This window comes from Salvelinus fontinalis, chromosome 26, assembly GCF_029448725.1.
Source record: "Salvelinus fontinalis isolate EN_2023a chromosome 26, ASM2944872v1, whole genome shotgun sequence".
Lineage (NCBI taxonomy): Eukaryota > Metazoa > Chordata > Actinopteri > Salmoniformes > Salmonidae > Salvelinus > Salvelinus fontinalis.
In genome coordinates this window covers 6,401,490-6,472,669 of record NC_074690.1, presented here as the reverse complement: position 1 = coordinate 6,472,669, position 71,180 = coordinate 6,401,490, and the positions used below count along the sequence as shown (strand labels likewise).

The 71,180-nt window shown below is 48.1% G+C and overlaps 2 protein-coding genes across 2 annotated transcripts; one reads left to right on the top strand and one right to left on the bottom strand.

The window, feature by feature from the left end:
- Positions 1–31,403: 31,403 nt before the first annotated feature.
- Positions 31,404–40,009, bottom strand: cfap410 (cilia and flagella associated protein 410). Its single transcript, XM_055882428.1, has 7 exons — positions 39,361–40,009; positions 39,228–39,246; positions 38,618–38,664; positions 33,815–34,044; positions 33,435–33,615; positions 33,027–33,108; positions 31,404–32,433 (listed from the first exon to the last, which is right to left on the bottom strand). The coding sequence occupies exons 1-7, from the start codon at positions 39,435–39,437 to the stop codon at positions 32,101–32,103; spliced, it is 969 nt and encodes a 322-aa protein (XP_055738403.1). The 5' UTR covers positions 39,438–40,009; the 3' UTR covers positions 31,404–32,100.
- A 14,730-nt stretch (positions 40,010–54,739) lies between these two features.
- LOC129823584 (60S ribosomal protein L37a) lies at positions 54,740–61,454 on the top strand. The gene is made up of 4 exons (XM_055882427.1): positions 54,740–54,847; positions 55,662–55,790; positions 57,903–57,985; positions 61,300–61,454. Exons 1-4 carry the CDS (start codon positions 54,845–54,847, stop codon positions 61,361–61,363), a joined length of 279 nt encoding a protein of 92 aa, XP_055738402.1. The 5' UTR covers positions 54,740–54,844; the 3' UTR covers positions 61,364–61,454.
- The last annotated feature ends 9,726 nt before the right edge of the window (positions 61,455–71,180 follow it).

Here is a 71,180-nt window from a genome sequence, read left to right as displayed (position 1 = left end):
GAAGGGACGGGGGGGGGTCCTGATTCTATTCAGAATGAAGGGACGGGGGGGGTCCTGATTCTATTCAGAATGAAGGGACGGGGGGGGGTCCTGATTCTATTCAGAATGAAGGGACGGGGGGGGTCCTGATTCTATTCAGAATGAAGGGACGGGGGGGGGTCCTGATTCTATTCAGAATGAAGGGACGGGGGGGGTCCTGATTCTATTCAGAATGAAGGGACGGGGGGGGGTCCTGATTCTATTCAGAATGAAGGGACGGGGGGGGGTCCTGATTCTATTCAGAATGAAGGGACGGGGGGGGTCCTGATTCTATTCAGAATGAAGGGACGGGGGGGGGTCCTGATTCTATTCAGAATGAAGGGACGGGGGGGGGTCCTGATTCTATTCAGAATGAAGGGACGGGGGGGGGTCCTGATTCTATTCAGAATGAAGGGACGGGGGGGGTCCTGATTCTATTCAGAATGAAGGGACGGGGGGGGGTCCTGATTCTATTCAGAATGAAGGGACGGGGGGGGGTCCTGATTCTATTCAGAATGAAGGGACGGGGGGGGGTCCTGATTCTATTCAGAATGAAGGGACGGGGGGGGGTCCTGATTCTATTCAGAATGAAGGGACGGGGGGGGGTCCTGATTCTATTCAGAATGAAGGGACGGGGGGGGGTCCTGATTCTATTCAGAATGAAGGGACGGGGGGGGGTCCTGATTCTATTCAGAATGAAGGGACGGGGGGGGGTCCTGATTCTATTCAGAATGAAGGGACGGGGGGGGGTCCTGATTCTATTCAGAATGAAGGGACGGGGGGGGGTCCTGATTCTATTCAGAATGAAGGGACGGGGGGGGGTCCTGATTCTATTCAGAATGAAGGGACGGGGGGGGGTCCTGATTCTATTCAGAATGAAGGGACGGGGGGGGGTCCTGATTCTATTCAGAATGAAGGGACGGGGGGGGGTCCTGATTCTATTCAGAATGAAGGGACGGGGGGGGGTCCTGATTCTATTCAGAATGAAGGGACGGGGGGGGGTCCTGATTCTATTCAGAATGAAGGGACGGGGGGGGGTCCTGATTCTATTCAGAATGAAGGGACGGGGGGGGGTCCTGATTCTATTCAGAATGAAGGGACGGGGGGGGGTCCTGATTCTATTCAGAATGAAGGGACGGGGGGGGGTCCTGATTCTATTCAGAATGAAGGGACGGGGGGGGGTCCTGATTCTATTCAGAATGAAGGGACGGGGGGGGTCCTGATTCTATTCAGAATGAAGGGACGGGGGGGGGTCCTGATTCTATTCAGAATGAAGGGACGGGGGGGGGTCCTGATTCTATTCAGAATGAAGGGACGGGGGGGGGTCCTGATTCTATTCAGAATGAAGGGACGGGGGGGGGTCCTGATTCTATTCAGAATGAAGGGACGGGGGGGGTCCTGATTCTATTCAGAATGAAGGGACGGGGGGGGTCCTGATTCTATTCAGAATGAAGGGACGGGGGGGGGTCCTGATTCTATTCAGAATGAAGGGACGGGGGGGGTCCTGATTCTATTCAGAATGAAGGGACGGGGGGGGGTCCTGATTCTATTCAGAATGAAGGGACGGGGGGGGGTCCTGATTCTATTCAGAATGAAGGGACGGGGGGGGTCCTGATTCTATTCAGAATGAAGGGACGGGGGGGGGTCCTGATTCTATTCAGAATGAAGGGACGGGGGGGGGTCCTGATTCTATTCAGAATGAAGGGACGGGGGGGGTCCTGATTCTATTCAGAATGAAGGGACGGGGGGGGTCCTGATTCTATTCAGAATGAAGGGACGGGGGGGGGTCCTGATTCTATTCAGAATGAAGGGACGGGGGGGGTCCTGATTCTATTCAGAATGAAGGGACGGGGGGGGGTCCTGATTCTATTCAGAATGAAGGGACGGGGGGGGGTCCTGATTCTATTCAGAATGAAGGGACGGGGGGGGGTCCTGATTCTATTCAGAATGAAGGGACGGGGGGGGGTCCTGATTCTATTCAGAATGAAGGGACGGGGGGGGGTCCTGATTCTATTCAGAATGAAGGGACGGGGGGGGGTCCTGATTCTATTCAGAATGAAGGGACGGGGGGGGGTCCTGATTCTATTCAGAATGAAGGGACGGGGGGGGGTCCTGATTCTATTCAGAATGAAGGGACGGGGGGGGGTCCTGATTCTATTCAGAATGAAGGGACGGGGGGGGGTCCTGATTCTATTCAGAATGAAGGGACGGGGGGGGGTCCTGATTCTATTCAGAATGAAGGGACGGGGGGGGTCCTGATTCTATTCAGAATGAAGGGACGGGGGGGGGTCCTGATTCTATTCAGAATGAAGGGACGGGGGGGGTCCTGATTCTATTCAGAATGAAGGGACGGGGGGGGGTCCTGATTCTATTCAGAATGAAGGGACGGGGGGGGGTCCTGATTCTATTCAGAATGAAGGGACGGGGGGGGGTCCTGATTCTATTCAGAATGAAGGGACGGGGGGGGGTCCTGATTCTATTCAGAATGAAGGGACGGGGGGGGTCCTGATTCTATTCAGAATGAAGGGACGGGGGGGGTCCTGATTCTATTCAGAATGAAGGGACGGGGGGGGGTCCTGATTCTATTCAGAATGAAGGGACGGGGGGGGGTCCTGATTCTATTCAGAATGAAGGGACGGGGGGGGGTCCTGATTCTATTCAGAATGAAGGGACGGGGGGGGGTCCTGATTCTATTCAGAATGAAGGGACGGGGGGGGTCCTGATTCTATTCAGAATGAAGGGACGGGGGGGGTCCTGATTCTATTCAGAATGAAGGGACGGGGGGGGGTCCTGATTCTATTCAGAATGAAGGGACGGGGGGGGGTCCTGATTCTATTCAGAATGAAGGGACGGGGGGGGGTCCTGATTCTATTCAGAATGAAGGGACGGGGGGGGGTCCTGATTCTATTCAGAATGAAGGGACGGGGGGGGGTCCTGATTCTATTCAGAATGAAGGGACGGGGGGGGGTCCTGATTCTATTCAGAATGAAGGGACGGGGGGGGGGTCCTGATTCTATTCAGAATGAAGGGACGGGGGGGGGTCCTGATTCTATTCAGAATGAAGGGACGGGGGGGGGTCCTGATTCTATTCAGAATGAAGGGACGGGGGGGGGTCCTGATTCTATTCAGAATGAAGGGACGGGGGGGGGTCCTGATTCTATTCAGAATGAAGGGACGGGGGGGGGTCCTGATTCTATTCAGAATGAAGGGACGGGGGGGGTCCTGATTCTATTCAGAATGAAGGGACGGGGGGGGGTCCTGATTCTATTCAGAATGAAGGGACGGGGGGGGGTCCTGATTCTATTCAGAATGAAGGGACGGGGGGGGGTCCTGATTCTATTCAGAATGAAGGGACGGGGGGGGGTCCTGATTCTATTCAGAATGAAGGGACGGGGGGGGTCCTGATTCTATTCAGAATGAAGGGACGGGGGGGGTCCTGATTCTATTCAGAATGAAGGGACGGGGGGGGTCCTGATTCTATTCAGAATGAAGGGACGGGGGGGGGTCCTGATTCTATTCAGAATGAAGGGACGGGGGGGGTCCTGATTCTATTCAGAATGAAGGGACGGGGGGGGGTCCTGATTCTATTCAGAATGAAGGGACGGGGGGGGGTCCTGATTCTATTCAGAATGAAGGGACGGGGGGGGGTCCTGATTCTATTCAGAATGAAGGGACGGGGGGGGTCCTGATTCTATTCAGAATGAAGGGACGGGGGGGGTCCTGATTCTATTCAGAATGAAGGGACGGGGGGGGGTCCTGATTCTATTCAGAATGAAGGGACGGGGGGGGGTCCTGATTCTATTCAGAATGAAGGGACGGGGGGGGGTCCTGATTCTATTCAGAATGAAGGGACGGGGGGGGGTCCTGATTCTATTCAGAATGAAGGGACGGGGGGGGTCCTGATTCTATTCAGAATGAAGGGACGGGGGGGGGTCCTGATTCTATTCAGAATGAAGGGACGGGGGGGGGTCCTGATTCTATTCAGAATGAAGGGACGGGGGGGGTCCTGATTCTATTCAGAATGAAGGGACGGGGGGGGGTCCTGATTCTATTCAGAATGAAGGGACGGGGGGGGTCCTGATTCTATTCAGAATGAAGGGACGGGGGGGGGTCCTGATTCTATTCAGAATGAAGGGACGGGGGGGGTCCTGATTCTATTCAGAATGAAGGGACGGGGGGGGGTCCTGATTCTATTCAGAATGAAGGGACGGGGGGGGTCCTGATTCTATTCAGAATGAAGGGACGGGGGGGGGTCCTGATTCTATTCAGAATGAAGGGACGGGGGGGGGTCCTGATTCTATTCAGAATGAAGGGACGGGGGGGGGTCCTGATTCTATTCAGAATGAAGGGACGGGGGGGGGTCCTGATTCTATTCAGAATGAAGGGACGGGGGGGGGTCCTGATTCTATTCAGAATGAAGGGACGGGGGGGGTCCTGATTCTATTCAGAATGAAGGGACGGGGGGGGTCCTGATTCTATTCAGAATGAAGGGACGGGGGGGGTCCTGATTCTATTCAGAATGAAGGGACGGGGGGGGTCCTGATTCTATTCAGAATGAAGGGACGGGGGGGGTCCTGATTCTATTCAGAATGAAGGGACGGGGGGGGTCCTGATTCTATTCAGAATGAAGGGACGGGGGGGGGTCCTGATTCTATTCAGAATGAAGGGACGGGGGGGGTCCTGATTCTATTCAGAATGAAGGGACGGGGGGGGTCCTGATTCTATTCAGAATGAAGGGACGGGGGGGGTCCTGATTCTATTCAGAATGAAGGGACGGGGGGGGTCCTGATTCTATTCAGAATGAAGGGACGGGGGGGGTCCTGATTCTATTCAGAATGAAGGGACGGGGGGGGTCCTGATTCTATTCAGAATGAAGGGACGGGGGGGGTCCTGATTCTATTCAGAATGAAGGGACGGGGGGGGTCCTGATTCTATTCAGAATGAAGGGACGGGGGGGGTCCTGATTCTATTCAGAATGAAGGGACGGGGGGGGTCCTGATTCTATTCAGAATGAAGGGACGGGGGGGGGTCCTGATTCTATTCAGAATGAAGGGACGGGGGGGGTCCTGATTCTATTCAGAATGAAGGGACGGGGGGGGTCCTGATTCTATTCAGAATGAAGGGACGGGGGGGGGTCCTGATTCTATTCAGAATGAAGGGACGGGGGGGGTCCTGATTCTATTCAGAATGAAGGGACGGGGGGGGGTCCTGATTCTATTCAGAATGAAGGGACGGGGGGGGGTCCTGATTCTATTCAGAATGAAGGGACGGGGGGGGGTCCTGATTCTATTCAGAATGAAGGGACGGGGGGGGGTCCTGATTCTATTCAGAATGAAGGGACGGGGGGGGGTCCTGATTCTATTCAGAATGAAGGGACGGGGGGGGGTCCTGATTCTATTCAGAATGAAGGGACGGGGGGGGGTCCTGATTCTATTCAGAATGAAGGGACGGGGGGGGTCCTGATTCTATTCAGAATGAAGGGACGGGGGGGGGTCCTGATTCTATTCAGAATGAAGGGACGGGGGGGGGTCCTGATTCTATTCAGAATGAAGGGACGGGGGGGGTCCTGATTCTATTCAGAATGAAGGGACGGGGGGGGGTCCTGATTCTATTCAGAATGAAGGGACGGGGGGGGGTCCTGATTCTATTCAGAATGAAGGGACGGGGGGGGGTCCTGATTCTATTCAGAATGAAGGGACGGGGGGGGGTCCTGATTCTATTCAGAATGAAGGGACGGGGGGGGTCCTGATTCTATTCAGAATGAAGGGACGGGGGGGGGTCCTGATTCTATTCAGAATGAAGGGACGGGGGGGGTCCTGATTCTATTCAGAATGAAGGGACGGGGGGGGGTCCTGATTCTATTCAGAATGAAGGGACGGGGGGGGGTCCTGATTCTATTCAGAATGAAGGGACGGGGGGGGGTCCTGATTCTATTCAGAATGAAGGGACGGGGGGGGTCCTGATTCTATTCAGAATGAAGGGACGGGGGGGGGTCCTGATTCTATTCAGAATGAAGGGACGGGGGGGGGTCCTGATTCTATTCAGAATGAAGGGACGGGGGGGGTCCTGATTCTATTCAGAATGAAGGGACGGGGGGGGGTCCTGATTCTATTCAGAATGAAGGGACGGGGGGGGTCCTGATTCTATTCAGAATGAAGGGACGGGGGGGGTCCTGATTCTATTCAGAATGAAGGGACGGGGGGGGGTCCTGATTCTATTCAGAATGAAGGGACGGGGGGGGGTCCTGATTCTATTCAGAATGAAGGGACGGGGGGGGGTCCTGATTCTATTCAGAATGAAGGGACGGGGGGGGTCCTGATTCTATTCAGAATGAAGGGACGGGGGGGGTCCTGATTCTATTCAGAATGAAGGGACGGGGGGGGGTCCTGATTCTATTCAGAATGAAGGGACGGGGGGGGGTCCTGATTCTATTCAGAATGAAGGGACGGGGGGGGGTCCTGATTCTATTCAGAATGAAGGGACGGGGGGGGGTCCTGATTCTATTCAGAATGAAGGGACGGGGGGGGGTCCTGATTCTATTCAGAATGAAGGGACGGGGGGGGGTCCTGATTCTATTCAGAATGAAGGGACGGGGGGGGTCCTGATTCTATTCAGAATGAAGGGACGGGGGGGGGTCCTGATTCTATTCAGAATGAAGGGACGGGGGGGGGTCCTGATTCTATTCAGAATGAAGGGACGGGGGGGGGTCCTGATTCTATTCAGAATGAAGGGACGGGGGGGGTCCTGATTCTATTCAGAATGAAGGGACGGGGGGGGGTCCTGATTCTATTCAGAATGAAGGGACGGGGGGGGGTCCTGATTCTATTCAGAATGAAGGGACGGGGGGGGGTCCTGATTCTATTCAGAATGAAGGGACGGGGGGGGGTCCTGATTCTATTCAGAATGAAGGGACGGGGGGGGGTCCTGATTCTATTCAGAATGAAGGGACGGGGGGGGGTCCTGATTCTATTCAGAATGAAGGGACGGGGGGGGGTCCTGATTCTATTCAGAATGAAGGGACGGGGGGGGTCCTGATTCTATTCAGAATGAAGGGACGGGGGGGGGTCCTGATTCTATTCAGAATGAAGGGACGGGGGGGGGTCCTGATTCTATTCAGAATGAAGGGACGGGGGGGGTCCTGATTCTATTCAGAATGAAGGGACGGGGGGGGGTCCTGATTCTATTCAGAATGAAGGGACGGGGGGGGTCCTGATTCTATTCAGAATGAAGGGACGGGGGGGGTCCTGATTCTATTCAGAATGAAGGGACGGGGGGGGTCCTGATTCTATTCAGAATGAAGGGACGGGGGGGGGTCCTGATTCTATTCAGAATGAAGGGACGGGGGGGGTCCTGATTCTATTCAGAATGAAGGGACGGGGGGGGTCCTGATTCTATTCAGAATGAAGGGACGGGGGGGGTCCTGATTCTATTCAGAATGAAGGGACGGGGGGGGTCCTGATTCTATTCAGAATGAAGGGACGGGGGGGGTCCTGATTCTATTCAGAATGAAGGGACGGGGGGGTCCTGATTCTATTCAGAATGAAGGGACGGGGGGGGTCCTGATTCTATTCAGAATGAAGGGACGGGGGGGGGTCCTGATTCTATTCAGAATGAAGGGACGGGGGGGGGTCCTGATTCTATTCAGAATGAAGGGACGGGGGGGGTCCTGATTCTATTCAGAATGAAGGGACGGGGGGGGTCCTGATTCTATTCAGAATGAAGGGACGGGGGGGGTCCTGATTCTATTCAGAATGAAGGGACGGGGGGGGTCCTGATTCTATTCAGAATGAAGGGACGGGGGGGGTCCTGATTCTATTCAGAATGAAGGGACGGGGGGGGGGTCCTGATTCTATTCAGAATGAAGGGACGGGGGGGGTCCTGATTCTATTCAGAATGAAGGGACGGGGGGGGTCCTGATTCTATTCAGAATGAAGGGACGGGGGGGGTCCTGATTCTATTCAGAATGAAGGGACGGGGGGGTCCTGATTCTATTCAGACTGAAGGGACGAGGGGGTCCTGATTCTATTCAGAATGAATGGGGGGGGGGGGGGGTCCTTATTCTATTCAGAATGAAGGGACGGGGGGGGGTCCTGATTCTATTCAGAATGAAGGGACGGGGGGGGGTCCTGATTCTATTCAGAATGAAGGGACGGGGGGGGGTCCTGATTCTATTCAGAATGAAGGGACGGGGGGGGGTCCTGATTCTATTCAGAATGAAGGGACGGGGGGGGTCCTGATTCTATTCAGAATGAAGGGACGGGGGGGTCCTGATTCTATTCAGAATGAAGGGACAGGGGGGGTCCTGATTCTATTCAGAATGAAGGGACGGGGGGGGTCCTGATTCTATTCAGAATGAAGGGACGGGGGGGTCCTGATTCTATTCAGAATGAAGGGACGGGGGGGTCCTGATTCTATTCAGAATGAAGGGACGGGGGGGGTCCTGATTCTATTCAGAATGAAGGGACGGGGGGTCCTGATTCTATTCAGAATGAAGGGACGGGGGGGTCCTGATTCTATTCAGAATGAAGGGACGGGGGGGGTCCTGATTCTATTCAGAATGAAGGGACGGGGGGGTCCTGATTCTATTCAGAATGAAGGGACGGGGGGGTCCTGATTCTATTCAGAATGAAGGGACGGGGGGGGTCCTGATTCTATTCAGACTGAAGGGACGAGGGGGTCCTGATTCTATTCAGACTGAAGGGACGAGGGGGTCCTGATTCTATTCAGAATGAAGGGACGGGGGGTCCTGATTCTATTCAGAATGAAGGGACGGGACGGGGTCCTGATTCTATTCAGAATGAAGGGACGGGGGGGGGGTCCTGATTCTATTCAGAATGAAGGGACGGGGGGGTCCTGATTCTATTCAGAATGAAGGGACGGGGGGTCCTGATTCTATTCAGAATGAAGGGACGGGGGGGTCCTGATTCTATTCAGAATGAAGGGACGGGGGGGTCCTGATTCTATTCAGAATGAAGGGGGGGGGGGGGGTCCTGATTCTATTCAGAATGAAGGGGGGGGGGGGTCCTGATTCTATTCAGAATGAAGGGACGGGGGGGGGGGGTCCTGATTCTATTCAGAATGAAGGGACGGGGGGGGGGGTCCTGATTCTATTCAGAATTAAGGGACGGGGGGGGGTCCTGATTCTATTCAGAATTAAGGGACGGGGACGGGGGTCCTGATTCTATTCAGAATGAAGGGACGGGGGGGGGTGTCCTGATTCTATTAAGAATGAAGGGACGGGGGGGTCCTGATTCTATTAAGAATGAAGGGACGGGGGGGTCCTGATTCTATTCAGAATGAAGGGACGGGGGGGTCCTGATTCTATTCAGAATGAAGGGACGGGACGGGGGTCCTGATTCTATTCAGAATGAAGGGGATGGGGGGGGGGGGGGTGTCCTGATTCTATTCAGAATGAAGGGACGGGGGGGGGTCCTGATTCTATTCAGAATGAAGGGACGGGGGGGGGTCCTGATTCTATTCAGAATGAAGGGACGGGGGGGGGGGTCCTGATTCTATTCAGAATGAAGGGACGGGGGGTCCTGATTCTATTCAGAATGAAGGGACGGGGGGGGGGTCCTGATTCTATTCAGAATGAAGGGACGGGGGGGGGGTCCTGATTTTATTCAGAATGAAGGGACGGGGGGGGGGGGGGGGGTCCTGATTCTATTCAGAATGAAGGGACGGGGGGGGGTCCTGATTCTATTCAGAATGAAGGGACGGGACGGGGGGGGTGTCCTGATTTTATTCAGAATGAAGGGACGGGGGGGTGTCCTGATTCTATTCAGAATGAAGGGACTGACTTCTTAGATCCTAGATCAGCACTCCTATTCAGAGATGCTTTTTGAATATTGACCAAGGCTTGACATTCCAATGAATTTGCTAGTGCCAACTGAAAGCTACTGTCCCGAATGGGAAATAATACTGTCCTGGGTCGAGATCTGACAGAAACTCAGCAAAAAAAGAAACGTCCTCTCACTGTCAACTGTGTTTATTTTCAGCAAACTTAACACGTGTAAATATTTGTATGAACATAACAAGATTCAACAACTGAGACATAAACTGATCAAGTTCCACAGACATGTGACTAACAGAAATGAGCAGGGACCCTGGGCATCTTTCTTTTGGTGTTTTTCAGAGTCAGTAGAAAGGCCTCTAGTGTCCTAAGTTTTTGTAACTGTGACCTTAATTGCCTACCGTCTGTAAGCTGTTAGTGTCTTCACGACCGTTCATTAATTGTTTATGGTTCATTGAACAAGCATGGGAAACAGTGTTTAGACCCTTTACAATGAAGATCTGTGAAGTTATTTGGATTTTTACGAATTATCTTTGAAAGACAGAGTCCTGAAAAAGAGGATGTTTCTTTTTTTGCTGAGATTATTTTAATAGGCCTACCCAATGACATTATGCATTGACATTCAAATGATATTTACATTCTAATATATGTCAAAATAATGTGAACATTGCCTGACTAAATAGACAGTATGCTCCCGACACAAACACACTAATGATGTGACTAGTCAGTCTGACACAAACACTAATGAAGTCTGTCCATGTGGCTAGTCAGTCTGTCCATGTGGCTAGTCAGTCTGTCCATGTGGCTAGTTAGTCTGTCCATGTGGCTAGTCAGTCTGACACAAACACACTAATGAAGTCTGTCCATGTGGTAGTAGTCAGTCTGACACAAACACACGAATGAAGTCTGTCCATGTGGCTAGTCAGTCTGTCCATGTGGCTAGTCAGTCTGTCCATGTGGCTAGTCAGTCTGACACAAACACACTAATGAAGTCTGTCCATGTGGCTAGTCAGTCTGTCCATGTGGCTAGTCAGTCTGACACAAACACACTAATGAAGTCTGTCCATGTGGTAGTAGTCAGTCTGTCCATGTGACTAGTCAGTCTGACACAAACACTAATGAAGTCTGTCCATGTGGCTAGTCAGTCTGACACAAACACTAATGAAGTCTGTCCATGTGGTAGTAGTCAGTCTGTCCATGTGGTAGTAGTCAGTCTGTCCATGTGGTAGTAGTCAGTCTGTCCATGTGGTAGTAGTCAGTCTGTCCATGTGGTAGTAGTCAGCCTGTCCATGTGGTAGTAGTCAGCCTGTCCATGTGGTAGGAGTCAGTCTGTCCATGTGGTAGTAGTCAGTCTGTCCATGTGGTAGTAGTCAGCCTGTCCATGTGGTAGGAGTCAGTCTGTCCATGTGGTAGTAGTCAGTCTGTCCATGTGGTAGTAGTCAGTCTGTCCGTGTGGTAGTAGTCAGTCTGTCCATGTGGTAGTAGTCAGTCTGTCCGTGTGGTAGTAGTCAGCCTGTCCGTGTGGTAGTAGTCAGTCTGTCCATGTGGTAGTAGTCAGTCTGTCCATGTGGTAGTAGTCAGTCTGTCCATGTGGTAGTAGTCAGCCTGTCCATGTGGTAGTAGTCAGCCTGTCCATGTGGTAGTAGTCAGCCTGTCCATGTGGTAGTAGTCAGTCTGTCCATGTGGTAGTAGTCAGCCTGTCCATGTGGTAGTAGTCAGTCTGTCCGTGTGGTAGTAGTCAGTCTGTCCATGTGGTAGTAGTCAGTCTGTCCATGTGGTAGTAGTCAGTCTGTCCATGTGGTAGTAGTCAGTCTGTCCATGTGGTAGTAGTCAGTCTGTCCATGTGGTAGTAGTCAGTCTGTCCATGTGGTAGTAGTCAGTCTGTCCATGTGGTAGTAGTCAGTCTGTCCATGTGGTAGTAGTCAGTCTGTCCATGTGGTAGTAGTCAGTCTGTCCATGTGGTAGTAGTCAGTCTGTCCATGTGGTAGTAGTCAGTCTGTCCATGTGGTAGTAGTCAGTCTGTCCATGTGGTAGTAGTCAGCCTGTCCATGTGGTAGTAGTCAGTCTGTCGATGTGGCTAGTCAGTCTGTCCATGTGGCTAGTCAGCCTGTCCATGTGGTAGTAGTCAGTCTGTCCATGTGGCTAGTCAGTCTGTCCATGTGGTAGTAGTCAGTCTGTCGATGTGGCTAGTCAGTCTGTCCATGTGGCTAGTCAGCCTGTCCATGTGGTAGTAGTCAGTCTGTCCATGTGGCTAGTCAGTCTGTCCATGTGGTAGTAGTCAGTCTGTCCATGTGGTAGTAGTCAGTCTGTCCATGTGGTAGTTAGTCAGTCTGTCCATGTGGTAGTAGTCAGCCTGTCCATGTGGTAGTTAGTCAGTCTGTCCATGTGGTAGTAGTCAGCCTGTCCATGTGGTAGTAGTCAGTCTGTCCATGTGGTAGTTAGTCAGTCTGTCCATGTGGTAGTAGTCAGCCTGTCCATGTGGTAGTTAGTCAGTCTGTCCATGTGGTAGTTAGTCAGTCTGTCCATGTGGTAGTAGTCAGTCTGTCCATGTGGTAGTAGTCAGTCTGTCCATGTGGTAGTTAGTCAGTCTGTCCATGTGGTAGTAGTCAGTCTGTCCATGTGGTAGTAGTCAGTCTGTCCATGTGGTAGTAGTCAGTCTGTCCATGTGGTAGTTAGTCAGTCTGTCCATGTGGTAGTAGTCAGTCTGTCCATGTGGTAGTAGTCAGCCTGTCCATGTGGTAGTTAGTCAGTCTGTCCATGTGGTAGTAGTCAGCCTGTCCATGTGGTAGTAGTCAGTCTGTCCATGTGGTAGTAGTCAGTCTGTCCATGTGGTAGTAGTCAGTCTGTCCATGTGGTAGTAGTCAGCCTGTCCATGTGGTAGTAGTCAGTCTGTCGATGTGGCTAGTCAGTCTGTCCATGTGGCTAGTCAGCCTGTCCATGTGGTAGTAGTCAGTCTGTCCATGTGGCTAGTCAGTCTGTCCATGTGGTAGTAGTCAGTCTGTCGATGTGGCTAGTCAGTCTGTCCATGTGGCTAGTCAGCCTGTCCATGTGGTAGTAGTCAGTCTGTCCATGTGGCTAGTCAGTCTGTCCATGTGGTAGTAGTCAGTCTGTCCATGTGGTAGTAGTCAGTCTGTCCATGTGGTAGTTAGTCAGTCTGTCCATGTGGTAGTAGTCAGCCTGTCCATGTGGTAGTTAGTCAGTCTGTCCATGTGGTAGTAGTCAGCCTGTCCATGTGGTAGTAGTCAGTCTGTCCATGTGGTAGTTAGTCAGTCTGTCCATGTGGTAGTAGTCAGCCTGTCCATGTGGTAGTTAGTCAGTCTGTCCATGTGGTAGTTAGTCAGTCTGTCCATGTGGTAGTAGTCAGTCTGTCCATGTGGTAGTAGTCAGTCTGTCCATGTGGTAGTAGTCAGTCTGTCCATGTGGTAGTAGTCAGTCTGTCCATGTGGTAGTTAGTCAGTCTGTCCATGTGGTAGTAGTCAGTCTGTCCATGTGGTAGTAGTCAGCCTGTCCATGTGGTAGTTAGTCAGTCTGTCCATGTGGTAGTAGTCAGCCTGTCCATGTGGTAGTAGTCAGTCTGTCCATGTGGTAGTAGTCAGTCTGTCCATGTGGTAGTAGTCAGTCTGTCCATGTGGTAGTAGTCAGCCTGTCCATGTGGTAGTAGTCAGTCTGTCGATGTGGCTAGTCAGTCTGTCCATGTGGCTAGTCAGCCTGTCCATGTGGTAGTAGTCAGTCTGTCCATGTGGCTAGTCAGTCTGTCCATGTGGTAGTAGTCAGTCTGTCCATGTGGCTAGTCAGTCTGTCCATGTGGCTAGTCAGCCTGTCCATGTGGTAGTAGTCAGTCTGTCCATGTGGCTAGTCAGTCTGTCCATGTGGTAGTAGTCAGTCTGTCCATGTGGTAGTAGTCAGTCTGTCCATGTGGTAGTTAGTCAGTCTGTCCATGTGGTAGTAGTCAGCCTGTCCATGTGGTAGTTAGTCAGTCTGTCCATGTGGTAGTAGTCAGCCTGTCCATGTGGTAGTAGTCAGTCTGTCCATGTGGTAGTTAGTCAGTCTGTCCATGTGGTAGTAGTCAGCCTGTCCATGTGGTAGTTAGTCAGTCTGTCCATGTGGTAGTTAGTCAGTCTGTCCATGTGGTAGTAGTCAGTCTGTCCATGTGGTAGTAGTCAGTCTGTCCATGTGGTAGTTAGTCAGTCTGTCCATGTGGTAGTAGTCAGTCTGTCCATGTGGTAGTAGTCAGTCTGTCCATGTGGTAGTAGTCAGTCTGTCCATGTGGTAGTTAGTCAGTCTGTCCATGTGGTAGTAGTCAGTCTGTCCATGTGGTAGTAGTCAGTCTGTCCATGTGGTAGTAGTCAGCCTGTCCATGTGGTAGTTAGTCAGTCTGTCCATGTGGTAGTAGTCAGCCTGTCCATGTGGTAGTAGTCAGTCTGTCCATGTGGTAGTAGTCAGCCTGTCCATGTGGTAGTTAGTCAGTCTGTCCATGTGGTAGTAGTCAGTCTGTCCATGTGGTAGTAGTCAGTCTGTCCGTGTGGTAGTAGTCAGTCTGTCCATGTGGTAGTAGTCAGTCTGTCCATGTGGTAGTAGTCAGTCTGTCCATGTGGTAGTAGTCAGTCTGTCCATGTGGCTAGTAGTCAGTCTGTCCATGTGGTAGTAGTCAGTCTGTCCATGTGGTAGTAGTCAGTCTGTCCATGTGGTAGTAGTCAGTCTGTCCATGTGGCTAGTCAGTCTGTCCATGTGGTAGTAGTCAGTCTGTCCATGTGGTAGTAGTCAGTCTGTCCATGTGGTAGTAGTCAGCCTGTCCATGTGGTAGTAGTCAGTCTGTCCATGTGGTAGTAGTCAGTCTGTCCATGTGGTAGTAGTCAGCCTGTCCGTGTGGTAGTAGTCAGCCTGTCCGTGTGGTAGTAGTCAGTCTGTCCATGTGGTAGTAGTCAGTCTGTCCATGTGGTAGTAGTCAGTCTGTCCATGTGGTAGTAGTCAGTCTGTCCATGTGGTAGTAGTCAGTCTGTCCATGTGGTAGTAGTCAGTCTGTCCATGTGGTAGTAGTCAGTCTGTCCATGTGGTAGTAGTCAGTCTGTCCATGTGGTAGTAGTCAGTCTGTCCATGTGGTAGTAGTCAGTCTGTCCATGTGGTAGTAGTCAGTCTGTCCATGTGGTAGTAGTCAGTCTGTCCATGTGGCTAGTCAGCCTGTCCATGTGGTAGTAGTCAGCCTGTCCGTGTGGTAGTAGTCAGTCTGTCCATGTGGCTAGTCAGTCTGTCCATGTGGTAGTAGTCAGTCTGTCCATGTGGTAGTAGTCAGTCTGTCCATGTGGTAGTAGTCAGTCTGTCCGTGTGGTAGTAGTCAGCCTGTCCATGTGGTAGTAGTCAGCCTGTCCATGTGGTAGTAGTCAGCCTGTCCATGTGGTAGTAGTCAGTCTGTCCATGTGGTAGTAGTCAGCCTGTCCATGTGGTAGTAGTCAGTCTGTCCATGTGGTAGTAGTCAGCCTGTCCATGTGGTAGTTAGTCAGCCTGTCCATGTGGTAGTAGTCAGTCTGTCCATGTGGTAGTAGTCAGCCTGTCCATGTGGTAGTAGTCAGCCTGTCCATGTGGTAGTAGTCAGCCTGTCCATGTGGTAGTAGTCAGTCTGTCCATGTGGTAGTAGTCAGCCTGTCCATGTGGTAGTAGTCAGTCTGTCCATGTGGTAGTAGTCAGCCTGTCCATGTGGTAGTTAGTCAGCCTGTCCATGTGGTAGTAGTCAGTCTGTCCATGTGGTAGTAGTCAGCCTGTCCATGTGGTAGTAGTCAGCCTGTCCATGTGGTAGTATTCAGTCTGTCCATGTGGTAGTAGTCAGTCTGTCCATGTGGCTAGTCAGTCTGTCCATGTGGTAGTAGTCAGTCTGTCCATGTGGTAGTAGTCAGTCTGTCCATGTGGTAGTAGTCAGTCTGTCCGTGTGGTAGTAGTCAGTCTGTCCGTGTGGTAGTAGTCAGCCTGTCCATGTGGTAGTAGTCAGTCTGTCCATGTGGTAGTAGTCAGCCTGTCCATGTGGTAGTAGTCAGTCTGTCCATGTGGTAGTAGTCAGTCTGTCCATGTGGCTAGTCAGCCTGTCCATGTGGTAGTAGTCAGTCTGTCCATGTGGTAGTAGTCAGTCTGTCCATGTGGTAGTAGTCAGTCTGTCCATGTGGTAGTTAGTCAGCCTGTCCACGTGGTAGTATTCAGTCTGTCCATGTGGTAGTAGTCAGCCTGTCCATGTGGTAGTAGTCAGCCTGTCCATGTGGTAGTAGTCAGTCTGTCCATGTGGTAGTAGTCAGCCTGTCCATGTGGTAGTAGTCAGCCTGTCCATGTGGTAGTAGTCAGCCTGTCCATGTGGTAGTTAGTCAGCCTGTCCATGTGGTAGTAGTCAGTCTGTCCATGTGGTAGTAGTCAGCCTGTCCATGTGGTAGTAGTCAGCCTGTCCATGTGGTAGTAGTCAGCCTGTCCATGTGGTAGTAGTCAGTCTGTCCATGTGGTAGTAGTCAGCCTGTCCATGTGGTAGTAGTCAGTCTGTCCATGTGGTAGTAGTCAGCCTGTCCATGTGGTAGTAGTCAGCCTGTCCATGTGGTAGTAGTCAGCCTGTCCATGTGGTAGTAGTCAGTCTGTCCATGTGGTAGTAGTCAGCCTGTCCATGTGGTAGTAGTCAGTCTGTCCATGTGGTAGTAGTCAGTCTGTCCATGTGGTAGTAGTCAGCCTGTCCATGTGGTAGTAGTCAGCCTGTCCATGTGGTAGTAGTCAGCCTGTCCATGTGGTAGTAGTCAGTCTGTCCATGTGGTAGTAGTCAGCCTGTCCATGTGGTAGTAGTCAGTCTGTCCATGTGGTAGTAGTCAGTCTGTCCATGTGGTAGTAGTCAGCCTGTCCATGTGGTAGTAGTCAGCCTGTCCATGTGGTAGTAGTCAGCCTGTCCATGTGGTAGTAGTCAGTCTGTCCATGTGGTAGTAGTCAGTCTGTCCATGTGGTAGTAGTCAGCCTGTCCATGTGGTAGTAGTCAGCCTGTCCATGTGGTAGTATTCAGTCTGTCCATGTGGTAGTAGTCAGTCTGTCCATGTGGCTAGTCAGTCTGTCCATGTGGTAGTAGTCAGTCTGTCCATGTGGTAGTAGTCAGTCTGTCCATGTGGTAGTAGTCAGTCTGTCCGTGTGGTAGTAGTCAGCCTGTCCATGTGGTAGTAGTCAGTCTGTCCATGTGGTAGTAGTCAGCCTGTCCATGTGGTAGTAGTCAGTCTGTCCATGTGGCTAGTCAGCCTGTCCATGTGGTAGTAGTCAGTCTGTCCATGTGGTAGTAGTCAGTCTGTCCATGTGGTAGTAGTCAGTCTGTCCATGTGGTAGTTAGTCAGCCTGTCCACGTGGTAGTATTCAGTCTGTCCATGTGGTAGTAGTCAGCCTGTCCATGTGGTAGTAGTCAGCCTGTCCATGTGGTAGGAGTCAGTCTGTCCATGTGGTAGTAGTCAGTCTGTCCATGTGGTAGTAGTCAGTCTGTCCATGTGGTAGTAGTCAGTCTGTCCATGTGGTAGTAGTCAGTCTGTCCATGTGGTAGTAGTCAGCCTGTCCATGTGGTAGTAGTCAGTCTGTCCATGTGGTAGTAGTCAGTCTGTCCATGTGGTAGTAGTCAGTCTGTCCATGTGGTAGTAGTCAGCCTGTCCATGTGGTAGTAGTCAGTCTGTCCATGTGGTAGGAGTCAGTCTGTCCATGTGGCTAGTCAGCCTGTCCATGTGGTAGTAGTCAGTCTGTCCATGTGGTAGTAGTCAGTCTGTCCACGTGGTAGTAGTCAGCCTGTCCGTGTGGTAGTAGTCAGTCTGTCCATGTGGTAGGAGTCAGTCTGTCCATGTGGCTAGTCAGCCTGTCCATGTGGTAGGAGTCAGTCTGTCCATGTGGTAGTAGTCAGTCTGTCCATGTGGTAGGAGTCAGTCTGTCCATGTGGCTAGTCAGCCTGTCCATGTGGTAGGAGTCAGTCTGTCCATGTGGTAGTAGTCAGTCTGTCCATGTGGTAGTTAGTCAGTCTGTCCATGTGGTAGTTAGTCAGTCTGTCCATGTGGTAGTAGTCAGCCTGTCCGTGTGGTAGTAGTCAGCCTGTCCGTGTGGTAGTAGTCAGCCTGTCCATGTGGTAGTAGTCAGCCTGTCCATGTGGTAGGAGTCAGTCTGTCCATGTGGTAGTAGTCAGTCTGTCCATGTGGTAGTAGTCAGTCTGTCCATGTGGTAGTAGTCAGTCTGTCCATGTGGTAGTAGTCAGCCTGTCCGTGTGGTAGTAGTCAGCCTGTCCATGTGGTAGTAGTCAGCCTGTCCATGTGGTAGTAGTCAGCCTGTCCATGTGGTAGTAGTCAGTCTGTCCATGTGGTAGTAGTCAGCCTGTCCATGTGGTAGTAGTCAGTCTGTCCATGTGGTAGTAGTCAGTCTGTCCATGTGGTAGTAGTCAGTCTGTCCATGTGGTAGTTAGTCAGCCTGTCCATGTGGTAGTAGTCAGTCTGTCCATGTGGTAGTAGTCAGCCTGTCGATGTGGTAGTAGTCAGTCTGTCCATGTGGTAGTTAGTCAGTCTGTCCATGTGGTAGTAGTCAGCCTGTCCATGTGGTAGTAGTCAGTCTGTCCATGTGGTAGTAGTCAGCCTGTCCATGTGGTAGTAGTCAGTCTGTCCATGTGGTAGTAGTCAGCCTGTCCATGTGGTAGTAGTCAGTCTGTCCATGTGGCTAGTCAGTCTGTCCATGTGGTAGTAGTCAGTCTGTCCATGTGGTAGTAGTCAGTCTGTCCATGTGGTAGTAGTCAGCCTGTCCATGTGGTAGTAGTCAGTCTGTCCATGTGGCTAGTCAGCCTGTCCATGTGGTAGTAGTCAGTCTGTCCATGTGGTAGTAGTCAGTCTGTCCATGTGGTAGGAGTCAGCCTGTCCATGTGGTAGGAGTCAGTCTGTCCATGTGGTAGTAGTCAGTCTGTCCATGTGGTAGTAGTCAGTCTGTCCATGTGGTAGTAGTCAGTCTGTCCATGTGGTAGGAGTCAGCCTGTCCATGTGGTAGTATTCAGTCTGTCCATGTGGTAGTAGTCAGTCTGTCCATGTGGTAGTAGTCAGTCTGTCCATGTGGTAGTTAGTCAGCCTGTCCATGTGGTAGTAGTCAGTCTGTCCATGTGGTAGTTAGTCAGTCTGTCCATGTGGTAGTTAGTCAGTCTGTCCATGTGGTAGTAGTCAGTCTGTCCATGTGGTAGTATTCAGTCTGTCCATGTGGTAGTAGTCAGTCTGTCCATGTGGTAGTAGTCAGTCTGTCCATGTGGTAGTAGTCAGTCTGTCCATGTGGTAGTAGTCAGTCTGTCCATGTGGTAGTAGTCAGCCTGTCCATGTGGTAGTAGTCAGTCTGTCCATGTGGCTAGTCAGTCTGTCCATGTGGTAGTAGTCAGTCTGTCCATGTGGTAGTAGTCAGTCTGTCCATGTGGTAGTAGTCAGCCTGTCCATGTGAGATGTTGAAGAGTTATTGTATCATGTTTTAAAATGAGAAAGCGTCCAAAAACCGGGTTCCCTTTAGTAATGGAACGCTCTGTATGGAAAACCGGGTTCCCTTTAGTAATGGAACGCTCTGTATGGAAAACCAGGTTGAAGACGACATTCAATGTTGTCTTGGTCATACCTTCACATGGAACAAGCGCTAAAGTCTAGCGCAACACACCCTTCAAATAAAACATCAGGAAGCAAACCAAAAGCGGCTACATTTTTCATGAAACCTGATCAGAAATGAAGTCACGGAGTAGCCTTAGAACTTCTAAATCGGTTACCATAACGACAATGACTTTTAAATCGCCAAAGAGCCTTAGAACTTCTAAATCGGTTACCATAACGACAATGACTTTTCAATCGCCAAAGAGCCTTAGAGGAAATGTCAGATTTACAAAGTAGGCTATTACATGACGACTGAATTACGCATTCACAAATATTCAACCAAGACTTTGAACATTTTTATATGGTTTGCATATCCATTCTTGGCTTCGCATTTACTGGTAGATATAATAACTTGGAACATCTTTCCTACCGCTTTCTGTCTTTGGTGAGCTGTTCCACATAACATTATATTAGTCAAATGCCCCGAATACAACAGGTGTAGACGTTACCGTGAAATGGCCCAGAATACAACAGGTGTAGACTTTACCGTGAAATGGCCCGAATACAACAGGTGTAGACGTTACCGTGAAATGCCCCGAATACAACAGGTGTAGACTTTACTGTGAAATGCCCCGAATACAAACAGGTGTAGACTTTACGGTGAAATGCCCCGAATACAACAGGTGTAGACGTTACCGTGAAATGCCCCGAATACAACAGGTGTAGACTTTACCGTGAAATGCTTATTTTACTAGCCCTTTCCCAATAATGCAGAGTTCAAAATTGAGAAAATAATTGCTAAAAATATAAGGAAATAGTAACACAACAATGCTACACTGAACACATAAACGAAACATACAACAATTTCAGATATTTTACTTGCAGTTCATATCAGGAAATCAGTCAAATGAAATACATTTATTCGGCCTTAATCTATGGATTTCACATGACTGGAAATGCAGATATGCATCTGTTGGTCACAGAAACCTTTTAAAAAAGGTAGGGGCATTAGATCAGAAAACCAGTCAGTATCTGGTGTGACCACCATTTGCCTCATGCAGCGTGACACATCTCCTTCACATAGAGTTGATCAGGCTGCTGATCGGGGCCTGTGGAATGTTCCACTCCTCTTCAAATGGCTGTGTGAAGTAGCTGGATATTGGCGGAAACACGCTGTCATTCACGTTGATCCAGAGCATCCCAAACATGCTTAACACGTGACATTTCTGGTTCTGGTAAGTATGCGGATCGTGGAAGAACTGGGACATTTTCAGCTTCCAGGGGTTGTGTACTGATCAGGCCCTACACCCAAACAAGGGCACTGCGTTCATCCACCTCTGGCCTGCTCGCCTCCCTACCACTGAGGAAGTACAGTTCCCGCTCAGCCCAGTCAAAACTGTTCGCTGCTCTGGCACCCCAATGGTGGAACAAACTCCCTCACGACGCCAGGACAGCGGAGTCAATCACCACCTTCCGGAGACACCTGAAACCCCACCTCTTCAAGGAATACCTAGGATAGGATAAAGCAATCCTTCTGCCCCCCCCCCCCCTTAAAAGATCTAGATGCACTATTGTAAAGTGGCTGTTCCACTGGATGTCATAAGGTGAATGCACCAATTTGTAAGTCGCTCTGGATAAGAGCGTCTGCTAAATGACTTAAATGTAAATGTAATGTAAATGTGTACAGATCTTTGTGACACGAGGCTGTGCATTATCATGCTGAAACATGAGGTGATGGCGGAGGATGAATGGCACGACAATGGACCTCAGGATCTCGTCACAATATCTCTGTGCATTCAAATTCCCATTGATAAAATGCTATTGTGTTTGTTGTCCGTAGCTTATGCCTGCCCATACCATAACCCCACCGCCACCATGGGGCACTCTGTTCACAACCTTGACGTCAGCAAACCACCCGCCCACACGCTGTTATAAAGAGGGCATGTAATTTTTTATATGATTTTCCTCTTTGCCGCTCTTCTCGACAGTAGGGCCTGCTCTCATCCTTCTCCCGGTAGTTGAAGATGCCCAGTTTAAAATTACCCTGATAATAGCCTCGAAAGTGAACCTACACTATACCGAAACTAATTCCACACATATAACAACAGATTAAATAAATGAAGTGGACTAAATATGATGGGGGAGAATGGATGAGTTGATGAGGGGAAGAGATGGTGAATGGATGAGGGGAAGAGATGGGGAGAATGGATGAGTTGATGAGGGGAAGCGAACGATGCATAATTATATAATCACCAAATATAACTGTCTACAACAGCATGTATGGCGTCGTGTGGGTGGGTGGTTTGCTGACGTAAAGGTTGTGAACAGAGTGCCCCATGGTGGCGGTGGGGTTATGGTATGGGCAAGTATAGGCTACGGACAACAAACAAAATAGCATTTTATCGATGGGAATTTGTCATATGAAGATAAATTGTAGATAAAACGTATCGGTCATTGGACATAAACATTACACAAGTTGGAAATCACAAATTCAACAATGAGTGGTTTGGAAGAAATCAGTGGCTAACTTCAATCATTGCAAAGCATCACTAGCCTGCTATTCAGTGGAGTGGGTGTGTGGTTCCAAGTCTGTGTTTAAGGGTCTCTTTTCCAAGCTTAAAATTATAAACATTCAACATTGGCCATGCTGTCAATCCAGCAGGACTTCTGCCGACCTGAAGATCACTGACGTCATCATGATTCGACCTTGTGTCCCCCCCCCCCGAGTTCCCAGTTGTCATGAAAGCACCATAAATCCAGAGAATGACAGAATTTGATGACAAAATTTGCCCGCGAAGGACCACCGCACCACCTTCCTGTTCAAGTGAGCACAGAGTCCAAAAATGTCTTGTATGCTGCTGTATAAATTATGTAATATACCAGGGAGATATGCATACTGTAGCTAAGAAAGTAATACTAAGTGTATGTTGTGTAGTAAGCTGTTGATAGCCCATGAGCCTCACCCTAATAATGGGGTCCCACTCCCCCTCAGAACTTATCCTACTGTTCTGACTTGGTGGTGCACATGTAGCCTATAGCCTGTTTTAGAGAAATGTAATCAAATCAAATGTATTTATATAGCCCTTCTTACATCAGCTGATATCTCAAAGTGCTGTACAGAAACCCAGCCTAAAACCCCAAACAGCAAGCAATGCAGGTGTAGAAGCACGGTGGCTAGGAAAAACTCCCTAGAAAGGCCAAAACCTAGGAAGAAACCTAGAGAGGAACCAGGCTATGAGGGGTGGCCAGTCCTCTTCTGGCTGTCCCGGGTGAAGATTATAACAGAACATGGCCAAGATGTTCAAATGTTCATAAATGACCAGCAGGGTCAAATAATAATAATCACAGTAGTTGTCGAGGGTGCAACAGGTCAGCACCTCAGGAGTAAATGTCAGTTGGCTTTTCATAGCCGATCATTAAGAGTATCTCTACCACTCCTGCGGTCACTAGAGTTGAAAACAGCAGGTCTTGGACAGTCATTGAATATTGTTAGAGCTTTCATTGTCTGCTTATATGCCCCCTTTATTTATCCTACGGTTCTGACTTGGTGTACAGGGAGAATACTGTAGGAACGGCCCATGTTCTGAATTCTGTCGCTGTACATTTCAAAAGTGCTGAACAAATAGTTCTATTGACTACGTCCGTCCTAGCTCGCTCATTAACGTCTTAATCGAAATTACGGATTGCCTCTTATCTGCTCGTCGTCCTCTTATGCCAAAGTTTGTACATCTCAATTGTTAGTAGAAACCACATTTGATTAAGCAAGTCAGCCATATCACCTATGTTTTTTTAAAAGGCAGTAAATTAACTGTTTTGCTGCCGGACAAGGCTCCGCTGATAACCAGGTGTAGTAGTGGTAAGGATTCACTCCATGGTGCTGAAAAGAAAGCTCTACTGTTGGGACATATTTATGTCGGCCCTAACAGTTTGTGGGCACCGTTATAGTGCAATTAATGTATTGTTTAGAATTGTGTTGTGGCTTTGCTTGCAGGCATCTAAAACTTTAACAAAAATGTTTGCCCCACCAAGATTTCCATGCTAAAATCACCACTGGAAGAAGACCAAGACGAATGGATGCACTCATTAGTGTTGCTACGAAAATGTGAATGAAAACGACTCCGATGGTGAGGAAGAAATGAATCATGTTGACATCTCTGATGAGTATTCTTCTGATTCTGAGCCTCAACCTGAACCTAAACCTCTGAGGCCTACGCGCAATAAAGCCAGAACTGTGTCCATTGAGCAGGTGCCCACGCCGCCACCAAAGGAAACTGTGAGAGGAGAGAGGATGGTGACATGAGAATTCTACAGGCTATTATCAGCACAGAATGTCATCACTGAGGGAGCCGGACCTACATCTTCAGCGTGAAACTAAATCAGCAACACAACAGCTTTCGTTGTTCATGTGACATGTTCCAACTGACTGCTATCATACCAACACTTATATTCAAATCAAATGTATTTATAAAACCCTTTTTACATCAGCAGATGTCACAAAGTGTTTATAAAGAAACCCAGCCTAAAACCCCAAACAGCAAGCAATGCAGATGTAGAAGCACAGTGGCTAGGAAAAAAACCCTAGAAAGGCAGGAATTTAGGAATAAACCTAGAGAGGAATTGTGGGTTTTCACAACCGACGAATTTCTGCACAAACGGTCAGAACCCATCTGAGAGAATCTAGGAAGAAACCTAGAGGAACCAGGCTCTCATTATGCCATTATTGCTTTTGGGATGATTTTCACTGTTATCAAGCACACTTAGCACTTGTAATGATGTTTAGCCTACTGTTGGTTTTGTTATAAAAAATAAGCTTAAACACCGTGACTTTCTGTTTCATAGTTGTAACAAAGGCACTTGACAAATACAATTTATTGAATTTATAAAACATGTTTTATACATATATCCACATCTGAGGTCCAGTAAGAAACAAAACATGCCACCCTATGGAAATCAAACTGATTCATTCTGGCGCCGGCCCTGGAAGGATGCCCACTGAACTCGGTTACAATGCCGAACTGCAGTCGGGTCAAGACAACGAGCTTCCCTGAGACGGTTTCTTCGGTTGTGCAAACCCAGTTTCATCAGCCGTCCGGGTGGCTGGTCTCAGACGATCCCACAGGTGACGAAGTTGGATGTGGAGGCCCTGGGCTGGCATGGTTGCACGTGGTCTGCGGTTGTGAGGCCGGTTGGACATATTGCCAAATTCTCTAAAACGATGTTGGAGGCTTATGGTAGAGAAATTAACAAATTCTCTAGCAACAGCTCTGGTGGACATTCCTGCAGTCAGCATTGCAATTGCATGCTCCCTCAACTTGAGACGTCTGGCATTGTGTCGTGTGACAAAACTGCACATTTTAGAGTGACCTTTTATTGTCCCCAGCACAAGGTGCACCTTTGTAATGATCATGCTGTTTAATCAGCTTCTTGATATGCCACACCTGTCAGGTGGATGGATTATCTTGGCAAAGGAGAAATGCTCGCTAACAGGGAAGTAAACCAAGTTTGTGCACAAAATGAGAGAAATAAGCTTTTGGTGCGTATGGAAAATATCTGGGATTTTTTATTTCAGCTCATTAAACATGGAACCAATACTTTACATGTTGCATTTATATATGTTTTGGTTCAGTGTGTATAAACTGTTGCATGCATGTATGTTGTCAACTCTTAAATTTAGTTTAAAAAAAAATGCATTGCAGTCTATTTACACAAAGCAGTTTGCAAAAACACTCATTCACTGATTAAGAAAAGGCAGACAGAATACATGCTGCTAGAGAATAGATAGCCCCGCTCTGCTAGAGAATAGATAGCCACGCTCTGCTAGAGAATAGATAGCCACGCTCTGCTAGAGAATAGATAGCCACGCTCTGCTAGAGAATAGATAGCCACGCTCTGCTAGAGAATAGATAGCCACGCTCTGCTAGAGAATAGATAGCCACGCTCTGCTAGAGAATAGATAGCCACGCTCTGCTAGAGAATAGATAGCCACGCTCTGCTAGAGAATAGATAGCCACGCTCTGCTAGAGAATAGATAGCCACGCTCTGCTAGAGAATAGATAGCCACGCTCTGCTAGAGAATAGATAGCCACGCTCTGCTAGAGAATAGATAGCCACGCTCTGCTAGAGAATAGATAGCCACGCTCTGCTAGAGAATAGATAGCCACGCTCTGCTAGAGAATAGATAGCCACGCTCTGCTAGAGAATAGATAGCCACGCTCTGCTAGGGAATAGATAGCCACGCTCTGCTAGAGAATAGATAGCCACGCTCTGCTAGGGAATAGATAGCCACGCTCTGCTAGAGAATAGATAGCCACGCTCCGCTAGGGAATAGATAGCCACGCTCCGCTAGAGAATAGATAGCCACGCTCCGCTAGAGAATAGATAGCCACGCTCTGCTAGAGAATAGATAGCCACGCTCTGCTAGAGAATAGATAGCCACGCTCTGCTAGAGAATAGATAGCCACGCTCTGCTAGAGAATAGATAGCCACGCTCCGCTAGAGAATAGATAGCCACGCTCTGCTAGAGAATAGATAGCCACGCTCTGCTAGGGAATAGATAGCCACGCTCTGCTAGAGAATAGATAGCCACGCTCTGCTAGAGAATAGATAGCCACGCTCTGCTAGAGAATAGATAGCCACGCTCTGCTAGAGAATAGATAGCCACGCTCTGCTAGAGAATAGATAGCCACGCTCTGCTAGAGAATAGATAGCCACGCTCTGCTAGGGAATAGATAGCCACGCTCTGCTAGAGAATAGATAGCCACGCTCTGCTAGAGAATAGATAGCCACGCTCTGCTAGAGAATAGATAGCCACGCTCTGCTAGAGAATAGATAGCCACGCTCTGCTAGGGAATAGATAGCCACGCTCTGCTAGAGAATAGATAGCCACGCTCTGCTAGGGAATAGATAGCCACGCTCTGCTAGAGAATAGATAGCCACGCTCTGCCACGCTCTGCTAGAGAATAGATAGCCACGCTCTGCTAGAGAATAGATAGCCACGCTCTGCTAGAGAATAGATAGCCACGCTCTGCTAGAGAATAGATAGCCACGCTCCGCTAGAGAATAGATAGCCACGCTCCGCTAGGGAATAGATAGCCACGCTCTGCTAGAGAATAGATAGCCACGCTCCGCTAGAGAATAGATAGCCACGCTCCGCTAGAGAATAGATAGCCACGCTCTGCTAGAGAATAGATAGCCACGCTCTGCTAGGGAATAGATAGCCACGCTCTGCTAGAGAATAGATAGCCACGCTCTGCTAGAGAATAGATAGCCACGCTCCGCTAGAGAATAGATAGCCACGCTCTGCTAGAGAATAGATAGCCACGCTCTGCTAGAGAATAGATAGCCACGCTCTGCTAGAGAATAGATAGCCACGCTCTGCTAGAGAATAGATAGCCACGCTCTGCTAGAGAATAGATAGCCACGCTCCGCTAGAGAATAGATAGCCACGCTCTGCTAGAGAATAGATAGCCACGCTCTGCTAGAGAATAGATAGCCACGCTCTGCTAGGGAATAGATAGCCACGCTCTGCTAGAGAATAGATAGCCACGCTCTGCTAGAGAATAGATAGCCACGCTCTGCTAGAGAATAGATAGCCACGCTCTGCTAGAGAATAGATAGCCACGCTCTGCCACGCTCTGCTAGAGAATAGATAGCCACGCTCTGCCACGCTCTGCTAGAGAATAGATAGCCACGCTCTGCCACGCTCTGCCACGCTCTGCTAGGGAATAGATAGCCACGCTCTGCCACGCTCTGCTAGAGAATAGATAGCCACGCTCTGCCACGCTCTGCTAGAGAATAGATAGCCACGCTCTGCCACGCTCTGCTAGGGAATAGATAGCCCCGCTCCGCTAGAGAATAGATAGCCACGCTCTGCTAGGGAATAGATAGCCACGCTCTGCTAGAGAATAGATAGCCCCGCTCCGCTAGAGAATAGATAGCCACGCTCTGCTAGGGAATAGATAGCCACGCTCCGCTAGAGAATAGATAGCCACGCTCTGCTAGAGAATAGATAGCCACGCTCTGCTAGAGAATAGATAGCCACGCTCTGCCACGCTCTGCTAGAGAATAGATAGCCACGCTCTGCCACGCTCTGCTAGAGAATAGATAGCCACGCTCTGCTAGGGAATAGATAGCCACGCTCTGCTAGAGAATAGATAGCCACGCTCTGCTAGGGAATAGATAGCCACGCTCTGCTAGAGAATAGATAGCCACGCTCTGCTAGAGAATAGATAGCCACGCTCTGCCACGCTCTGCTAGAGAATAGATAGCCACGCTCTGCTAGAGAATAGATAGCCACGCTCTGCTAGAGAATAGATAGCCACGCTCTGCTAGAGAATAGATAGCCACGCTCTGCTAGGGAATAGATAGCCACGCTCTGCTAGAGAATAGATAGCCACGCTCTGCTAGAGAATAGATAGCCACGCTCTGCTAGAGAATAGATAGCCACGCTCTGCTAGAGAATAGATAGCCACGCTCTGCTAGGGAATAGATAGCCACGCTCTGCTAGAGAATAGATAGCCATGCTCTGCCACGCTCTGCTAGAGAATAGATAGCCACGCTCTGCTAGAGAATAGATAGCCACGCTCTGCTAGAGAATAGATAGCCACGCTCTGCTAGGGAATAGATAGCCACGCTCTGCTAGAGAATAGATAGCCACGCTCTGCTAGAGAATAGATAGCCACGCTCCGCTAGAGAATAGATAGCCACGCTCTGCTAGAGAATAGATAGCCACGCTCTGCTAGAGAATAGATAGCCACGCTCCGCTAGAGAATAGATAGCCACGCTCTGCTAGAGAATAGATAGCCACGCTCTGCTAGAGAATAGATAGCCACGCTCTGCTAGAGAATAGATAGCCACGCTCTGCTAGAGAATAGATAGCCACGCTCTGCTAGAGAATAGATAGCCACGCTCTGCTAGAGAATAGATAGCCACGCTCTGCTTGAGAATAGATAGCCACGCTCTGCTAGAGAATAGATAGCCACGCTCTGCTAGAGAATAGATAGCCACGCTCCGCTAGAGAATAGATAGCCACGCTCCGCTAGAGAATAGATAGCCACGCTCTGCTAGGGAATAGATAGCCACGCTCTGCTAGGGAATAGATAGCCACGCTCTGCTAGAGAATAGATAGCCACGCTCTGCTAGAGAATAGATAGCCACGCTCTGCTAGAGAATAGATAGCCACGCTCTGCTAGAGAATAGATAGCCACGCTCCGCTAGGGAATAGATAGCCACGCTCTGCTAGAGAATAGATAGCCACGCTCTGCTAGAGAATAGATAGCCACGCTCTGCTAGAGAATAGATAGCCACGCTCTGCTAGAGAATAGATAGCCACGCTCTGCTAGAGAATAGATAGCCACGCTCTGCTAGAGAATAGATAGCCACGCTCTGCTAGAGAATAGATAGCCACGCTCTGCTAGGGAATAGATAGCCACGCTCCGCTAGAGAATAGATAGCCACGCTCTGCTAGGGAATAGATAGCCACGCTCTGCTAGAGAATAGATAGCCACGCTCTGCTAGAGAATAGATAGCCACGCTCCGCTAGAGAATAGATAGCCACGCTCTGCTAGAGAATAGATAGCCACGCTCTGCTAGAGAATAGATAGCCACGCTCTGCTAGAGAATAGATAGCCACGCTCTGCTAGAGAATAGATAGCCACGCTCTGCTAGAGAATAGATAGCCACGCTCCGCTAGAGAATAGATAGCCACGCTCTGCTAGAGAATAGATAGCCACGCTCTGCTAGAGAATAGATAGCCACGCTCTGCTAGGGAATAGATAGCCACGCTCTGCTAGAGAATAGATAGCCACGCTCTGCTAGAGAATAGATAGCCACGCTCTGCTAGAGAATAGATAGCCACGCTCTGCTAGAGAATAGATAGCCACGCTCTGCCACGCTCTGCTAGAGAATAGATAGCCACGCTCTGCCACGCTCTGCTAGAGAATAGATAGCCACGCTCTGCCACGCTCTGCCACGCTCTGCTAGGGAATAGATAGCCACGCTCTGCCACGCTCTGCTAGAGAATAGATAGCCACGCTCTGCCACGCTCTGCTAGAGAATAGATAGCCACGCTCTGCCACGCTCTGCTAGGGAATAGATAGCCCCGCTCCGCTAGAGAATAGATAGCCACGCTCTGCTAGGGAATAGATAGCCACGCTCTGCTAGAGAATAGATAGCCCCGCTCCGCTAGAGAATAGATAGCCACGCTCTGCTAGGGAATAGATAGCCACGCTCCGCTAGAGAATAGATAGCCACGCTCTGCTAGAGAATAGATAGCCACGCTCTGCTAGAGAATAGATAGCCACGCTCTGCCACGCTCTGCTAGAGAATAGATAGCCACGCTCTGCCACGCTCTGCTAGAGAATAGATAGCCACGCTCTGCTAGGGAATAGATAGCCACGCTCTGCTAGAGAATAGATAGCCACGCTCTGCTAGGGAATAGATAGCCACGCTCTGCTAGAGAATAGATAGCCACGCTCTGCTAGAGAATAGATAGCCACGCTCTGCCACGCTCTGCTAGAGAATAGATAGCCACGCTCTGCTAGAGAATAGATAGCCACGCTCTGCTAGAGAATAGATAGCCACGCTCTGCTAGAGAATAGATAGCCACGCTCTGCTAGGGAATAGATAGCCACGCTCTGCTAGAGAATAGATAGCCACGCTCTGCTAGAGAATAGATAGCCACGCTCTGCTAGAGAATAGATAGCCACGCTCTGCTAGAGAATAGATAGCCACGCTCTGCTAGGGAATAGATAGCCACGCTCTGCTAGAGAATAGATAGCCATGCTCTGCCACGCTCTGCTAGAGAATAGATAGCCACGCTCTGCTAGAGAATAGATAGCCACGCTCTGCTAGAGAATAGATAGCCACGCTCTGCTAGGGAATAGATAGCCACGCTCTGCTAGAGAATAGATAGCCACGCTCTGCTAGAGAATAGATAGCCACGCTCCGCTAGAGAATAGATAGCCACGCTCTGCTAGAGAATAGATAGCCACGCTCTGCTAGAGAATAGATAGCCACGCTCCGCTAGAGAATAGATAGCCACGCTCTGCTAGAGAATAGATAGCCACGCTCTGCTAGAGAATAGATAGCCACGCTCTGCTAGAGAATAGATAGCCACGCTCTGCTAGAGAATAGATAGCCACGCTCTGCTAGAGAATAGATAGCCACGCTCTGCTAGAGAATAGATAGCCACGCTCTGCTAGAGAATAGATAGCCACGCTCTGCTAGAGAATAGATAGCCACGCTCTGCTAGAGAATAGATAGCCACGCTCTGCTAGAGAATAGATAGCCACGCTCCGCTAGAGAATAGATAGCCACGCTCTGCTAGGGAATAGATAGCCACGCTCTGCTAGAGAATAGATAGCCACGCTCTGCTAGAGAATAGATAGCCACGCTCTGCCACGCTCTGCTAGAGAATAGATAGCCACGCTCTGCTAGAGAATAGATAGCCACGCTCTGCTAGGGAATAGATAGCCACGCTCTGCTAGAGAATAGATAGCCACGCTCTGCCACGCTCTGCTAGAGAATAGATAGCCACGCTCTGCTAGAGAATAGATAGCCACGCTCTGCTAGGGAATAGATAGCCACGCTCTGCTAGAGAATAGATAGCCACGCTCTGCCACGCTCTGCTAGAGAATAGATAGCCACGCTCCGCTAGAGAATAGATAGCCACGCTCCGCTAGAGAATAGATAGCCACGCTCTGCTAGAGAATAGATAGCCACGCTCTGCTAGGGAATAGATAGCCACGCTCTGCTAGAGAATAGATAGCCACGCTCTGCCACGCTCCGCTAGAGAATAGATAGCCACGCTCTGCTAGAGAATAGATAGCCACGCTCTGCTAGAGAATAGATAGCCACGCTCCGCTAGAGAATAGATAGCCACGCTCTGCTAGAGAATAGATAGCCACGCTCTGCTAGAGAATAGATAGCCACGCTCTGCTAGAGAATAGATAGCCACGCTCTGCTAGAGAATAGATAGCCACGCTCTGCTAGAGAATAGATAGCCACGCTCTGCTAGAGAATAGATAGCCACGCTCTGCTAGAGAATAGATAGCCACGCTCTGCTAGAGAATAGATAGCCACGCTCTGCTAGAGAATAGATAGCCACGCTCTGCTAGAGAATAGATAGCCATGCTCTGCTAGGGAATAGATAGCCACGCTCCGCTAGGGAATAGATAGCCACGCGCTGCTAGAGAATAGATAGCCACGCTCCGCTAGGGAATAGATAGCCACGCTCTGCTAGAGAATAGATAGCCACGCTCTGCTAGAGAATAGATAGCCACGCTCTGCTAGAGAATAGATAGCCCCGCTCCGCTAGAGAATAGATAGCCACGACTTCTCCCTTCAGTCTCCTCTATTTGGTTAAAAGGCTGTCACAACAATACTGAAGCATGTGTGTACCAAGGCTTGGTGGGTGGGTGAGCCCGGAGTAGGGTGAAGTCCATAGACGCTGATCTTGGGTCCGTTTTGCATTTCCCCCCCACTAATGGTTCAGGTTAGGATTGGGGAGGGGAAGCTGATCCTAGATCTGTACCTAGGGGAGCATGTGAACCCTTACCTCTCCCTCTGGTCACAGAGCTTAAACATGACTTGTGTGTCTACCTCAGCGTTGGGTGGTTGAATTAGTGTTTAAAGTCAATGGGAGTGTGTGTGTCAGTGTTGGAGTGTGTGTCAGTGTGTGTGTGTGTCAGTGTGTGTGTGTGTCAGTGTGTGTGTGTGTCAGTGCTCGATGTCGGTCGTTCTCTCTCTGCAGTTTGTCAGTGTGTGTGTGTCGATGGTTCCGTCTCCCTGCAGTGTGTGTGTGTCAGTGGTTGTCTCTCCCTGTAGCGTGTGTGTGTCAGTGGTTCCATCTCCCTGCAGTGTGTGTGTGTCAGTGGTTCCATCTCCCTGCAGTGTGTGTGTGTCAGTGGTTGTCTCTCCCTGTAGCGTGTGTGTCAGCTTGGGGTGTGTGTGCGATCGAAGCTGTCTGTTCTGGGTTGCCGTGTGAACGATGCGTAGCTCCTCCTCCTCCAGATCTTTCAACAGCATCAGCACCGCCTCCAGAGTGTGGGACTGGACACACACACACACACACACACACACACACACACACACACACACACACACACACACACACACATCAATACATACATACCTACAGTACATACCTACCTACAGTACATACCTACCTACAGTACATACATACGAAATACATGAAGCCATAGTATGAATGGAAGGCCCCATCACCAAATAGTTTGTGTGTATACAGCAAAGGAGTCTGGGTAGCAGAGGAGTGTCGTCTGGGTAGCAGAGGAGTGTCGTCTGGGTAGCAGAGGAGTGTCGTCTGGGTAGCAGAGGAGTGTCGTCTGGGTAGCAGAGGAGTGTCGTCTGGGTAGCAGAGGAGTGTCGTCTGGGTAGCAGAGGAGTGTCGTCTGGGTAGCAGAGGAGTGTCGTCTGGGTAGCAGAGGAGTGTCTTCTGGGTAGCAGAGGAGTGTCGTCTGGGTAGCAGAGGAGTGTCGTCTGGGTAGCAGAGGAGTGTCGTCTGGGTAGCAGAGGAGTGTCTGGGTAGCAGAGGAGTGTCTGGGTAGCAGAGGAGTGTCTGGGTAGCAGAGGAGTGTCTGGGTAGCAGAGGAGTGTCGTCTGGGTAGCAGAGGAGTGTCTGTTACCTTCCTAGCTGCAGGTCGAGGTGATGGGGAGGAGAACTTGTCTCTAGGAATAGGCTTCATCCCCAACTGTTCCCGGATCTTACTGTAGAGGGTTTAGGAGACGGGGTTTAGGAGACGGGGTTTAGGAGACGGGGTTTAGGAGACGGGGTTTAGGAGACGGGGTTTAGGAGACGGGGTTTAGGAGACGGGGTTTAGGAGACGGGGTTTAGGAGACGGGGTTTAGGAGACGGGGTTAAGGAGACGGGGTTAAGGAGACAGGGGTTAGGAGACAGGGGTTAGGAGACAGGGGTTAGGAGACAGGGGTTAGGAGACAGGGGTTAGGAGACAGGGGTTAGGAGACAGGGTTTAGGAGACAGGGTTTAGGAGACAGGGTTAAAGGTGTGTAACGTTGTGAGGGGCGGGTCTTACTTGGTCTCCTCCATACTGTAGTTGAGGGGGTCGTTCTCTGATTCGGTCTCTGTCTGTCCATTGGTGGAGCTGACGATCTCTGGCTGACCACTGGTCGAGAACTGCTTCTGGGCGGCGGCAGGGGGTGTGGTTATCTCCTCTCCCTCGTTTAGAGCAAAAGTAAGCTCCTCCTCTGTCACCACTGGACACACACACACACACACACACACACAAACACAAAGTTACTACACACACACAGTTACTACACACACACAGTTACTACACACACACAGTTGCGACAGCCCAAAACCTAAATTGGACCCCTACGGCTCGAGGAAAAAGTACTAGAAGCATACTTCCCCAAAACACAAACAACATTGTCACAACTAAAGACAACTGACCCTGGTTGTCCAGTTTGTGTAGGCGTGGCAGGCATCGCAACACGTTGAGACGGTATTGGCTGGGGTCTGTTCCGCAGCAGGGGTTCTCAGCCAACCAGAGCACTCGTAGGCGTGTGAGGGGGCGGAGATGGGAGAGCTCTGAGAGAGAAGGGATGAGGTTCCGTCTGAGGTACAACTCACTCAGAGACACACAGCCCGACAGAGATGACAGGGACAAGATGGAGTTCACACTGGAGGGAGAGGACCTGGTTAGGGTGTGGTCAAGGTTGATTTATCATATGCACAGCAGGCAGCGTAGTGTTACAGTGAACCTTTATTTAACTAAGCAAGTCAGGTTAAGAACAAACTCTTATCTACCCCGGGGCAAACCCGGACGACGCTGGGCCAATTGTGAGTCCTGCCCTATGGGACTCCCAATCACGGCCGGGCTGTGATACAGCCTGGAATCGAACTCGGGAGCCCATAATAGTGTACACAGTACAACTAAAAGTTAACTCTCCTCTCAGACAGCGCACAGTGTGTGTGTGTGTGTGTGTGTGTGTGTGGAGGGCTGTGTGTGTGTGTGTGTGTGTGTGTGTGTGTGTGTGTGTGTGTGTGTGTGTGTGTGTGTGTGTGTGTGTGTGTGGAGGGCTGTGTGTGTGTGTGTGTGTGGAGGGCTGTGTGTGTGTGTGTGTGTGTGTGTGTGTGTGTGTGTGTGTGTGTGTGTGTGTGTGTGTGTGTGTGTGTGTGTGTAGGGCTGTGTGTGTGTGTGTGTGTGTGTGTGTGTGTGTGTGTGTGTGTGTGTGTGTGTGTGTGTGTGTGTGTGTGTGTGTGTGTGTGTGTGTGTGTGTGTGTGTGTGTGTGTGTGTGTGTGTGTGTGTGTGTGTGTGTGTGTGGAGGGCTGTGACGGTCATGACATTTTGTCAGCCGGTGATTGTCGAGCAAATAACTGCCGGTCTCACGGTAATTGACTGTTGAATGTATATCAGAAGAACAGGACTGCATAACTCTCAGTTGTCCTTATGTCAGGTCCTGATCTGGCTGTGGGCTACACTAGTTAATATAGCAGGTCCTGATCTGGCTATGGGCTACACTAGTTAATATAGCAGGTCCTGATCTGGCTATGCCATATGGCTGTGGGCTACACTAGTTCATTTAGCAGGTTCTGATCTGGCTATGGGCTACACTAGTTAATATAGCAGGTCCTGATCTGGCTATGCCATATGGCTGTGAGCTACACTAGTTAATTTAGCAGGTCCTGATCTGGCTATGCCATATGGCTGTGAGCTACACTAGTTAATATAGCAGGTCCTGATCTGGCTATGCCATATGGCTGTGGGCTACACTAGTTCATTTAGCAGGTCCTGATCTGGCTATGCCATATGGCTGTGAGCTACACTAGTTAATATAGCAGGTCCTGATCTGGCTATGCCATATGGCTGTGAGCTACACTAGTTCATTTAGCAGGTCCTGATCTGGCTATGCCATATGGCTGTGAGCTACACTAGTTCATTTAGCAGGTCCTGATCTGGCTATGCCATATGGCTGTGAGCTACACTAGTTCATTTAGCAGGTCCTGATCTGGCTATGCCATATGGCTGTGAGCTACACTAGTTCATTTAGCAGGTCCTGATCTGGCTATGCCATATGGCTGTGAGCTACACTAGTTCATTTAGCAGGTCCTGATCTGGCTATGCCATATGGCTGTGAGCTACACTAGTTCATTTAGCAGGTCCTGATCTGGCTATGCCATATGGCTGTGAGCTACACTAGTTCATTTAGCAGGTTCTGATCTGGCTATGCCATATGGCTGTGGGCTACACTAGTTCATTTAGCAGGTCCTGATCTGGCTATGCCATATGGCTGTGGGCTACACTAGTTCATTTAGCAGGTCCTGATCTGGCTATGCCATATGGCTGTGGGCTACACTAGTTCATTTAGCAGGTCCTGATCTGGCTGTGGGCTACACTAGTTCATTTAGCAGGTCCTGATCTGGCTATGCCATATGGCTGTGGGCTGCACTAGTTCATTTAGCAGGTCCTGATCTGGCTATGCCATATGGCTGTGAGCTACACTAGTTAATTTAGCAGGTCCTGATCTGGCTGTGGGCTACACTAGTTAATATAGCAGGTCCTGATCTGGCTATGCCATATGGCTGTGAGCTACACTAGTTAATTTAGCAGGTCCTGATCTGGCTATGCCATATGGCTGTGAGCTACACTAGTTAATTTAGCAGGTCCTGATCTGGCTATGCCATATGGCTGTGAGCTACACTAGTTAATTTAGCAGGTCCTGATCTGGCTATGCCATATGGCTGTGAGCTACACTAGTTAATTTAGCAGGTCCTGATCTGGCTATGCCATATGGCTGTGGGCTACACTAGTTCATTTAGCAGGTCCTGATCTGGCTATGCCATATGGCTGTGAGCTACACTAGTTCATTTAGCAGGTCCTGATCTGGCTATGCCATATGGCTGTGAGCTACACTAGTTCATTTAGCAGGTTCTGATCTGGCTATGCCATATGGCTGTGAGCTACACTAGTTCATTTAGCAGGTCCTGATCTGGCTGTGGGCTACACTAGTTCATTTAGCAGGTCCTGATCTGGCTATGCCATATGGCTGTGGGCTACACTAGTTCATTTAGCAGGTCCTGATCTGGCTATGCCATATGGCTGTGGGCTACACTAGTTCATTTAGCAGGTCCTGATCTGGCTATGCCATATGGCTGTGAGCTATACTAGTTCATTTAGCAGACAAGATTTGCTTACAAATCAGTGGCATTATTTTATAGTATGAAGAATACAGTTGAACAAAGCTGAATAAAATAGACAGGATATTTTCTCCAAATGATGTGAGGGAGTGTTCACATGCAGCTATTCTGTTGAGCGGTTAACAAAGAAACAGGTCCTCCTATATGCTTCATTTAGAGTCATTAATGTAACTTTAGTTGTTCTACAAACTTTGGGCTATATGTTTAGATTTTTAATACATTGTTAGGCTGCATGATGAGACTCTAATGATGATTTGAAAAAAAAGTTGCTTGAAAGCCATGAGCTCTGCTTTGTTTTTTTGCGCAGGCTGTACACACTTCATCAGTCTCTCATTCACAAATTGACAAGCACTTGATAATGCCTTGAATTTCCCGGTGGCATCCCCTTTGTGTGGCAGTAATGCCCTCTAAAAGAATCCATGCCTTTTGCGGCCATTGTGCCCTTCGGCTGAATATAATAATTATAATTCCCTTCTCCCTGCTGCGTGCCGAAGCACCTCTCACTCACATGGCTCTCCGTCACGTGATCTCACAGGCTACAAGTGAAGACAGACACAACTGCACGTGTCCTTATCCAATTCCCGAGGTGCATATTGAAGATATTGGAAGAACTGAGTAGGCCTAACGAACAGAAAAATCACTATTCTATATCAATCTACTATCCCCCATAGTACAACAGTTGACATATTCTGTGCCAGAAATAAATATTCCAAACATCGTCTGAGACAGTTGTGGGACGCGATAGATCCCACATTAATACAACCACTAGCATCAAAAAACCTTTTATATGCAATGTGGCTGACGCAACAGATCAGAACGTTTAGCTTAAAATGTTGATAAACTATTAGGATATTTCTTTACATTATAAGCGCAGCAATGCCCACACAGAAGTAGGCTATAAGAGCGAATGTTCAATTAGCAGGAAAACACCATTCTCAAAAGTGACCGCAAATACAATTATGCTTTTATTATAAAGGTGCATTTTTATGGTGAAATGTATCTTCCCCAAACTGGAAAGTCACACGCTGCTTATGTACGCCAGTTAGGCTCTACTCCCCTTGTAAAGCGGATTAATGTGCTTCATTTTAAGAATTTATTTGGCTACTTCAGTTGTGTTACAAACATTATCCGCTCCCGAGTGGCGCAGCGGTTTAAGGCACTGCATCTCAGTGCTAGAGGCATCACTACAGACCCTGGTTTGATTTCAGGCTGTATCACAACCGGCCGTGATTGGGAGTCCCACAATTGGCCCAGCGTCGTCCGGGTTTGACCGGTGTAGGTCGTCATTGTAAATAAGAATGTGTTCTTAACTGACTTGCCAAGTTAAATAAAAGTTAAATAAAATATATAATTCACAAGTGATAGGTTAATATTGTCAGCCATCAGACTATTCTTGATTTAATCTTGTCTTTACATATACTAAATAATATATGTGTGAAATGTGTTTTGATTTAGAATGGACCATTATCATGCACCTGTCTCGAAACAGGAGCAGCAGAAAAATATGTTATGTAATCTATGCACTTAATTAGTGAATGGAGAACGCTTTTCCCCGTGGTTTATTTTTATGCCAGCAAGGTAGGCTATACTCTTGTTGTAAAGGGAAGCAATGTGCATAATATTAGATAAGTTGAGAAATAAATATAGTAGGCCTAGCCTATAGAAATCTGATGGGATCCTCCTCTTTTTAATAGAGGCCATCACTCTGTTTTCTTGCGCAATTGCATAGCCTATAGAAATATTGTGCAACATGAGCTCTCATGAAGTGTTTGATTAGATTTTCCATTACATTTGCACAGATGTGAGAGTGATTACAGGGACAATAGAGTGCTGAGTACCAGGCAGGTAGCAAGTTTGGTAGGCTACTAATGACCATCAGCAGCATCAGAGATTGGAGAAGCCTAATTACCGTGACTAAACGGTCACGCGGAATTTGACTGCCATCATGACTCGTGACTGCCGGTATGGCGGTAACACGTTCACCATAACAGCCCTGTGTGTGTGTGTGTGTGTGTGTGTGTGTGTGTGTGTGTGTGTGTGTGTGGACAGCCAACCTGAGAGTCAGGACCTCGATGTGGGGTATCTGGTTAAATATGGAGATCTAGAGAGAGAGAGAGAGAGGAGGGATAAAGGGAGGGGGGGAGGAGAGAGAGAGGATGAAGAGGGAGGAGAGAGAGAGGGATAAGAGAGAGAGGATGAAGAGGGAGGAGAGAGAGAGGATGGAGAAAGGATGGAGAGAGGGAGGAGAGAGGATGGAGGGAGAGGATGATAGAGGGAGGAGAGATAGGGGATGGAGAGAGAGAATTAAGAGAGGGAGGGAGGAGAGAGAGAGGGAGGATGGAGAGAGGGAGGAGAGAGAGGATGGAGAGAGGGAGGATGGAGAGAGAGAGAGAGGATGGAGAGAGAGGATGGAGAAAGGGCGGAGAGAGAGGATGGAGAAAGGGGGGAGAGAGATGATGGAGAAAGGGCGGAGAGAGAGGATGGAGAAAGGGCGGAGAGAGAGAGGACAGGTGGAGGGAGGAGAAAGATGGAAAAGGAAGGAAGAACTTTAGAGTTGAGACAAAGCTAACTAGTTAGCTAGCTAAACATGGGATTTTTTTATTATATTCTGTCCACCCAGAGCAGCTAAAAACAGAGAAATTGAGAATACACAAGCATACTCACGTCTGTCAAGTTGCAGCCCCTGAAAGAGAAAGACAAAACATTGGACACATTAGAGAAATGAGGACGGTCAGCTAACTAGCATCCATCAGTTGCATATCGGATAGTTAGCTAACCCATCTAGCCTCCCACCTACCAGCAGTTGAGTTTCTTCACACTGTCCAGATCCGAGGCCTTGGCTTTGGCCAGGACCAACTTCCGTGTTAGCTTCATACTGCAGACGTGTTGTGGGTGATTATACTAGTCTCTCATAACCAGTTATCGATCAAAACTAAAGTTTCGGTGCAATGCAGCTCCCATCAGATAATTTATAGCTACATAGCTAACCTAGCACACCTACAGGACCAGTAACGCCTATGTGTATGTACTGTGAACGGGCGGGCTACCGTGGCGTCTGTAGTTACCGAGTTACCCGACGTTACCATCCGGTTAACCATGACCATGCACACTCTCACACAACAGATGGAAAGGTGTCAGATATAACAGATATACTTTAGAGGAGATGGGAAACGCCATTGAACTCGGCTATGCGTCGTCAGTGGGTGCCGCGGTGCATTCTGGGACAAGGCGAGTTCTCCTTCAGGGAGTCCGTTGGGCGCTAGCTCAAAAACCCAACATTAGTATCAATTCCGTCAACAACAACGACAACATTATGGATATTTTTTTTACGAGATGTGAGATAATTAACTTGTTCTCTGTAATATCGTATAGTTTTGTAATCGGGACGTTTACGTACTTTCGAGGAAAATAGGCAGGTTTCTCGACTAATGACGCGTTGACGTGCCAGTGGGATCTAAGAAACTCGGACATGTCTGACTTGCTAGTGGTTCTAGCTATACGCGTTCAACCAGTTAGCAAGTCGGAGTGTCCTAGTTCTGACTAGCACGTCAACGCGACATCATACCCTGACTTTGACAAGGGATTTTTTTTTTTTTACAAACTACTTTTTATGTTGAGCATCCAGAAACAGTTTTGCATTTATTTTGGCAGTGTCTACATGTAAAACAATTATGGAAAGATATTCATAGTTTTATAATTGTTAATATTCTTGATGAGTTTAGTTTTTTATGGGAGAATGTGCTGCTCGGTTTCCTTAACAATAATAAGGATAATGAAAAAACATTTTACCTGTATATTTCCGTTAGGGAACGCCTACTCTATGAAGTGTGCGTGTGCAATAACTAAATGTGCCTTTGCACTCCTTCTAAACAACGCATTTTGTAAAAACTTTTGCAAAGGGTAAAGTCTACAAAACGCAGTCCACTCTGTTCATAACAGATTCTAGTTTTGGGAACAGAAAACTGTATGGAGATCAAATGTTTCATCAATGAGAAAATTAGCAGAATGTCGGCCATAATCTATCTCGCTCCATCTTCTCCTACCCACTGGGGGTTCCTCTCATCACCATATTTGGTAGTGAGTTGAAACGCCAAGCGGATGCTTCACATTTGTACATCCGGTGAAATATCTGTCTCATTGTTTTATCTGTGGTTCCGGTTTGCGAACCTCAACCTCTAGGAGGGAGAAGTTGCCTGCGTCGGAAAGCTGGACTCAAGAACCTTTTCTAAATAGAGATAAATAGTAATGGCGTATTTTTGTAGACACGAACTCCGCTATGCTTCTTTGGACAAAGCCTATGGAGCAAATGAATGGCGTTTTTGGATAAACACTGAAAATAAGATCTGTGATGAACACAAGCTTAGGAGATCTGATACAGAACACTAACCTATAGGTGTCTGTGGTAAACAGGAGATCTGATACAGACACTAACCTATAGGTGTCTGTGGTAAACAGGAGATACAGACCACTAACCTATAGGTGTCTGTGGTAAACAGGAGATCTGATACAGACACTAACCTATAGGTGTCTGTGGTAAACAGGAGATACAGACCACTAACCTATAGGTGTCTGTGGTAAACAGGAGATCTGATACAGAACACTAACCTATAGGTGTCTGTGGTAAACAGGAGATCTGATACAGACACTAACCTATAGGTGTCTGTGGTAAACAGGAGATCTGATACAGACACTAACCTATAGGTGTCTGTGGTAAACAGGAGATACAGACCACTAACCTATAGGTGTCTGGTAAACAGGAGATCTGATACAGACACTAACCTATAGGTGTCTGTGGTAAACAGGAGATACAGACACTAACCTATAGGTGTCTGGTAAACAGGAGATCTGATACAGACACTAACCTATAGGTGTCTGGTAAACAGGAGATCTGATACAGACACTAACCTATAGGTGTCTGTGGTAAACAGGAGATACAGACCACTAACCTATAGGTGTCTGTGGTAAACAGGAGATCTGATACAGACACTAACCTATAGGTGTCTGGTAAACAGGAGATCTGATACAGACACTAACCTATAGGTGTCTGTGGTAAACAGGAGATACAGACCACTAACCTATAGGTGTCTGTGGTAAACAGGAGATCTGATACAGACCACTAACCTATAGGTGTCTGTGGTAAACAGGAGATATGATACAGACACTAACCTATAGGTGTCTGTGGTAAACAGGAGATATGATACAGACACTAACCTATAGGTGTCTGTGGTAAACAGGAGATACAGACCACTAACCTATAGGTGTCTGGTAAACAGGAGATATGATACAGACACTAACCTATAGGTGTCTGTGGTAAACAGGAGATATGATACAGACCACTAACCTATAGGTGTCTGTGGTAAACAGGAGATCTGATACAGACCACTAACCTATAGGTGTCTGTGGTAAACAGGAGATACAGACCACTAACCTATAGGTGTCTGTGGTAAACAGGAGATACAGACCACTAACCTATAGGTGTCTGTGGTAAACAGGAGATACAGACACTAACCTATAGGTGTCTGTGGTAAACAGGAGATACAGACCACTAACCTATAGGTGTCTGTGGTAAACAGGAGATACAGACCACTAACCTATAGGTGTCTGTGGTAAACAGGAGATCTGATACAGACCACTAACCTATAGGTGTCTGTGGTAAACAGGAGATATGATACAGACACTAACCTATAGGTGTCTGTGGTAAACAGGAGATACAGACACTAACCTATAGGTGTCTGTGGTAAACAGGAGATACAGACCACTAACCTATAGGTGTCTGTGGTAAACAGGAGATACAGACCACTAACCTATAGGTGTCTGTGGTAAACAGGAGATACAGACACTAACCTATAGGTGTCTGTGGTAAACAGGAGATACAGACCACTAACCTATAGGTGTCTGTGGTAAACAGGAGATCTGATACAGACCACTAACCTATAGGTGTCTGTGGTAAACAGGAGATATGATACAGACACTAACCTATAGGTGTCTGTGGTAAACAGGAGATACAGACCACTAACCTATAGGTGTCTGTGGTAAACAGGAGATATGATACAGACCACTAACCTATAGGTGTCTGTGGTAAACAGGAGATACAGACCACTAACCTATAGGTGTCTGTGGTAAACAGGAGATCTGATACAGACACTAACCTATAGGTGTCTGTGGTAAACAGGAGATACAGACCACTAACCTATAGGTGTCTGTGGTAAACAGGAGATCTGATACAGACACTAACCTATAGGTGTCTGTGGTAAACAGGAGATCTGATACAGACCACTAACCTATAGGTGTCTGTGGTAAACAGGAGATACAGACCACTAACCTATAGGTGTCTGTGGTAAACAGGAGATCTGATACAGACACTAACCTATAGGTGTCTGTGGTAAACAGGAGATACAGACCACTAACCTATAGGTGTCTGTGGTAAACAGGAGATCTGATACAGACACTAACCTATAGGTGTCTGTGGTAAACAGGAGATACAGACACTAACCTATAGGTGTCTGTGGTAAACAGGAGATACAGACCACTAACCTATAGGTGTCTGTGGTAAACAGGAGATACAGACACTAACCTATAGGTGTCTGTGGTAAACAGGAGATCTGATACAGACACTAACCTATAGGTGTCTTTGGTAAACAGGAGATACAGACACTAACCTATAGGTGTCTGTGGTAAACAGGAGATCTGATACAGACCACTAACCTATAGGTGTCTGTGGTAAACAGGAGATACAGACACTAACCTATAGGTGTCTGTGGTAAACAGGAGATACAGACACTAACCTATAGGTGTCTGTGGTAAACAGGAGATACAGACACTAACCTATAGGTGTCTGTAGTAAACAGGAGATCTGATACAGACACTAACCTATAGGTGTCTGTGGTAAACAGGAGATACAGACCACTAACCTATAGGTGTCTGTGGTAAACAGGAGATATGATACAGACACTAACCTATAGGTGTCTGTGGTAAACAGGAGATCTGATACAGACCACTAACCTATAGGTGTCTGTGGTAAACAGGAGATACAGACCACTAACCTATAGGTGTCTGTGGTAAACAGGAGATACAGACCACTAACCTATAGGTGTCTGTGGTAAACAGGAGATACAGACACTAACCTATAGGTGTCTGTGGTAAACAGGAGATACAGACCACTAACCTATAGGTGTCTGTAGTAAACAGGAGATACAGACCACTAACCTATAGGTGTCTGTGGTAAACAGGAGATACAGACACTAACCTATAGGTGTCTGTGGTAAACAGGAGATACAGACCACTAACCTATAGGTGTCTGTGGTAAACAGGAGATACAGACCACTAACCTATAGGTGTCTGTGGTAAACAGGAGATCTGATACAGACCACTAACCTATAGGTGTCTGTGGTAAACAGGAGATACAGACACTAACCTATAGGTGTCTGTGGTAAACAGGAGATCTGATACAGACACTAACCTATAGGTGTCTGTGGTAAACAGGAGATACAGACCACTAACCTATAGGTGTCTGTGGTAAACAGGAGATCTGATACAGACACTAACCTATAGGTGTCTGTGGTAAACAGGAGATACAGACCACTAACCTATAGGTGTCTGTGGTAAACAGGAGATCGGATACCTTTTGTTCTAGGAGATAATCTTCATTAGCTAAAGTCACGTTTTGTGAATTTTGAAGAATTTGATGTAATAATGAAAAACATAAACCACATAAAGGCTTGATAATAAATAAAGGTCATGCTAACTGACTGATATTATCTCAACCTGCGTTTATTCCAAAACCATTTTATTTTGCAATGAATTTTTCCAATTGGGATGGCTGACCGAACCAGAACGAACTAGGTTCTGGGTTTTATAGGACTGACTACAAGCTGGCGACCTTCCACGTAGCTAGCCAGCCAGCCAGCTAGCCAGCCAGCCAGCCAGCCAGCCAGCCAGCTAGCCAGCCAGCCAGCTAGCCAGCCAGCCATAGGTGTTGGATAGATGGTTAATCTGTTCCATTTATGAAAAGAGCGACAATTATCTCACAGTATTTTTTACTTATCCGATATTCACCCTCCGGCTGTGCAACATGTAGGGGTTATCTGAGTGATGCCTTTTCTGTCCCCAGGAAAATCACTTGTTATTTAGTGTAAAATGTGTATTCCAAAAGGCCAGGTGTCCTTCACCTTAAAAACACTCAAATATGGATCTTGATATTTAGACTCTTTTTTTTACCAGTGGATGTAGGCATTTTATTCATCACCTTCCACGAGAAATACAAGCCATAAAATATATATATATTTTTTTTAATTCCTCATTATTTTATAGTCCTAGTTAAATTCTCTCTCATCAACTACATTTCTTTCATGATGATTGTATTTATTGTTTTATTTAAGATTTTGTTTCTTTCACTTTCCACCCTGTTTGTTGTAATTCTCCTTTAAGAAAACAAGCCCTTCCTACAATGACACCACATTCAGGAAGTGTTGTAATTCTCCTTTAAGAAAACAAGCCCTTCCTACAATGACACCACATTCAGGAAGTGTTGTAATTCTCCTTTAAGAAAACAACCACTTCCTACAATGACACCACATTCAGGAAGTGTTGTAATTCTCCTTTAAGAAAACAAGCCCTTCCTACAATGACACCACATTCAGGAAGTGTTGTAATTCTCCTTTAAGAAAACAAGCCCTTCCTACAATGACACCACATTCAGGAAGTGTTGTAATTCTCCTTTAAGAAAACAACCCCTTCCTACAATGAGACCGCATTCAGGAAGTGTTGTAATTCTCCTTTAAGAAAACAAGCCCTTCCTACAATGACACCACATTCAGGAAGTGTTGTAATTCTCCTTTAAGAAAACAACCCTTTCCTACAATGACACCACATTCAGGAAGTGTCATAATTTCTTTGGTGGGAAAACAAAGGTACATAAATATAAACACTTAGATGTATCTATGTGTCCGTGTTCCATGTTGTTAGTCTATATTTACCACTCATTTCCACCCTGTCAGGCTAAATAATAGAGAAAAGTAACCACATTTCAAAAGACGTTGGAGCACGCCAAATTATAGAACCCCTGCCATGCCAAACATATGCATTCGCTTAACTACAGTTCATGGTGCAGATGAGAATGGTTTTGGCCATTTACCCCGTATGGATAAATTATTTAATTCGCTTGTTCTGTTAGAGTGGAGGGGCGGCAGGTAGCCTAGTGGTTAGAGTGGAGGGGCTGCAAGTAGCCTAGTGGTTAGAGTGTAGGGGCGGCAGGTAGCCTAGTGGTTAGAGTGTAGAGGCGGCAGGTAGCCTAGTGGTTAGAGTGTAGGGGTGGCAGGTAGCCTAGTGGTTAGAGTGTAGGGGCGGCAGGTAGCCTAGTGGTTAGAGTGGAGGGGCTGCAAGTAGCCTAGTGGTTAGAGGGTAGGGGGTGCAGGTAGCCTAGTGGTTAGAGTGTAGGGGCTGCAAGTAGCCTAGTGGTTAGAGTGGAGGGGCTGCAAGTAGCCTAGTGGTTAGAGTGGAGGGGAGGCAGGTAGCCTAGTGGTTAGAGTGGAGGGGCGGTAGGTAGCCTAGTGGTTAGAGTGTAGGGGTGGCAGGTAGCCTAGTGGTTAGAGTGTAGTGGGGGCAGGTAGCCTAGTGGTTAGAGTGTAGGGGCGGCAGGTAGCCTAGTGGTTAGAGTGGAGGGGCGGCAAGTAGCCTAGTGGTTAGAGTGTAGGGGCGGTAGGTAGCCTAGTGGTTAGAGTGTAGGGGTGGCAGGTAGCCTAGTGGTTAGAGTGTAGTGGGGGCAGGTAGCCTAGTGGTTAGAGTGTAGGGGCGGTAGGTAGCCTAGTGGTTAGAGTGTAGGGGGGGCAGGTAGCCTAGTGGTTAGAGTGTAGAGGTGGCAGGTAGCCTAGTGGTTAGAGTGGAGGGGAGGCAGGTAGCCTAGTGGTTAGAGGCAGGTAGCCTAGTGGTTAGAGTGTAGAGGTGGCAGGTAGCCTAGTGGTTAGAGTGGAGGGGAGGCAGGTAGCCTAGTGGTTAGAGTGTAGGGGCGGCAGGTAGCCTAGTGGTTAGAGTGGAGGGGAGGCAGGTAGCCTAGTGGTTAGAGGAAGGTAGCCTAGTGGTTAGAGTGTAGGGGCGGCAGGTAGCCTAGTGGTTAGAGTGGAGGGGAGGCAGGTAGCCTAGTGGTTAGAGTGTAGGGGCGGCAGGTAGCCTAGTGGTTAGAGTGTAGGGGCGGCAGGTAGCCTAGTGGTTAGAGTGTAGAGGTGGCAGGTAGTCTAGTGGTTAGAGTGTAGGGGTGGCAGGTAGTCTAGTGGTTAGAGTGTAGGGGCGGCAGGTACCCTAGTGGTTAGAGTGTAGGGGCGGCAGGTATCCTAGTGGTTAGAGTGTAGGGGCGGCAGGTAGCCTAGTGGTTAGAGTGTAGGGGCGGCAGGTATCCTAGTGGTTAGAGTGTAGGGGCGGCAGGTATCCTAGTGGTTAGAGTGTAGGGGCGGCAGGTAGCCTAGTGGTTAGAGTAGGGGGCGGCAGGTAGCCTAGTGGTTAGAGTGTAGGGGCGGCAGGTAGCCTAGTGGTTAGAGTGTAGAGGTGGCAGGTAGCCTAGTGGTTAGAGTGTAGGGGCGGCAGGTAGCCTAGTGGTTAGAGTGTAGAGGTGGCAGGTAGCCTAGTGGTTAGAGTGTAGGGGCGGCAGGTATCCTAGTGGTTAGAGTGTAGGGGCGGCAGGTAGCCTAGTGGTTAGAGTGTAGGGGCGGCAGGTAGCCTAGTGGTTAGAGTGTAGGGGCGGCAGGTAGCCTAGTGGTTAGAGTGTAGGGGCGGCAGGTAACCTAGTGGTTAGAGTGTAGGGGCGGCAGGTACCCTAGTGGTTAGAGTGTAGGGGCGGCAGGTATCCTAGTGGTTAGAGTGTAGGGGCGGCAGGTAGCCTAGTGGTTAGAGTGTAGGGGCGGCAGGTATCCTAGTGGTTAGAGTGTAGGGGCGGCAGGTATCCTAGTGGTTAGAGTGTAGGGGCGGCAGGTAGCCTAGTGGTTAGAGTAGGGGGCGGCAGGTAGCCTAGTGGTTAGAGTGTAGGGGCGGCAGGTAGCCTAGTGGTTAGAGTGTAGAGGTGGCAGGTAGCCTAGTGGTTAGAGTGTAGGGGCGGCAGGTAGCCTAGTGGTTAGAGTGTAGAGGTGGCAGGTAGCCTAGTGGTTAGAGTGTAGGGGCGGCAGGTATCCTAGTGGTTAGAGTGTAGGGGCGGCAGGTATCCTAGTGGTTAGAGTGTAGGGGCGGCAGGTAGCCTAGTGTAGGGGCGGCAGGTAGCCTAGTGGTTAGAGTGTAGGGGCGGCAGGTAGCCTAGTGTAGGGGCGGCAGGTAGCCTAGTGTAGGGGCGGCAGGTAGCCTAGTGGTTAGAGTGTAGGGGCGGCAGGTAGCCTAGTGTAGGGGCGGCAGGTAGCCTATAGGTTAGAGTGTAGGGGCGGCAGGTATCCTAGTGGTTAGAGTGTAGGGGCGGCAGGTAGCCTAGTGGTTAGAGTGTAGAGGTGGCAGGTAGCCTAGTGGTTAGAGTGGAGGGGAGGCAGGTAGCCTAGTGGTTAGAGTAGGGGGCGGCAGGTAGCCTAGTGGTTAGAGTGTAGGGGCGGCAGGTAGCCTAGTGGTTAGAGTGTAGGGGCGGCAGGTATCCTAGTGGTTAGAGTGTAGGGGCGGCAGGTATCCTAGTGGTTAGAGTGTAGGGAAGGCAGGTAGCCTAGTGGTTAGAGTAGGGGGCGGCAGGTAGCCTAGTGGTTAGAGTGTAGGGGCGGCAGGTAGCCTAGTGGTTAGAGTGTAGAGGTGGCAGGTAGCCTAGTGGTTAGAGTGTAGGGGCGGCAGGTATCCTAGTGGTTAGAGTGTAGGGAAGGCAGGTAGCCTAGTGGTTAGAGTAGGGGGCGGCAGGTAGCCTAGTGGTTAGAGTGTAGGGGCGGCAGGTAGCCTAGTGGTTAGAGTGTAGGGGCGGCAGGTAGCCTAGTGGTTAGAGTGTAGGGACGGCAGGTAGCCTAGTGGTTAGAGTGTAGGGGCGGCAGGTAGCCTAGTGGTTAGAGTGTAGGGGCGGCAGGTAGCCTAGTGGTTAGAGTGTAGGGGCGGCAGGTAGCCTAGTGGTTAGAGGGTAGGGGGGGCGGGTAGCCTAGTGTTTAGAGTGTAGGGGTGGCAGGTAGCCTAGTGGTTAGAGTGGAGGGGAGGCAGGTAGCCTAGTGGTTAGATGGTAGGGGGGGCAGGTAGCCTAGTGGTTAGAGTGGAGGGGCGGCAGGTAGCCTAGTGGTTAGAGTGTAGGGGCGGCAGGTAGCCTAGTGGTTAGAGGGTAGGGGCGGCAGGTACCCTAGTGGTTAGAGTGTAGGGACGGCAAGTAGCCTAGTGGTTAGAGCGTAGGGGCGGCAGGTAGCCTAGTGGTTAGAGTGTAGGGGCGGCAGGTAGCCTAGTGGTTAGAGTGTAGGGGCGGCAGGTAGCCTAGTGGTTAGAGCGTAGGGACGGCAGGTAGCCTAGTGGTTAGAGCGTAGGGGCGGCAGGTAGCCTAGTGGTTAGAGTGTAGGGGCGGCAGGTAGCCTAGTGGTTAGAGTGTAGGGGCGGCAGGTAGCCTAGTGGTTAGAGTGTAGGGACGGCAGGTAGCCTAGTGGTTAGAGTGTAGGGGCGGCAGGTAGCCTAGTGGTTAGAGTGTAGAGGCGGCAGGTAGCCTAGTGGTTAGAGTGTAGGGGCGGCAGGTAGCCTAGTGGTTAGAGTGTAGGGGCGGCAGGTAGCGTAGTGGTTAGAGTGTAGGGGCGGCAGGTAGCGTAGTGGTTAGAGTGTAGGGGCGGCAGGTAGCCTAGTGGTTAGAGTGTAGGGGGGGTAGGTAGCCTAGTGGTTAGAGTGTAGGGGGGGTAGGTAGCCTAGTGGTTAGAGTGTAGGGGCGGCAGGTAGCCTAGTGGTTAGAGTGTAGGGGCGGCAGGTAGCCTAGTGGTTAGAGTGTAGAGGTGGCAGGTAGTCTAGTGGTTAGAGTGTAGGGGCGGCAGGTGGCCTAGTGGTTAGAGTGTAGAGGCGGCAGGTAGCGTAGTGGTTAGAGTGTAGGGGCGGCAGGTAGCGTAGTGGTTAGAGTGTAGGGGCGGCAGGTAGCCTAGTGGTTAGAGTGTAGGGGGGGTAGGTAGCCTAGTGGTTAGAGTGTAGGGGGGGTAGGTAGCCTAGTGGTTAGAGTGTAGGGGCGGCAGGTAGCCTAGTGGTTAGAGTGTAGGGGCGGCAGGTAGCCTAGTGGTTAGAGTGTAGAGGTGGCAGGTAGTCTAGTGGTTAGAGTGTAGGGGCGGCAGGTAGCCTAGTGGTTAGAGTGTAGGGGCGGCAGGTAGCCTAGTGGTTAGAGTGTAGAGGTGGCAGGTAGTCTAGTGGTTAGAGTGTAGGGGCGGCAGGTGGCCTAGTGGTTAGAGTGTAGAGGCGGCAGGTAGCCTAGTGGTTAGAGGGTAGGGGGTGCAGGTAGCCTAGTGGTTAGAGTGTAGGGGCTGCAGGTAGCCTAGTGGTTAGAGTGTAGGGGCGGCAGGTAGCCTAGTGGTTAGAGTGTAGGGGCGGCAGGTAGCCTAGTGGTTAGAGTGGAGGGGCGGCAGGTAGCCTAGTGGTTAGAGTGGAGGGGTGGCAGGGTAGCCTAGTGGTTAGAGTGTAGGGACGGCAGGTAGCCTAGTGGTTAGAGTGTAGGGACGGCAGGTAGTCTAGTGGTTAGAGTGGAGGGGCTGCAGGTAGCCTAGTGGTTAGAGTGTAGGGGCGGTAGGTAGCCTAGTGGTTAGAGTGTAGGGGCGGCAGGTAGCCTAGTGGTTAGAGTGTAGGGGCGGCAGGTAGCCTAGTGGTTAGAGTGGAGGGGTGGCAGGTAGCCTAGTGATTAGAGCGTTGGGCCTGTAACTGAAAGGTTGTGAGATTGAATCCTTGAGCTGACAAGGTAAAAATGTGTCGTTCTGCCCCTGAACAAGGCAGTTAACCCACTGTTCCTAGGCTGTCATTGTAAATAAGAATTTGTTCTTAACTGACTTGCCTAGTTGAGTAAAGATAAACTATAAAAGCCAGATAATGGATGTAGTGGTTCATTACCGCCCTCTGCTGGATCATTCTGAGATTACACCATGAAATAGCACTGACATTTACAGTTGTTCATGTTGTTGGTGAGTCTATTTTGCCGGCTCCTTACTGTACTGTCAACTACAGTAAGATTACTGATTTGTAAATACAGAGCACAGCCAAAGACAGGTTTAGAAACTCTGGCACAAACATGCAGAGAACCACACATAGAACCATGGAGAGAACCACGCAGAGAACCATTCATAGAACCATGGAGAGAACATGCATAGAACCACGCAGAGAACCATTCATAGAACCACACAGAGAACCATGTAGAGAACCATGCAGAGAACCATGGAGAGAACCATGTAGAGAACCATGCAGAGAACCATGCAGAGAACCATGGAGAGAACCATGCAGAGAACCATGGAGAGAACCATGCAGAGAACCATGGAGAGAACCATGCAGAGAACCATGTAGAGAACCATGCAGAGAACCATGGAGAGAACCATGCAGAGAACCATGTAGAGAACCATGTAGAGAACCATGTAGAGAACCATGCAGAGAACCATGCAGAGAACCATCTAGAGAACCATGCAGAGAACCATGTAGAGAACCATGTAGAGAACCATGCAGAGAACCATGCAGAGAACCATGTAGAGAACCATGCAGAGAACCATGTAGAGAACCATGCAGAGAACCATGGAGAGAACCATGCAGAGAACCATGTAGAGAACCATGCAGAGAACCATGTAGAGAACCATGCAGAGAACCATGCAGAGAACCATTTAGAGAACCATTTAGAGAACCACACATAGAACCATTTAGAGAACCATGCAGAGAACCACGCATAGAACCATGCAGAGAACCACGCATAGAACCATGCAGAGAACCACTCAGAGAACCACGCATAGAACCATGCAGAGAACCACTCAGAGAACCACGCAGAGAACGCAACTTTCTCCGCCCGGATTGTTTGCTTTTGTGACATAATGGTGATCTCTCCTATAGACACACACTCTCCATTCTATTTCATATTTCTCCAGTATGACAACTCTTACATCTCACGCATTGAAAAGTACGTCTTTTATCATTTTAATTAGTCCAGTCAGCGAGTTAACTTTTCAACTGTGCTCCAAATCGTTCGAAAATAGTAGCATGCAGTTTAACATCACGAGTTTAACCTCTAACCTCTATCATTGTCCTGTCCAACCACAGCGCTGAGCCTACAGTTTAACCTCTAACCTCTATCATTGTCCTGTCCAACCACAGCGCTGAGCCTACAGTTTAACCTCTAACCTCTATCATTGTCCTGTCCAACCACAGCGCTGAGCCTGCAGTTTAACCTCTAACCTCTATCATTGTCCTGTCCAACCACAGCGCTGAGCCTACAGTTTAACCTCTAACCTCTATCATTGTCCTGTCCAACCACAGCACTGAGCCTACAGTTTAACCTCTAACCTCTATCATTGTCCTGTCCAACCACAGCGCTGAGCCTACAGTTTAACCTCTAACCTCTATCATTGTCCTGTCCAACCACAGCGCTGAGCCTACAGTTTAACCTCTAACCTCTATCATTGTCCTGTCCAACCACAGCGCTGAGCCTACAGTTTAACCTCTAACCTCTATCATTGTCCTGTCCAACCACAGCGCTGAGCCTGCAGTTTAACCTCTAACCTCTATCATTGTCCTGTCCAACCACAGCGCTGAGCCTACAGTTTAACCTCTAACCTCTATCATTGTCCTGTCCAACCACAGCACTGAGCCTACAGTTTAACCTCTAACCTCTATCATTGTCCTGTCCAACCACAGCGCTGAGCCTACAGTTTAACCTCTAACCTCTATCATTGTCCTGTCCAACCACAGCGCTGAGCCTACAGTTTAACCTCTAACCTCTATCATTGTCCTGTCCAACCACAGCACTGAGCCTGCAGTTTAACCTCTAACCTCTATCATTGTCCTGTCCAACCACAGCGCTGAGCCTGCAGTTTAACCTCTAACCTCTATCATTGTCCTGTCCAACCACAGCACTGAGAGCGGTAGTGTATATATATACATAAACTGGGTGGTTCGAGCCCTGAATGCTGATTGGCTGACAGCTGTGGTATATCAGACCGTATACAATGGGTATGACAAAACATTTATTTTTTACTGCTCTAATTACGTTGGTAACCAGTATACAATAGCATTAAGACAGCTAGGGGGTTTGTGGTATATCGCCAATATACCATGACTAAAGACTAGCCCTTAGCCATGGTATATTGGCCATATATCACACCCCCTCAGGCCTTACTGCTTAAATATATATACAGTTGAAGTCGGACGTTTACATACACTTAGGTTGGAGTCATTAAAACTCGTTTTTCAACCACTCCACAAATTTCTTGTTAACAAACTATAGTTTTGGCAAGTCGGTTAGGACATCTACTTTGTGCATGACACAAGTAATTTTTCCAACAATTGTTGACAGACAGATTATTTCACTTATAATTCACTGTATCACACTTCCAGCGGGTCAGAAGTTTACATACATTAAGTTGACTGTGCCTTTAAACAGCTTGGAAAATTCCAGAAAATGATGTCATGGCTTTAGAGGCTTCTGATAGGCTAATTGACATAATTTGAGTCAATTGGAGGTGTACCTGTGGATGTATTTCAAGGCCTACCTTCAAACTCAATGCCTCTTTGCTTGACATCATGGGAAAATCAAAAGAAATCAGCCAGAAAGACCTCAGAAAAATAATTGTAGACCTCCACAAGTCTGCTTCATCCTTGGGAGCAATTTACAAACGGCTGAAGGTACCACGTTCATCTGTACAAACAATAGTACGCAAGTATAAACACCATGGGTCCACGCAGCCGTCATACCGCTCAGGAAGGAGACGCGTTCTGTCTCCTAGAGATGAACATACTTTGGTACGAAAAGTGCAAATCAATCCCAGAACAACATCAAAGGACCTTGTGAAGATGCTGGAGGAAACGGGTACAAAAGTATCTATATCCAAAGTAAAACGAGTCCTATATCGACATAACATGAAAGGCCGCTCAGCAAGGAAGAAGCCACTGCTCCAAAACTGCCATAAAAAAGCCAGACTACGGTTTGCAACTGCACATGGGGACAATCATCGTACTTTTTGGAGAAATGTCCTCTGGTCTGATGAAACAAAAATAGAAATGTTTAGCCATAATGACCATTGTTATGTTTGGAGGAAAAAGGGGATGCTTGCAAGCTGAAGAACACCATCCCAACCGTGAAGCACGGGGGTGGCAGCATCATGTTGTGGGGGTGCTTTGCTGCAGGAGGGACTGGTTCACTTCACAAAATCGATGCCTTCATGAGGATGGAATATTATGTGGATATATTGAAGGAACATCAAGACCTCAATCAGGAAGTTGAAGCTTGGTCGCAAATGGGTCTTCCAAATGGACAATGACCCCAAGCATACTTCCAAAGTTGTGGCAAAATGGCTTAAGGACAACAAAGTCAAGGTATTGGAGTGGCCATCACAAAGCCCTGACCTCAATCCTATAGAACATTTGTGGGCAGAACTGAAAAAGCGTGTGCGAGCAAGGAGGCCTACAAACCTGACTCAGTTACACCAGCTCTGTCAGGAGGAATGGGCCAGAATTCAACCAACTTATTGTGGGAAGCTTGTGGAAGGCTACCTGAAACGTTTGACCCAAGTTAATCAATTTAAAGGCAATGTTACCAAATACTAATTGAGTGCATGTAATCTTCTGACCCACTGGGAATGTGATGAAAGAAATGAAAGCTGAAATAAATCATTCTCTCTACTATTATTCTGACATTTCACATTCTTAAAATAAAGTGGTGAACCTAACTGACCTAAAACAGGGAATTTTTACTAGGATTAAAAGTCAGGAATTATGAAACTGAGTTTAAATGTATTTGGCTAAGGTGTATGTAAACTTCTGACTTCAACTATATATACATACATAGCTACAGCTTTTATGACATTATTAACATTAGAATTCTGTGTGTATTATGGCTATAATGTACATGGACAGTTTGATTATTTTATTCATTTATTTTCATTTGGTTCAATAAAAACTATCTGGCTGTTTTTATCTAATTATAGGAAAACAAACATTTACTAGATCTATATTCCTCTAGTGATTTATCACTTGTAGACCCAAAACTAAATTTTAAAATATTTGTAAGTATTTTTGTAACTACTTTTCCCTCTCAACTGGGCTCAGAAGGCCCAGAACAGCGCCGACATCCCACAATGCAACACGTTCCACAGGGGTAAATTGCGCCTGCGACCTCAGCTCTTCCTCTTTGGACCTACGTCTCTTCAGCTACAATGGTGAGCCCAAAATGTTCTCGTCCTAATCCACACCAATCTATCTAATCCAAAGCGAATAATTGTAGAATAAATGATCTGAAGGCCTCTATATATAATTCGCCATTAGATCCACAAGTTATTACAGATATTATTGTGAACAAAATGCAAAATATATCATTTTTTGTGTGTTCGCATACCTGATAGTCGTAGCAATGGCCGCCCATTACGTGCATGGCTTTCGGCTTGGCGTCAGTTTTCTGGCTGGCTGAAACTGTACTGCTAGCAAGCTACAGCGGAGTGTTGTGTGTTTTTTGTAATATTACAACAGTCACCAGACCCAAAGCATGGTCCGTGTCAATAACTCGTTATAAGCAAGCAGCTAGCCTTTTCTAGCATGCTAATCTGCGAAGGCTAGTTGCTTGCCTACACTCCCAGTCCGTCCTCGCTGCTTTCACTAGAGGCGGCGGCGTGGCTAATGCTAGCTAACTAATATTCGGAGAAATGCCGGTAACGTTATTCCAGAGTGTGGTTGTCAGACGTTTTGCTGTACCGTCTTTTGCTTTCTCTATGCCGAGAAGTCAACGGGAGCGTTAGTTGAGTGCATGGGCTTTTTGTCTACAACTTGGCTAATCGTTAACTTTACGGTTCTGTAATGTTGCTTAGGAAGAGACTGTCGTTGCCGTGGCTAGTCAAGTTGGTTGAATGTTTTGGCATGGCCTCTGTTTAGATATGCGTCTGTGTTTGGGAGAGCTATTTCCGATCACAGTAAGGTGGGATTTGCTAAACTTTGAGAGTTCTGTATGAAATAATTGTATTTAATGATGTTCTTCCTCAGGCCAAGCGCACCAAGAAGGTGGGGATTGTGGGTAAATACGGCACGCGTTACGGCGCGTCGCTCAGGAAGATGGTGAAGAAGATTGAGATCAGCCAGCACGCCAAGTATACCTGCTCCTTCTGTGGCAAGGTACAGTCCACACCTCTAACACATACAGCCAGTACACCTGCTCCTTCTGTGGCAAGGTACAGTCCACACCTCTATACAGCCAGTACACCTGCTCCTTCTGTGGCAAGGTACAGTCCACACCTCTAACACATACAGCCAGTACACCTGCTCCTTCTGTGGCAAGGTACAGTCCACACCTCTAACACATACAGCCAGTACACCTGCTCCTTCTGTGGCAAGGTACGGTCCACACCTCTAACACATACAGCCAATACACCTGCTCCTTCTGTGGCAAGGTACAGTCCACACCTCTATACAGCCAGTATACCTGCTCCTTCTGTGGCAAGGTACAGTCCACACCTCTAACACATACAGCCAGTACACCTGCTCCTTCTGTGGCAAGGTACAGTCCACACCTCTATACAGCCAGTACACCTGCTCCTTCTGTGGCAAGGTACAGTCCACACCTCTATACAGCCAGTACACCTGCTCCTTCTGTGGCAAGGTACAGTCCACACCTCTAACACATACAGCCAGGATACCTGCTCCTTCTGTGGCAAGGTACAGTCCACACCTCTATACAGCCAGTACACCTGCTCCTTCTGTGGCAAGGTACAGTCCACACCTCTATACAGCCAGTACACCTGCTCCTTCTGTGGCAAGGTACAGTCCACACCTCTATACAGCCAGTACACCTGCTCCTTCTGTGGCAAGGTACGGTCCACACCTCTAACACATACAGCCAGTACACCTGCTCCTTCTGTGGCAAGGTACGGTCCACACCTCTAACACATACAGCCAGTACACCTGCTCCTTCTGTGGCAAGGTACGGTCCACACCTCTATACAGCCAGTACACCTGCTCCTTCTGTGGCAAGGTACAGTCCACACCTCTATACAGCCAGTACACCTGCTCCTTCTGTGGCAAGGTACAGTCCACACCTCTATACAGCCAGTACACCTGCTCCTTCTGTGGCAAGGTACAGTCCACACCTCTAACACATACAGCCAGTACACCTGCTCCTTCTGTGGCAAGGTACAGTCCACACCTCTAACACATACAGCCAGTACACCTGCTCCTTCTGTGGCAAGGTACGGTCCACACCTCTAACACATACAGCCAATACACCTGCTCCTTCTGTGGCAAGGTACAGTCCACACCTCTATACAGCCAGTATACCTGCTCCTTCTGTGGCAAGGTACAGTCCACACCTCTAACACATACAGCCAGTACACCTGCTCCTTCTGTGGCAAGGTACAGTCCACACCTCTATACAGCCAGTACACCTGCTCCTTCTGTGGCAAGGTACGGTCCACACCTCTATACAGCCAATACACCTGCTCCTTCTGTGGCAAGGTACGGTCCACACCTCTAACACATACAGCCAATACACCTGCTCCTTCTGTGGCAAGGTACAGTCCACACCTCTATACAGCCAGTATACCTGCTCCTTCTGTGGCAAGGTACAGTCCACACCTCTATACAGCCAGTACACCTGCTCCTTCTGTGGCAAGGTACAGTCCACACCTCTAACACATACAGCCAGTACACCTGCTCCTTCTGTGGCAAGGTACAGTCCACACCTCTATACAGCCAATACACCTGCTCCTTCTGTGGCAAGGTACGGTCCACACCTCTAACACATACAGCCAATACACCTGCTCCTTCTGTGGCAAGGTACAGTCCACACCTCTATACAGCCAGTATACCTGCTCCTTCTGTGGCAAGGTACAGTCCACACCTCTATACAGCCAGTACACCTGCTCCTTCTGTGGCAAGGTACAGTCCACACCTCTAACACATACAGCCAGTACACCTGCTCCTTCTGTGGCAAGGTACAGTCCACACCTCTAACACATACAGCCAGTACACCTGCTCCTTCTGTGGCAAGGTACAGTCCACACCTCTAACACATACAGCCAGTATACCTGCTCCTTCTGTGGCAAGGTACAGTCCACACCTCTATACAGCCAGTACACCTGCTCCTTCTGTGGCAAGGTACAGTCCACACCTCTATACAGCCAGTACACCTGCTCCTTCTGTGGCAAGGTACAGTCCTGCAAAACTGTTCCTGGTGTGTTAATAACGGGACAGAACGGTTAATAACGGGACCTAATTGTTTTTAATCTTCAGACCAAGATGAAGAGGAGGGCTGTTGGTATCTGGCACTGTGGGTCCTGTATGAAGACTGTCGCAGGAGGTGCCTGGACGTACAAGTAAGTAGCGCTGTGTGGACGAGAGGGTCCGGACTGTGGGTGTTCCTGGTCGATTCTCCCTCTCAGATCTGTTTGCTGTCTATCCTCTAGCCCTCCAGACTAGAACTAGCGGGTAACGTTTACGTTTTAGTCATTTAGCAGATGCTCTTTTATCCAGAGCAACTTCCTGTTCATCTTCCGATGGCTAGGTGAGATCCATGTCAGTCATAGTAAGAGGGAACAGTCAGGTTCTGCAGGTGTTAGTTCACAAGAGGCTTTCTGGGGGGGGGGTTCTACAATGCTGTTTGTAGAGGTAGGGTTTTGTGTGCTTTTGGAAGATGGGCAGGAACTCTGCTGTACTAGCTTCAGGAGGAGGCTGATAACACCATTGAGGTGCCAGAACAGAAAGACTGGTGGCTTTCTTTGCCGATCTGGAAACAATGTTCCAGCAGGACTGGAACTAAAGCCTGCACCCTCAATAGTCCATCGTTGGTCTAATGCTGTTTTCACATGTCTCTCGCTCCTACAGAAGGTCAGAGAAGAATCAGCCGCACAAAAAGCTTATTACTCTCATATGTAGTGCACATGTTTGTTTACGTCCCTGTTAGGGAGCATTTGTCCTTTGCCAAGATAATCCATCCACCTGACGGGCACGCCGAAGAAGTGTGCTCTCGTGGATGAATCTCGGTTTCAACTGTACCGGGCAGACGGCGTGTACGGCGGCGTGTGGATGAGCGGTTTGTTGACGTCAATGTTGTGAACAGAGTGACCCGTGTGGTTATGGTATTGGGGCAGGCGTAAACTACCCACAAACAACACAATAGCATTTTATCTATGGCAATTTGAATGCCCAGAGATACTGTGATGAGATCCTGAGGCCCATTGTCGTGCCATTCATCCTCCGCCATCACCTCATGTTTCAGCATGATAATGCACGGCCTCATGTCACAAAGATCTGTACACAACCCCTGGAAGCTGAAAATGTCCCAGTTCTTCCACGATCCGCATACTTACCAGAACCAGAAATGTCACGTGTTAAGCATGTTTGGGATGCTCTGGATCGACGTGAACGACAGCGTGTTCCAGTTCCCGCCAATATCCAGCTACTTCACACAGACATTGAAGAAGAGTGGAACAACATTCCACAGGCCCCGATCAGCAGCCTGATCAACTCAATGTGAAGGAGATGTCGCGCTGCGTGAGGCAAATGGTGGTCACACCAGATACTGACTGGTTTTCTGATCCACAACCCTACCTTTTTTTAAAGGTTTCTGTGACCAACAGATTCATATCTAAATTCCCAGTCATGTGAAATCCATAGATTAGGACCTAAATTATTATTATTATTTTTTCAATCGACTTATTTCCTTACATGAACTGCCTCAGTAAAGTCTTTGAAATGGTCTGTATTTTGTTCCGTGTGACTATACCACTGGGACATGACTGTTGGGAGAAGATGGAGTCATGTGGGCCCTGTTGAAATAGTTTAGAAGCACATATTTTGTTCCTTCACCGTTTTGTAGGAAGGACTCTGCCATCTGTCAGTCATATCAGTTCGGTGATTTGTCCTCGGAAAGACGTGTTGAGTTCTAGCAGTGTTTCCGCTGCAGTCATTTTAGCTGTGGCGCTGCACAATGGTGAAATCCACTACGCCCCCAAAACTATGAGGAAACCAGGCAACCCCATAGTAGTACAGTTTATCTATTCACCCAAGTCGACTGGCTTGTTCTATGCGTGAGAATTTGTGAGTCATGATTTAGGCTAATAAAATTAACTTAAATGGATAAGAGCTTTTAGAGAAGGCTGTGTCCCATTTCTTTGCATGGGGGAGAAATGTGGCCTAAACACACTAAATGTAATTCTACTACACTTTGACGTTAGTATAACTTGATTTTAATACAACACATTACAGCCTATTCTGCTGTCATTGACAAACAGATCTTTAAAAACTACATTGACCCCTTGATTTTTCCCTCCCCGCACATTTTGTTACGTTATGACCCTACAAGCTTGGCACACCTGTATTTGTGGAGTTTCTCCCATTTCTTCTCTGCAGATCCTCTCAACCTCTGTCGGGTTGGAAGTGTCGCTGCACAGCTATATTCGGGTCTCTCCAGAGATGTTAGATCGGGTTCAAATCTGGGGTCTGAAAATTCAGAATAAAATAGCTAAATGACCTTAAACAATTCCATATAGCTTAGTAGAACCCCCCCCCCGGCTTCGACTCGTGGGGGGGGGGGCTGGATTGCTGTCAATCCTATTTATATGAAGCTACCTACATATAAACATACTAACCACATACCCGTGTGCTACACATCCCGGTGCCGCCACCTGCTCCGATCGTTACTTCCGTTGCTATCCATGCAGGAAATGCGCCCGGCTGCGATGCTGCTTTGGAGAATCTATTCACTTTAATTTAAAAAAAATGTTTTATTCGTACCCAGACATAAGGACCATCCCACCTGTGAATATTATGGTCAGAAATGCTAATTTTGACCTTGAGAGAACAACTAAACTTAAGTTAGCTAGCTGTTTACTAATGCACAGGAAGTTCTTCGGAGTTCCAGGGTTCACTTCCACTCCTCAAAAAACCATTAAAAGGTCTATACTATAACAAACGCAACAATTTCTACTTATTTTACAGAGTCACAGTATGTAAGGAAATTAGTCAATTGAAATACATTCATAAAGCCTTAGTCTATGGATTTCACATGACTGGGCAGGGGTACAGCCATGGGTGTGCCTTGGCTGGCATAGGCCCTGCCACTGGGGAGCCAATCAGAATGTTGGGCTATATCACACACACTGCTCAGCCGCCCCCCCCCCCAGACAATCCCGCAGGTGAAGAAGCCAGATGTGGAGGTTAGGCAAGCTGCCAAATTCTCTAATGTTGGAGGCTTATGGTAGAGAAATTAACATTAAATTCTCTGGCAACATCTCTTGTGGACATTCCTGCAGTAAGCGTGGCGATTGCAGACTCCCTCAACTTGACATCTGTGGCATTGTGTCGTGTGACAAAACTGCTCATTTTAGTTGCCTTTTTAATGTCCCCAGCACAAGGTGCACCTGTGTAATGATCATGCTGTTTAATCAGCTTCTTGATATGCCTCATCTGACAGTTGGATGAATTATCTTGGCAAAGGACACATGCTCCCTAACAGGGATGTAAACAAATTTGTGAACAAAATGTAAAGCTTTTTGTGTGTTTAGTTAATGTCAGGATTGATGTTTTGCTCATAACATGGGGACCAACACTTTACATGTTGCGTTTTTTATATTTTAAGTTCGGTGTAAATTGTTCCCCTCTGTACTAAACCATTGTTCCTGTGTTCCAGCACGACGTCTGCCGTCACAGTGAAGTCGGCCATCAGGAGACTGAAGGAGCTGAAGGACCAGTAAAGGGTTACTGGAGGACCTGACTGTAGTTTATGCCGAGCTGGACGCTGCCTCGTCAAACATCCACCACAATAAAAAGCAGTCGAGAGAGGAACGTCTGAGTCTCTGTTACTATGTTGTCTTGCTGATTTACTTCTACGTTTTTCATTTAGCAGACTCTCTTATCCAGAGACACTACAGTAGGGAGTCATTTAGCAGACTCTCTGATCCAGAGTCACTACAGTAGTGAGTCATTTAGCAGACTCTGATCCAGAGCCACTGCAGTAGTGAGTCATTTAGCAGACTCTCTGATCCAGAGCCACTACAGTAGGGAGTCATTTAGCAGACTCTCTGATCCAGAGCCACTACAGTAGGGAGTCATTTAGCAGACTCTCTGATCCAGAGCCACTACAGTAGTGAGTCATTTAGCAGACTCTCTGATCCAGAGTCACTACAGTAGGGAGTCATTTAGCAGACTCTCTGATCCAGAGCCACTACAGTAGTGAGTCATTTAGCAGACTCTCTGATCCAGAGCCACTACAGTAGTGAGTCATTTAGCAGACTCTCTTATCCAGAGCCACTACAGTAGTGAGTCATTTAGCAGACTGATCCAGAGCCACTACAGTAGTGAGTCATTTAACAGACTGATCCAGCCACTACAGTAGTGAGTCATTTAGCAGACTCTCTGATCCAGAGCCACTACAGTAGTGAGTCATTTAGCAGACTGATCCAGAGCCACTACAGTAGTGAGTCATTTAACAGACTGATCCAGCCACTACAGTAGTGAGTCATTTAACAGACTCTCTGATCCAGAGCCACTACAGTAGTGAGTCATTTAACAGACTCTGATCCAGAGCCACTACAGTAGTGAGTCATTTAGCAGACTCTCTGATCCAGAGCCACTATAGTAGTGAGTCATTTAGCAGACTCTCTGATCCAGAGCCACTACAGTAGTGAGTCATTTAGCAGACTCTGATCCAGAGCCACTACAGTAGTGAGTCATTTAGCAGACTCTCTGATCCAGAGCCACTACAGTAGGGAGTCATTTAGCAGACTCTCTGATCCAGAGCCACTACAGTAGTGAGTCATTTAGCAGACTCTCTGATCCAGAGCCACTACAGTAGTGAGTCATTTAGCAGACTCTCTTATCCAGAGACACTACAGTAGTGAGTCATTTAGCAGACTCTCTGATCCAGAGCCACTACAGTAGGGAGTCATTTAGCAGACTCTGATCCAGAGTTACTACAGTAGTGAGTCATTTAGCAGACTCTGATCCAGAGCCACTATAGTAGTGAGTCATTTAGCAGACTCTCTGATCCAGAGCCACTACAGTAGTGAGTCATTTAGCAGACTCTGATCCAGAGCCACTACAGTAGTGAGTCATTTAGCAGACTGATCCAGAGCCACTATAGTAGTGAGTCATTTAGCAGACTCTGATCCAGAGTTACTACAGTAGTGAGTCATTTAGCAGACTCTGATCCAGAGTCACTACAATAGTGAGTCATTTAGCAGACTCTGATCCAGAGCCACTATAGTAGTGAGTCATTTAACAGACTGATCCAGAGCCACTACAGTAGGGAGTCATTTAGCAGACTCTGATCCAGAGCCACTACAGTGGGGAGGCATTTAACAGACTGATCCAGAGTCACTACAGTAGTGAGTCATTTAGCAGACTGATCCAGAGCCACTACAGTAGTGAGTCATTTAACAGACTGATCCAGAGCCACTACAGTAGGGAGTCATTTAACAGACTGTTCCAGAGTCACTACAGTAGTGAGTCATTTAGCAGACTGATCCAGAGTCACTACAGTAGTGAGTCATTTAGCAGACTGATCCAGAGCCACTACAGTAGGGAGTCATTTACCAGACTGATCCAGAGCCACTACAGTAGGGAGTCATTTACCAGACTCTGATCCAGAGCCATTACAGTAGGGAGTCATTTAGCAGACTCTCTGATCCAGAGCCACTATAGTAGTGAGTCATTTGGCAGACTCTCTGATCCAGAGTCACTACAGTGGGGAGTCATTTAACAGACTGATCCAGAGCCACTATAGTAGTGAGTCATTTAGCAGACTGATCCAGAGCCACTACAGTAGTGAGTCATTTAACAGACTCTGATCCAGAGCCATTACAGTAGGGAGTCATTTAGCAGACTCTCTGATCCAGAGCCACTATAGTAGTGAGTCATTTAGCAGACTGATCCAGAGCCACTACAGTAGGGAGTCATTTAGCAGACTGATCCAGAGCCACTACAGTAGTGAGTCATTTAGCAGACTCTCTGATCCAGAGCCATTACAGTAGGGAGTCATTTAGCAGACTCTGTTCCAGAGCCACTACAGTAGGGAGTCATTTAGCAGACTCTGATCCAGAGCCACTACAGTAGGGAGTCATTTAGCAGACTGATCCAGAGCCACTACAGTAGTGAGTCATTTAGCAGACTCTCTGATCCAGAGCCATTACAGTAGGGAGTCATTTAGCAGACTCTGTTCCAGAGCCACTATAGTAGTGAGTCATTTAGCAGACTCTCTGATCCAGAGCCACTATAGTAGTGAGTCATTTAGCAGACTGATCCAGAGCCACTACAGTAGTGAGTCATTTAACAGACTGATCCAGCCACTACAGTAGTGAGTCATTTAACAGACTCTCTGATCCAGAGCCACTACAGTAGTGAGTCATTTAACAGACTCTGATCCAGAGCCACTACAGTAGTGAGTCATTTAGCAGACTCTCTGATCCAGAGCCACTATAGTAGTGAGTCATTTAGCAGACTCTCTGATCCAGAGCCACTACAGTAGTGAGTCATTTAGCAGACTCTGATCCAGAGCCACTACAGTAGTGAGTCATTTAGCAGACTCTCTGATCCAGAGCCACTACAGTAGGGAGTCATTTAGCAGACTCTCTGATCCAGAGCCACTACAGTAGTGAGTCATTTAGCAGACTCTCTGATCCAGAGCCACTACAGTAGTGAGTCATTTAGCAGACTCTCTTATCCAGAGACACTACAGTAGTGAGTCATTTAGCAGACTCTCTGATCCAGAGCCACTACAGTAGGGAGTCATTTAGCAGACTCTGATCCAGAGTTACTACAGTAGTGAGTCATTTAGCAGACTCTGATCCAGAGCCACTATAGTAGTGAGTCATTTAGCAGACTCTCTGATCCAGAGCCACTACAGTAGTGAGTCATTTAGCAGACTCTGATCCAGAGCCACTACAGTAGTGAGTCATTTAGCAGACTGATCCAGAGCCACTATAGTAGTGAGTCATTTAGCAGACTCTGATCCAGAGTTACTACAGTAGTGAGTCATTTAGCAGACTCTGATCCAGAGTCACTACAATAGTGAGTCATTTAGCAGACTCTGATCCAGAGCCACTATAGTAGTGAGTCATTTAACAGACTGATCCAGAGCCACTACAGTAGGGAGTCATTTAGCAGACTCTGATCCAGAGCCACTACAGTGGGGAGGCATTTAACAGACTGATCCAGAGTCACTACAGTAGTGAGTCATTTAGCAGACTGATCCAGAGCCACTACAGTAGTGAGTCATTTAACAGACTGATCCAGAGCCACTACAGTAGGGAGTCATTTAACAGACTGTTCCAGAGTCACTACAGTAGTGAGTCATTTAGCAGACTGATCCAGAGTCACTACAGTAGTGAGTCATTTAGCAGACTGATCCAGAGCCACTACAGTAGGGAGTCATTTACCAGACTGATCCAGAGCCACTACAGTAGGGAGTCATTTACCAGACTCTGATCCAGAGCCATTACAGTAGGGAGTCATTTAGCAGACTCTCTGATCCAGAGCCACTATAGTAGTGAGTCATTTGGCAGACTCTCTGATCCAGAGTCACTACAGTGGGGAGTCATTTAACAGACTGATCCAGAGCCACTATAGTAGTGAGTCATTTAGCAGACTGATCCAGAGCCACTACAGTAGTGAGTCATTTAACAGACTCTGATCCAGAGCCATTACAGTAGGGAGTCATTTAGCAGACTCTCTGATCCAGAGCCACTATAGTAGTGAGTCATTTAGCAGACTGATCCAGAGCCACTACAGTAGGGAGTCATTTAGCAGACTGATCCAGAGCCACTACAGTAGTGAGTCATTTAGCAGACTCTCTGATCCAGAGCCATTACAGTAGGGAGTCATTTAGCAGACTCTGTTCCAGAGCCACTACAGTAGGGAGTCATTTAGCAGACTCTGATCCAGAGCCACTACAGTAGGGAGTCATTTAGCAGACTGATCCAGAGCCACTACAGTAGTGAGTCATTTAGCAGACTCTCTGATCCAGAGCCATTACAGTAGGGAGTCATTTAGCAGACTCTGTTCCAGAGCCACTATAGTAGTGAGTCATTTAGCAGACTCTCTGATCCAGAGCCACTATAGTAGGGAGTCATTTAGCAGACTGATCCAGAGCCACTACAGTAGGGAGTCATTTAGCAGACTCTGATCCAGAGTCACTACAGTAGGGAGTCATTTAGCAGACTCTGTTCCAGAGCCACTACAGTAGGGAGTCATTTAGCAGACTCTGTTCCAGAGCCACTACAGTAGGGAGTCATTTAGCAGACTCTCTGATCCAGAGCCACTACAGTGGGGAGTCATTTAGCAGACTGATCCAGAGCCACTTAGGTAGTGCATTCATCTTAAGATAGTATCGTAAGTACATTTTCCCTCAGTGGGTGTGGTTAATGTCAGTCTCTGAAGAGCTATGATGTGTGCAGGGAGGGACGCTGCTGTCCTGACGTTACGGGGAAGCTTGTTCCAGCCAATGATTTTGTATACGGTGCTTTAAGAAAGTATTCATGACCTTTGACCCGTGGCGGCTGCTGAGGGGAGGACGGCTCATAATAATGGCTGGTACGGCGCTAATGGAATGGTGTCAAACACATAGAAACCATGTGTTTGTATTTGACCCCATTCCACTAATTCTGGTCCAGCCGTTACCCATGAGTACATCCTCAATTAAGTTGCCATCGATACTCCACATTTAGTTATATTGTAAATGTAGCCGGAATTCAACATGAACACAGCAGTCTAAACCATGTACACACACTATTCCATAATGACAAAGTGAAAACGTGTTTTTTTGTTAAATTAATTATCTAATGTAATCTATTACAAAAATACAGCGAACTGGATGGAATATGGAGAAAAATGCACAAAATTCTTCCTGAATCTCCAATAAGGGAACGCTAACAAAAATATTTTGCAGAAACTCGTTGCTGAAAACGGAGTCATCTGATTCTCCAAATTATATTTTAAAAGAGGAAGCTAATTATTTTATGCAGATGTTCTCTTTTCCATCCCATCCTCTCCCACTGAATGAAGATTACGGTAAGGATTTCTTTACAAATAATATAAAACATTTAAAATGAACAAATGTACAAAAAGATTAGTGTGAAGGCCAAATTACAGAGGAATAACTTTCTGGGGCTATTGCATCATTTTCCCTTGAAAATCCCAAGGCTTGATGGCATACCGGTAGAGGTATATCAAGCCTTTTTTGATACACTAAAAGCTCCATTGTTAGATTGTTTTAACTATTCCTATAGAAATGGTAGTCTGTCAGGTACTCAGCAGGAAGTTCTGATTTCTCTATTATTAAAACAAGACCCAGATGGCAAATATAAAGACCCAGTCTATCTAAAAAACTGGAGGCCCCTTACATTTCAATGTTGTGATGCAAAAATACTATCGAAGTGCATAGCACTCAGAATGAAAAGGGTTTTTACCAGGTATTGTTCATCCTGATCAGACAGGTTTCTTACATGGATGACACATTGGAGATAATATACGACAACTACTAGAAATAATAGAACATCATGAAACATATAAGAAGCCACGAATAGTATTTATAGAGGATTTTGAAAAGGCATTTGATAAAGCAAGACTGGATTTTATTTTTAAATGCCTGGAATTTTTCAATTTCGGTGATTCTCAACATTAGAAGATTAGAAATCCAAGGCTTAAAAACAAAGGAGTCCATGTATGCCGATGACTCAAGTTTTATATTAAGTCCGCAAGCTAGATCCCTGCAATGTCTGGTTAAAGATCTAGATAACTTTTCTGTACTCTCTGGACTAAAACCTAATTATAAGTGTACAATATTACGTATTGGATCTTTAAAAAATACAACTTTTACATTACCATGCAGTTTACCTATAAAATGGGCTGATGGTGAAGTAGACACACTTGGTATTCAGATCACAAAATATATAAATGAGCTCTCCACAGTGAATTTCAATAGAAAACTAGTAAAAATAGACAAGATCCTGCAACCATGGAGAGGTAAATACCTGTCTATTTATGGAAAGATTGCCCTGATTAACTCATATATCAGTTTACTCACAACCCACCCAATTCATATTCATTATATAGATATGCACACTTTATTTTGTCTGGTTTAGCGTCCCAGATAAAGCTAAATATTTTTGGCTCGTATGATTTGAAAAAACGAATCATCAGGAGTAGGCAGCACCTTAAATTAAATATTATTAAATATAAAAGCATTAAACCTCTCTAAAACCTTCACTTATTCAAAAGTTTTACTTGAACCCTAAATGGTTCTCCAGTGGATTACTAAGAAAAGCTTTTGCCTTAGTGCAGATTGCCATGTCTCATTTTCGATTAATTGAAAATGATACTTTTTTCAAAGTATCTCTCTTTTTTAAACAAGCATTGCAAGAGCTGATTACAATTTCAATTTCATCCCCCTGAAAAGATAGAACAAATATTATGGCTGAACTCAAATGTGCTGGTTGATAAAATACCTAATATATAAAAGATAAAATTGTAAATTGTAATGGTAGAGTTATGTCCTTCATGGAGTTCAGAATTGTACGGGAAGGTCTGATCAATCCAAGAGTACAACCAATTGATTACAGCATTACCCCAGAAATGGAGGAGGCGGGTGGCAGCAGGAGGAGGTAGGGAACTGGTCTGTCTGCCCAATATAAAGGACCTAAACCAGCAGAGGAATAAAAATAGCATAAATAGTAAAGTATACCAGTTTCATTTGAGAACCAGGATGTTGACAAAATAGTTGGGAAGAGATTTTTGATGTACCGATTCCATGGTATGAGTTGATATATAAAACAACGCAAGATTCAAGACTTCGTACTCTTCAGCTAAAATTATTATATAGAATTCTTGCCACCAACAAAATGTTGAATATTTGGGGCATAAAGTCATCGAAGCTCTGCAGATTTTGTTGTGAGGATACAGAATCAATAGACCATTTATTTTGGTATTGCCCTCAGGTAGCCTGTTTCTGGTCTCAGGTTCAGGAATGGCTGAAAATGCATTGATCTAAAATTGACCCTAGAAATAGTACTGTTAGGAGATCTGGAGAGACCGGGCCAGTCAATTACTAATATACTAATACTCTTAGTTAAAGTATTTATCTTCAACTCGTAATCTGTAGATTCTATTCGACTAGATATATTGAAATTGTACGTTAAACATCACAGCATAGTTGAAAGATATGTGTTGCGTAGAAACCCGAAGTGGGTGGCCAGCAGAGATAGATGGGATGGGCCGAGGGTGTCCAGCAGAGATAGATGGGATGGGCCGAGGGTGTCCAGCAGAGATAGATGGGATGGACTGAGGGAAGCTGAGGGTTGCCAGCAGAGATAGATGGGATGGGCCGAGGGTGTCCAGCAGAGATAGATGGGATGGGCCGAGGGTGGCCAGCAGAGATAGATGGGATGGGCTGAGGGTGGCCAGCAGAGATAGATGGGATGGGCTGAGGGTGTCCAGCAGAGATAGATGGGATGGGCCGAGGGTGGCCAGCAGAGATAGATGGGATGGGCCGAGGGTGGCCAGCAGAGATAGATGGGATGGGCTGAGGGTGGCCAGCAGAGATAGATGGGATGGGCTGAGGGTGTCCAGCAGAGATAGATGGGATGGGCCGAGGGTGTCCAGCAGAGATAGATGGGATGGGCCGAGGGTGTCCAGCAGAGATAGATGGGATGGGCCGAGGGTGTCCAGCAGAGATAGATGGGATGGGCTGAGGGTGGCCAGCAGAGATAGATGGGATGGGCTGAGGGTGTCCAGCAGAGATAGATGGGATGGGCCGAGGGTGTCCAGCAGAGATAGATGGGATGGACTGAGGGAAGCTGAGGGTTGCCAGCAGAGATAGATGGGATGGGCCGAGGGTGTCCAGCAGAGATAGATGGGATGGGCCGAGGGTGGCCAGCAGAGATAGATGGGATGGGCTGAGGGTGGCCAGCAGAGATAGATGGGATGGGCTGAGGGTGTCCAGCAGAGATAGATGGGATGGGCCGAGGGTGGCCAGCAGAGATAGATGGGATGGGCCGAGGGTGGCCAGCAGAGATAGATGGGATGGGCTGAGGGTGGCCAGCAGAGATAGATGGGATGGGCTGAGGGTGTCCAGCAGAGATAGATGGGATGGGCCGAGGGTGTCCAGCAGAGATAGATGGGATGGGCCGAGGGTGTCCAGCAGAGATAGATGGGATGGGCCGAGGGTGTCCAGCAGAGATAGATGGGATGGGCTGAGGGTGGCCAGCAGAGATAGATGGGATGGGCTGAGGGTGGCCAGCAGAGATAGATGGGATGGGCCGAGGGTGGCCAGCAGAGATAGATGGGATGGGCTGAGGGTGGCCAGCAGAGATAGATGGGATGGGCCGAGGGTGGCCAGCAGAGATAGATGGGATGGGCTGAGGGTGGCCAGCAGAGATAGATGGGATGGGCCGAGGGTGGCCAGCAGAGATAGATGGGATGGGCTGAGGGTGGCCAGCAGAGATAGATGGGATGGGCCGAGGGTGGCCAGCAGAGATAGATGGGATGGGCTGAGGGTGGCCAGCAGAGATAGATGGGATGGGCCGAGGGTGGCCAGCAGAGATAGATGGGATGGGCCGAGGGTGTCCAGCAGAGATAGATGGGATGGGCCGAGGGTGTCCAGCAGAGATAGATGGGATGGGCCGAGGGTGGCCAGCAGAGATAGATGGGATGGGCCGAGGGTGTCCAGCAGAGATAGATGGGATGGGCCGAGGGTGTCCAGCAGAGATAGATGGGATGGACCGAGGGTGTCCAGCAGAGATAGATGGGATGGGCCGAGGGTGGCCAGCAGAGATAGATGGGATGGGCCGAGGGTGTCCAGCAGAGATAGATGGGATGGACTGAGGGTGGCCAGCAGAGATAGATGGGATGGGCCGAGGGTGTCCAGCAGAGATAGATGGGATGGACTGAGGGAAGCTGAGGGTGTCCAGCAGAGATAGATGGGATGGACTGAGGGTGGCCAGCAGAGATAGATGGGATGGGCCGAGGGTGGCCAGCAGAGATAGATGGGATGGGCCGAGGGTGGCCAGCAGAGATAGATGGGATGGGCCGAGGGTGGCCAGCAGAGATAGATGGGATGGGCTGAGGGTGGCCAGCAGAGATAGATGGGATGGGCTGAGGGTGTCCAGCAGAGATAGATGGGATGGGCCGAGGGTGTCCAGCAGAGATAGATGGGATGGGCCGAGGGTGTCCAGCAGAGATAGATGGGATGGGCCGAGGGTGTCCAGCAGAGATAGATGGGATGGGCTGAGGGTGGCCAGCAGAGATAGATGGGATGGGCTGAGGGTGGCCAGCAGAGATAGATGGGATGGGCCGAGGGTGGCCAGCAGAGATAGATGGGATGGGCTGAGGGTGGCCAGCAGAGATAGATGGGATGGGCTGAGGGTGGCCAGCAGAGATAGATGGGATGGGCTGAGGGTGGCCAGCAGAGATAGATGGGATGGGCCGAGGGTGGCCAGCAGAGATAGATGGGATGGGCTGAGGGTGTCCAGCAGAGATAGATGGGATGGGCCGAGGGTGTCCAGCAGAGATAGATGGGAT

Excerpts from the sequence above, each read along its gene's own strand:
- LOC129823584 (XM_055882427.1), top strand. Across the intron at positions 55,791-57,902 it reads CCTGCTCCTTCTGTGGCAAG|ACCAAGATGAAGAGGAGGGC; the intron begins GTACAGTCCACA and ends TTTAATCTTCAG. Across the intron at positions 57,986-61,299 it reads GGAGGTGCCTGGACGTACAA|CACGACGTCTGCCGTCACAG; the intron begins GTAAGTAGCGCT and ends CCTGTGTTCCAG.
- cfap410 (XM_055882428.1), bottom strand. The coding sequence starts at position 39,437 with ATGAAGCTAACACGGAAGTTGGTCCTGGCCAAAGCCAAGGCCTCGGAT. Across the intron at positions 34,045-38,617 it reads ATCGAGGTCCTGACTCTCAG|TGTGAACTCCATCTTGTCCC; the intron begins GTTGGCTGTCCA and ends CTCTCCCTCCAG. Across the intron at positions 32,434-33,026 it reads CTCGACCTGCAGCTAGGAAG|TCCCACACTCTGGAGGCGGT; the intron begins GTAACAGACACT and ends GTGTGTGTCCAG.